This window comes from Eulemur rufifrons, chromosome 7 (genome assembly GCF_041146395.1).
Source record: "Eulemur rufifrons isolate Redbay chromosome 7, OSU_ERuf_1, whole genome shotgun sequence".
Lineage (NCBI taxonomy): Eukaryota > Metazoa > Chordata > Mammalia > Primates > Lemuridae > Eulemur > Eulemur rufifrons.
In genome coordinates, this window is record NC_090989.1 from 218795751 (window position 1) to 218867839 (window position 72089).

Genomic DNA, 72089 nt, shown 5'->3' on the forward strand with positions numbered 1-72089 from the left:
TTATTCAGAAAGATTAATCACATGCAAATTCAGTTATTAACACTTTCTCTGTGAGAAGAAAATCCTTGAAAATGTGACCTCTATAAGATCTTTGTCATATTTTTACTTCTGAAGACCTACAGGAATAATATAGAATGACATATGTGAAAATTTTATCAAGGTGTCTGACTAAACTTAATTACAGAAAAGCACATAATTTAAATATGTTTCTGTCATCTTTGAGAATTGTATGTTATCAGCCTTACAGAAAAGAAGAGAAGGTACATTTCTTAAAAGAAAATAGTTCTCAGAAGTGAATCCACAAACCAGAGAATGGAAACATAGTTGAAAACAAATGCACTGGAATAACAGGCTAGAGAAATTTCTGGATAATCTTGTGAACTTATAATACAGATCATCTCTAATATCAATGTGCATGATTTTTTTTCCAATACGGATTATACTGTGGGAAATACATAAAAATACATAAGAGTTATGAAGAGCAGAAGGACAATAAGTTTCAAACTTAAATATCTGCTGGAAGTCTCATTTTGCTAAAAGCAGAGAACAGTCAGTATTCATCAACTGCCTCTGACAGTTTTCTCTTTCAAAAGTTTTAGGCAGCAAATGAGGAGATCCTATATTTAATTCTTTCAAAAGGAGAGAATTTGTTGATGATTAAAACCATTAGAAGACATTGGCCACAACTTTTTAGAGTTTGATGAGCCAAGGAAGGCAAGTATTATGTAAGTGTGACCAGCAGCTTGCTACTAGAAAGTGTTACTTGTTGTATAATGAATTCTCTACTTGGCTGGTGGACACCCTTTGAGAGACTGTATCTTATCTGGAAAATGGGAATGATAAAAGTCATTACTTTATAATCTCTACACCTATGACCTTAGAGCTGTGTCCCTACACTTAGAGTACCTTTCTTGAAATTTTCTAGACTCCCATTAGTGCCTAGGACCAGCCAGCCGTGCCACCTGAGAAGAGTGCCCTGAGCCCAGACCCAATCCCCTGTTGGTCTTGGTAAATTTTCTAAGTTATTCTCTGGTACGTGGGATCAGCCAGGGATGGCAATGATGGGCTGCAGTAGACCACTCTAGCCTCACCCACTTTCTCTCTCTCATCTGTCCCACCACTCACCACAGCTGAGGTTGGTCAGATGCCTCTTGAAGTTCCCAGACTCATGCTTACTGTAATCATTGGGCTGTATACTTTGGTCCTGGTTCCCAGAAGGCAGCCTTGCAAACAGACCAGTGCCACCAGCCAACACAGTATTTCTTTCATGGTATCACTTGGAATTGAGCTGTCAAAATGCAGCATGGACACTAATTTAGGCTATTCAAATTATTTATATTTATAAGCATGATCCCACACAAAATACTTAGCCATATCCCTACAAATCCTGTTAGCTTTATTACTATTCAAAAATATAATTTTAAAATCATACAATTTTAAAATCATCTAGAATAATGGTTTCATGATTTTTTGTTATAAGAGTCATCTATAACTTTCAAAACTCCAGTGACTGACATCAGACAATAAACTATAATCTCCTGAGAAAAGGCATTTGAAAAGTGACATTTTAATACTGTAAAAGTAATAAGGATGATTTCTCAGGAAAGTCACATTCCTTTAAATTAAATGTACTTTGCTTCATGAGATACTCATTATTTGTCCTTTTTTCTCCCAAAATTCATCATGAACTGGCAAAACCTGTCATGGCCTGACAAATCTGCTCTTGAGAAAACCTACAAAAAGTGTCCAGCCCACCGAAAACACAGTCGTCCCTTAGTGTCTGTGGGGAATTGGTCCAGGACCTTCCACTGATACCAAAATCCATGAGTGCTCAAGTCCTTGATATAAAATAGTACATATTTGCATATAACAGACACAAACCCTTCCTTATACTTTAAATCTTCTCTAGATTGTTTATAACACCTAATACAATGTAAATTCTATGTCAATAGTTGATATACTGTATTATTTAGAGAATAATAACAAGAAAAGTATCTACATTTTCAACACAGACATAAGTTTTTTAATGAATATTTTTGATCTGTGGTTGGTTGAATCCACTGATGTCAAACCCGCAATGCAGAAGGCCTACTGTCCATTCTCAGAGAGGAGGGAAGCACAGAGCTGGAGTCTGTCTAGAAACACCACCCACATATCTTACTCCCTGAAATGTGATGGCATTTGTACCTTTTCCTCTTTGTACCAAGCAACCACCAAGTACGCCCCACCTTTGTTTTGTTCCCTTCTTTCTCACTACCCTCTTCCACCCACAAACACAACACATACTCAGTTTTAGAGGTTATAACCCTGAGATCTCGAGGTACACTGTATATTATACATTGAGACTGGAGTCGAAGGGTAATAACTGATTTCAGTGGAGAAGAGAATTTTCTCTACTGAATATTGTACAGAAAATTGGCCATATTTCAAAAAGGAAAGAATGACTAGAAATGAATATACTAGTTTGTTATCATAATTAATTTAGTAATAATGAAGCAGCCAGGAAATTTTGTTCATGGAAGTTCCTGAAGGACATACATGAATCAAAACTACATTATTACTTAATCTCAGATCTTTCAATTTTCTACCCTATTAATATGATGACGGTGATGGGTTAACTAAAAACAAATTTCATTTTTCTGTTTTTCATTAGAGCTTCAGTTTCCCAAAGTATTTGAAGTGTATTGAAAGGAAAAAAAAAACTACTTACTACCAGATATATGAAATAGGCATATTGAAGTTAGCAGATGTTGATCCAGTACTATCAATGAAAGGAAACTGCATACAAGATAGACAAAGATATGAATATCTTTATATTCAACAGAAAGTTTAGAGGAAAGAGATAGAGACAGTGACAGTCTAGAATTCTGGAGAGTGTAAAAAGTAACCAGAAATGTGATATTGGATTATATGTAAATCCGTCTGTGCACCAATCTCATAATTTATAGAATAAGAGGATTTTATAGAATAAATTATCTCTAATTCTATACATTAGATTATATCTTGAATCTTTTCCAGCTGTAACGTTTTATACTGTAAGATCTTAATTTATGTCATTCTATCAGGTAAAATTTGATAGTATTATACCAATATTCAGGAAAGAAATAATACGTTTGGGCAGATAAATTGTATTATTATATTAATGTGCTAAGTTAGCAACACTTTTCACTATATTTAGACTAATGTTGTAATTAATAAAAGTACACTTTTTAAGAAAAAATATACAAAACAGCTTTGAGACTTAAGGATTACCTTCCACAAGGTTTTACTTAATTTTCCATAGTTCAAAAAATTCTCACTATATCTTATTATGATTAAGATACATATATATATGTGCATACATATATACAAACATACACACGTACACACACACACAGATTAACAATCTCATTCAATTTGTTAAATTTGAAATAATGTGTCTACTGTTGCTTTAAAATTGCAAAAATGTGAACTAAGAGGGAAAACTCACCAATTCAAAAAATATGCATTATTTTTAAAGGAACAAGTATACCCAGCAGAAAAGATTTAGCCATGGAAAGAAAAATGATATGGAGGAGTAAATGTAAAAATTGAGTGAAAAATCAATGGAATAGAATACTTGACTCCACTGATACTATATCAAAAAGAGCTAAATTAGAGATAATGTAATTTAAAATTCTACAGAGTTTATTGGATGCTTTCCAAATTGCACAGGTGTGATCTTTTGGATTCAGAGAGATACTATCTTGGCAATGCAGGGAAACAGGTGGAAAAAATAACCCATCTTATGATAATGTGTGAAGACTAGAAAATATTGATGGCACATTGATATGATTAATAGGATGTAGGATTATTAGAAGGCAAACAAAATTGGCAGAATTAGTACTTGAAATAGGAACAGCTGAAAGAACTATTGAAGGAGCAGTTGGTGAGAAGAGAGAATAGACACTGTCTCAGAAAAGCAGGGTTGGAAAGGATCTGTTGGAAAATTAGGAAATCTACTATTTCAGTGGCTTCTAAGAAAAGAATAAAAATTTACATTACTTTAGCCAACAAGTTATATTTTCCAAAACATATTCATTAATCATATTTAGTTTAACAAGTGCTACAGTTATCTCCATTTTTAAGGTGAGGAAGAAAACATATAAAATAATTAAGTGACTTTCTAAATTGGTATAGGTTGTAGTAAAACCGAGATAAGAAAGCAGGTAATCTTGTTTCAGGGTGGTTTACTGTACCATTGAACTTAGTAGACAGACAATAGACATCTTTGTAAGCATAAAAATATAAGATGGACTTGGAAAGTAAAAGAGAAAGTTATTCAGCAGCTTTATTTATGACATAGATAAGTAGATCTAAGAAAACTAGAAGAAGAGATCAATAGAAATAATAAAAGGGGAACAAAACTCATAAAAATTTTTAAGAATAGAAGAAATCTATTAATGTACATGAAAAACAATGGATGGGATGTAGAAAAGCAGGATTAGAAAAGATCTGAAATGCTTTTAAGAGATAAGAAGACATCAAATCAGAGTAATTGGGGTATCCGTCACCTTAAACATTTATCATTTTTGTGTTATGAACCTTCCAATTTCACTCTTTTAGTTATTTTAAAGTATACAAGCTATTTTAAATTATTGTTAACTATAGTCTCCCTATAGTACTACCAAATGCTAGATTTTATTAAATTTATCTAATTATATTTTTTGTACTCATTAATCATCTCATCTTAACCACTCCACCCCCACTACCCTTCTCAGCCTCTGGTGACCATCATTCTAATCTTTCTCTATAAGGGGTGTGTATATGTGCATGTGTGTGTATTTAGCTCCCACATATGAGTGAGAACATGTGATATTTATCTTCCTGTGCCTGGCTTATTTCAATTAATGTCCTCCAGTTCCATCCGTCATTTCAAATGACAGGATTTCACTTTATTATTGAATAATATTGAGTAAATGAACACATAACTCAATGATCTATCAGCTCTTGGTAATAAAAATCATAAACATTAAGAGCTTAGAAAAAATATATTCTAAATTATCTCTGGATCAAAGATGAGGTAAAAATTAACCTGAAAATTATTTAGAATCAAGAAAGGGAAATTACTGGGAGACATTTAAAGTATTATCTCTGGATCAAAGATGAGGTAAAAATTAACCTGAAAATTATTTAGAATCAAGAAAGGGAAATTACTGGGAGACATTTAAAGTGTCTAGTACAGAGGACAATGCATACTCTTAAGTACTCTTTTTTTTTATTTCAGGATATTATGAGGGTACAAACATTTTGGTTACATTTTATGTCTTTGCCTCACCCAAGCGAGGATTAGAGGCATGCGCTTCCCCTCTACAATGCTTACCGAGTCCATTAGTTGTGACTTTACTCTCCCAACCCCCTAATCTCTGGAGAATATTACTACCGTGTGAGCACCATAGTGTTGATCAGTCAGTGCCAATTTGATGGCGAGTACATGTGGAGCCTATTCTTCTGATCTTGTGATACCTCACTTCAGATAATGGGTCCAACCTCTCTCTATCCAGGAAAATATAAGAGGTGCTAGGTCACTGTGGTTTCTTATAATTGAGTAATATTCCATTGTATACATATACCAAATTTTAATAATCCACTCATGAATCGATGGGCACTTTGGTCGTTTACACATCTTTGGAATAGTGAATTGTGCTGACATAAACATTCGGGTGCAGATGTCTTTATTATAGAATGTCTTTTGCTCTTTTGGGTAGATGCTTAATAGTGCTATTGCTGGATCGAACAGTATTTCTATTTTTACCTCTTTGAGGTATCTCCAAATTCTTTTCCACAGAGGTTGCACTAATTTGCAGTACCTCCAGCAGTCGTAAGAGTGTTCCGGTCTCTCCATATCCTTGCCAGCATTTGTTGTTTTGGGATTTTTTGATAGAGGCCAATCTCACTGGGGTTAGGTGATACCTCACTGTGGTTTTGATTTGCATTTCTCTAATGATTAGAGATGTTGAGCATTTTTTTATATGTTTGCTGGCCATTATTCTGTCTTCTTTTGAAAAGTTTCTGTTCATTTCCTTTGCCCATTTGTTGATGGGGTTGTTTGTTTGTTTGTTTTTTTTTCTTGTTGATTTTTTTAAGTTCTGGGTAGATTCTTGTTATCAGTCCTTTATCGGATGTGTAGAGAGCAAATATTTTCTCCCATTCTGTACTTAAAATAATTACCAAAAGAAAGAATAACGTTGTATGAGGCTACTTAAAGTCTAGAAGATAAATAAACACAGAATGAAACAAAAAAGGCAGAAGAAAGGAACAAATAAAGACAAAGCTGAGATTGTGAAACAAAAAAATAAGCCAAAAAAAAGACATATAAAATCAAAACAAGATTGGAGAGATTAATAGAATTGAGAAATTTTTGGTGAGTCTGATTAAAGAAAGAAAAGATAAAATAAAAAATATTATAATACATAAGGATGATAAAAGACATACAATCATAAAATAGGAATTATTAAATTTTTACATGCAATTTTTCAGCATTAATTTTAATAAACTTATTAGATAGCTTTCTGATTATATAAACTAATAAAATTGACTTAAGTGTAATTATCATGGAGGAGTTGGAAAAATAACTAAAGACAATTTTAAAAACTTGCATATTAACATAATTTGATCACAAAATCTATCTAACTTTTAATGAGAAGATGCTTTCTATATTTAACAACTATCCCAGTTTGTATAACATTTTAAAAATATCAATTTGTTTTATGAAGTCATGCCCTTGTATAACTTGAAAAGATAATACAAAAGAGCAAATTATGGACTAAGTAATCTTATGAATATTAATGCTGGAGTTCTAAATTACATAATAATAAACTGAATATAGTAATATATTAAAAGATTAATATCCAACATTAAGTAGGATTTTCTTGAAAAATGGAAAAATATTCAAGACCATAAACTCCATCAATGTAATTTACATAACCAATAATAGACACTTAAAGAGTATTTAATAATATTTAGCAAAAATTCCAAGTAAAGCATCTTTGTAAAATATGGAGAGATGATCATAAATGTATTAAAGACTATTTTAACCAGGAATTTGGAAAACAAAATAATGGGTGAAAGAATAAGGCCATTTTCACTAAATATAGATGTACGTTGTTGTTATTTTCATTCAACACCATTTTGGAAGAGCTGACTAATGAAACGAGACAAGATGAAGTAATACTTATAAATATTGAGAATCAAGAAACAAAAACACTTATATTTTTAAAAATATGTTTGCCTAGGAAGCATGAGAGACTTGGGTAAAATAAGACAGAATTACTCAAATAATTAGTTGACTATGTATATGGTAAACTTTTAGCAATAATCTATTCAAAATAGGAATGGAAGAAAAATATCAATGATAATACTGAAAATATTGCAAAGTTAAAAGGAATAATTTAGAGAGAAACGTTCAGATCTTAAGAAGAAATCTTTAAGGCTTTATTAAGGTATATAAATGACATGTAATAAATAAAGAGATATCATATTACAAAATCCTATGTTGGATTTCAATTGTAAAAACTATATATATATTCACCATTTTAGTGACAATCAATATGTAAAGAATTAACAAAAAATTTACAAATTAGTCTGAATATTCTTTGGGAGGAAAAACATTTCAGAAGACTATCTTAAAAATAGCAAAGGGTGGTCGGACACAGTGGCGCGCGCCTGTAGTCCCAGCTACTCCGGAGGCTGAGGCAGGAGGATCGCTTGAGTCTAGGAGTTCTGGGCTGTAGTGAGCTATGCCGATTGGGTGTCCACACTAAGTTTGGCATCAATATGGTGACCTCCCGGGAGCAGGGGACCACCAGGTTGCCTAAGGAGGGGTGAACCGGCCCAGGTTGAAAATAGCAAAGGGTGGGGAGGAATTACAGTATTATTATTACTATTAATATATATGAAGTTTTAAAATATATCCTAATTGCCAAAAAGAAATTAATGTTAAATTTATGTAAGTTTAGAAAGAAAAGAATTATTTATTTAATAAGTATTAGTATGTGTCTATTTATAAGAAAATTCCCATTAAGCTCTAATTTACACAGCAAATACATATAAATTTTATATGAAAAAATATCCACAGAGGAAAAGTACAATGAAAACATAAAATTAAAAGACAAAAAAATGTTTAAGAGAATATTTCCAGCACACCTGAAAGATTAATCATTGTATTCAAATTATGTGAAAAATTTATAAATTATCAAACAAAAAAGAAAGACAACTCCATTATCCAGTTTCCTATAAATGAAGGGGCACATAAGAGTAAAAGGAATACACATTACAAGAAATCAAAATGGCCTATTAACAAATAATCTGTATGAAAAAGAAAACACAACAAAAATGCAACCAAAATAATGATTCCATTTCCACCTGCTTATTAGATTGACAAATATTTAAATAAGGGATTCCAATCAAGCGATGGACAAGTGGCAAAGCTACTTGTATTATATTACATTATTTGTTAGGCTGAATAGCTACAAAATTATGTAAAAGTAATATGCCAATTTCAAGTAAGTTAAAAATTCTACATATTCTATGGCCCAGGAATCCCACTTTGAAGAAAATATTCTTCAGAGTTAATAGCACAAGAATGTACAGAGATTTTATAGAAAAATCACATTACAGCATTGTCTGTTGTAACTAAGATGTCTATCCTTCAACAGTAGCAGATCAAATAATTATAGTAATATGGAATATTATACAGCAAGAAAAAAGTGAGTTTCATTTAAATATATAGTGACCTAAAAGACTGTTGTCTTTAATGTTCTATTAATACATTGCATTTTTTAAAAAAACTATTGTATAACTATTCCTGCTTTTATTATTTTGATATCTTTATTTGACAATTCTCAATGTTATAAAAATTAAATATTTATTTATATGTGAATATCTTTGAGATATAATTATCTAGTGTCAAATTTGTATGAATAAAAGGGTGTGTATTTCCTACTGAACTCAGTGTCCTCAAATAAAAGAATTTTTGATATCTTTACTTCACAATTCTTAAATAATGCTATAAAAATTCAATATTTATGTATATGAATTTCTCAGAGATATAATAATCTAGTGTATAATTTTTAGAAATAAAAGGCTGTGCATTTCCTACTGAACTCAGTGTCCTCAAATAAAAGAAACAGAATAAAAGAACTGAGTCATTTTGATAACAAAACTGAGAGTAGGAAAAGAGGCTGCTCTCACTGAAACAGGTGTTTGGTTCTGTATGTAGTCTGTATAGAGAACATCATAGAAGATACAGTGCCCATTCTGTCTCTTCAATGATGGCCGTGATCTGAAACAAAAATGCACTATTTTGTTGCACACAAAAATTTATTTGTGAGCACAATATTATTTCCCATCTTTCTCTGGCAATATTTTACAATTCCCTACCTTTCCTCATTACATTTTCATTTTGATAAACCCAGATCTGTCCCACAAGTCTGGGCCTTACTCTACGCCTCTGGACTAATATCCGTCTGTAAACAGCACATCTCCACTTTAATATCTCACAGGATACTTCTAATTTCAACAGGATCATTGTGGAAATGGTGGGGGTAGGGTGGGCACTGTGAAGAGTTAAGACTGGGCTCGAACTTTATATCTGATATTTGGTAGCTACGTGAGTTGAGCAATGTATTTAACTTTTTTGTTAGCTTTCTGACTTACAAATGTAGATGTCAATTGCTGGTTCATAGAAGAAAGGCAACAGATCTCATATAGTCTTTATAGAGTCCATCATGTTATGAGGATTTTTGCTTTTATCTGTTTGATGCTTTGTGTTACCTCTCTGAAAGAAGAGAGAAAGATCTAATTGAAAGAGACATGATTGATAAAAGGAAAGTTGTAATTGGATATGAATAACTGTCAGTCTTCTCAGGCTTTACCAAGGAAGGTGAGCTCACCACCAGGGAGCAGCAACTGACTATGGTGGATGTCTTTCTAGCACTCCTGATAATACACACAAGGGTAGTAGAGTTGGGGGACTTTGGGCGCAGATCGCTCATTCCATCTGGGCCTTGGCAACAATTAAAAAATTTACCATTATTTAATGTTATCTTTGTTTAAAAGTAAAAGGACTTTGTTGAAAGGCTTTCTGATATCCCTTTTCTGGAGATTTGAACTTTTCACTTTTTGCCTTTTTTAAAAATATATTAATTTTGCAGGGCCTACTGAAAAAAAAAAAAAAAAGCAACTTCCCACCTTGATCTGTGCTTCAATTTTGCCTTAAGACAGATAGATTTGTATATAGCGGTGTGCCAAGTGCAAAATAAATGCTCAATAAATTACAGCTATCATTGTATTCAGAAATTATTGTCTCTCGAGATACATATAACCCTATTGCTCACTCTTACTTCAGTGAAAATATTACCATGCATTCTTTTCCAAGTCAGAAGCCAGAAAAATTGTCTCACTTTACAATTCTTTCCTTATCACCGTTATCTTCCCATAAAGCCCTTCAATTTTACCTCCTGGTTGACACTTATTTTGAGTCTTCCCCTTTGCCTTTTCACCACAGCTGCCTTAATTGGAGCCTTCACTACTTTCCTCCCGGACATTGCAATAACCTATCTCCACTTTTGCACCATTCTGTTTCCTATACTGCTAACAAAATGGACCTCAAAAATTATTTAAATCTAATAAAATGCCAGTCCTCTCCAATCCTCCTGTATAGCTTAAAGTTCTTCACTGAATCTCAAAAGCATCCAAAATATATTATCATTTCCCCAATTTAATCCCCAAGATTCATTATATTTAGAATTTCTTTCACCTCACCAGCTATTCCAGTACCACTCATCAAAAAGCAATTTTGACTACTTATAATTCCCTAAATATATCATATTATTTCATGGCTCTGTGCTTTCTCATATGTTTCATACTGCTTGAAACAACAGCAAAACATTATCCTATCATCCTGTCTGCTCACTTTTAGCTAGTGTGAATTCATTCAAAATTAGTGGAGCATCTTTTCTCCCGAAAGGGGAGATGAGGTAGGCACAAGTCTTTATCCTCATGCAATTCACAGTTCGTTCAGATTGGGTGGGTAGAAAACTTGAATTATTACTTTAGTTTAGATTTAGTTATTAAAATATTATAATTGGTTTGAGGGTCTTCTGATGTACTATGGTTTTTAAGTACCAAAACATGAGCATTTTTGTGGGTATAACATCACTATTCTTTCATACCCCTCAGCAGCCTGTCCATGTGGAGTACCATTCCTGTACCTCTGACAGCCTCAGCCCTCTCGGGATCTCTTTCCTTCTTGGCTTTTGGAGCTCGTTATCCTGCCTCCTGTCAGTTTTCTGTTCCTGTATCCTGATCCCCACCCTCCCTGATACAGGCAGAAAGGGCCCTCTGATGTCTGCTTTTGTCTCTATGGGAAGATGACTCATTTCACTGTGGGCAGGACCACCCTTCCTGGACCGGAGAGGAGAAATATCAAAATTGCAATTCCCAGATGTGGTGGTCTGGAAGCTCCATTCAAGGTCACTGAACAGAACAGAGGTTACCAAAAAAAAAAAAAAAAAAGCTGAAATAGCTCCTTCGGAGACCCTGGCACCAAGAATGATCTGATTGTAGAAAGGATCAAAGTCAAAAGGAGCACCAGGACCAGGGAGCCGAAAATAGTTTATTTTATAATTCAAGTTTGTATATTCTTACAACATAAGAATAAATGTTATCCTTTATGTTAACATACATAAATAAATTTATATATTTAAATATAAATGATGTTTTTCTTGATATTTTGGTATATATTTATATTTTTTTTATCTAAAATTTATCAAATATTTAATAGCACCACTTAAAATATGTTCTTAATAATTTTTTAAAAACCTAGTATTATTATCTGAAATAAATCCTGAAAGAAGAATACTGTAATTCTACACTGAAACTGCAATCATTAATTTGATCTACTAGGTAATAGGGCACCAGGCATTAAAGTCAGCATGTGGCAGAGTGTTACGGCCAAACGAAGTCAGCAATGGAAATCGATGTATTAGTAGTACTAAGAAAAATTGGTATGTCAAATTCAAAAGAAGGTAGAGTTTTCTCATTCAGCACTACGTTGTTGAGGCTTCAAGCAAGAGATTTAGCAGTGGGAAACGAGAATAAGCCTTTTTATGTTGGAAGGGATAATTGATTTGACTAGGAAGCAAACTGATCAGAACTTGAGCTTGCATTTCAGCTTAGGGAGAAGAGAATATCTCACTATTGCCTCTGATTAAAAAAAAGAATAATGTTCGAGGAGCTTTAGGAGATTTCTTAGAAGAAGATGTAGATTTCTCTATTTATCCTGCTGAATTTGTTGTGCATTGAGAATGTACAAACTGAAACATTTAAGCTAGTAAAAGATTCTAAAAAATTTAGAGGTGAAAGTTGACATGAAGCAAGATCTGAAAATCTGACTGTATTAGGTGATAAGAGGCATTATGAAGGAGCCAAATTAGCAGCCAGTCTTGTTTTAAAGCAGGTAAAAGTATTATCTGCAATGTCAGTATAAGTATTGTATCTCTAACCTTTTTTTTTTTTTTTTTTTTTCCTGGTAGGTTGAGGGAGACCAATCACATATAGCCTAGATGCATAAGGAAGAAACCCAGAGGTATTTATCTGAAATGTGAGATTTTTGCTGCTAAATGTCAATCCATCCAAAGTAGGACCTTGCAGGCCCTGAAGGGTTAACACTCTTCCCAAAGCATCTTACAGCCAGAGAGCCTGGCACAGGGGGGAATAGAGCTCAATTTCGAATATGATTCAGTCTAAAGATAATTAGAAGGCTTAGTTCAGTCCCTAAAACCCTTCACACGAGAATTCAGGTGAGTTTGCAGGAGCACTAATGGACTTTGCCTCATCATAAATTCCAGCTTGAACTTGCTTATTCTGAATTATTTCTGTATTCACCAAAGAGAAGTTAGTGTGAAATATTACTGCTTGGTTTTCTTCTGTTTCAGGAACACTTATCGATGGATGATCTAGTCAGTGATTCTTCCCCCAGTTAGTCATACTGGGATCAGTCTCCACAGACTGCATTGAACAGCCACCAAATACTAATTTTAAAAAGGGTTTGAAAATAGGGTGAGTGAAAGAATAAAAAGAAACCCACTCATATATTGATGGTTTAATTACTTTTTCACAGAGAGCTGAGGAATAACTAATTCAAAATCTTATTCTTTTCTTGATTTTGTGAAATTTGGCATAATAGAAAATTTTACTTTATTTTGAAACCCCCTTATTTTTATAAGAATAGATTCTGAGAAGTTCAGCCCAATGTCAAACACCAGGCAGAAGCCAAATTATAAACTAGATTTCTTGACTCCTCTTTGTCAGATCACTTTTTTGAGCATTATTCACTGGTAGCACAATATTCAACTCCATATGTCCCTTTTGATTTAACTAGATGCATATATACATTGTACTTGGGGGACACATATTTCCTTGAAGAGCTTCAGTTATTCTCATAACTAAAATGGGCATAAGAATATAGTCTGCTTTACTTATGGACCAGGATGCTTATGAAATTTAAATAAGATAAAATATATAAAGATACTTGTAGTTGCTCTATGTTGTATTTGTTATAATCCTCAAGTGTTTACAAAATAATTTTTAACATTTAGGGTACAGATTAGAAAAAAACCTTTTAACCTTATAGATGTAGGCCCAAGCAAAGAATTTATGAAGAAGACCCCAAAGGCAATCACAGATACAACAAAAATAAATAAATGGGACCTGATCAAATCAAAAAGCTTCTGCACAGCCGAAGAAACTGTCACAAGAGCAAACAGACAACCTACAGAATGGGAAACATTTTTCGCATGCTACACATCCGATAAAGGTCTGAAAACTGGAATCTATTTAGAACTCAGAAAAATCAGCAAGAAAAAATCAAACAACCCTATCAAAAAGTGGGCAAAGGACATGAACAGAAACTTTTCAAAAGAAGACAGAACAATGGCCAACAACCATATGAAGAAATGCTAAGCATCTCTAATCATCAGGGAAATGCAAATCAAAACCACAATGAGATATAACTTGTCTCCAATGAGAATGGCCTTTATCAATAAGTCCCAAAACAATAAATGCTGCCGTGGATGCAGAGAGACAGGAACACTCATACACTGCTGGTGGGACTGCAAACTAGTGCAACCTCTGTGGAAAGCAATATGGAGATACCTTAAAGAGATACAAGTAGACCTACGGTTTGATCTAGCAATCCCATCATTGGGCATCTACCCAAAAGAACAAAAGACATCCTATAAAAAAAGACATCTGCACTCGAATGTTTATAGCAGCACAATTCACAACTGCAAAGTTGTGGAAACAACCCAAGTGCCCATCAATACATGAGTGGATTAATGAAATGTGGTCTATATATACCATGGAGTACTACTCAGCTATAGGAAACAATGGTGGTATAGCACCTCTTGTATTATCCTGGGTAGAGCTGGAACCCATTCTACTAAGTGAAGTATCCCAAGAATGGAAAAATAAGCACCACATGTACTCACCATCAAATTGGTTTCACTGACCATCACCTAAGAGCACATTTAGGAATAACATTAATCAGGTGTTGGGCAGATGGTGGGGAGGGGATGGGTGTATACATACATAATGAGTGCAATGCGCACAGTCTGGGGGATGGACACGCTTGAAGCTCTTCCTGGGGGGGTGGGGGGCATGGGCAATATACATAACCTAATATTTTGTACCCCCATAATATGCTGAAATTTAAAAAAAAAAGAAGAAGAAAACAACAACAGCATCCATTTGTCATACATTTGTGAGGGTCATTGCAGGTGGCTAAAATCTTGGGAAAAGAAAAAAATGTAATTATGCACAGGGAAGAAGCTAGAAAGAAATATGGGAAAAAATAAGATTTTTTTTCTAGTAAGCTGGTGGGATAATGGTTTACTTTCTATTCTTTAAACATTTTCATTGATTTTTAGTTGTTACATTGTTTTTTATATAGCATTTTAGAACTTGTCCTTGGGAACCAATGATTAAATAAATGATTAATTTGCCAGGCTCCGAAACAGGATTTTACGGTACTAGCAAACTTGAGAAAGAAAATAGCTAGTATTTAAATAAACAATTAGGTTGCAGATTGAAGTGTCAGCACAGGCACTAATTAGTCTGCTGATGTCACTTCTCACAGACTTTTGAAATAGATACCAATCAGTGTGTTCATTTATATTCTAAAGAAAAAAGTTGTCATTTCTTGTTCTCCAGTTCAAAAACATTTCCCCTGAGAACTGGCCAGTCCAGCCAAACCTTATCCCTCCCTGGTTGCCTGGAAATGCTGGCAATTACTTTTGCACTTGTGGTTAAACAAAACAAAACAGAACAAAAACAAAATAAACAATTTATCTAAACAGACTATTTGAAAAGCTCCCAGTTATGACAGAGACAAATGGTTTTCAGTTTTCTCTTGTGTGTATGGAAAATTTGGTTTTATTAACTTGTTATTTTGAGGATGAACAAGAAGTTATACATGCAAGAAGAATATAATGGGCTTTGGTAGGAAAATACATAGTTTTCAATTGGAGAGGAAGGTAGAAAAGTATAGCCATATACCTTGGGCACTTCTGGAAGGGCAGAGATCTTAAACTCCTGCAATGAATTATGAAGAAGAGATGGCTGGAACGAAGCACATGTGCCAAAAGAAGAATGAAATAAAACCAAATAATGTGTTTGCATAGAAGAGAAAGAGAGCCCTCCGCCCCAAAATTTTGGCCCATTCCTTGCCTTACTCTTTTAGTATTCAGTAAACAATGGCAGGTTTTTTGATCTTCAAAAGATGAGCAGTCTCAGACTTTGGATTAGAATATGATGAAGTGGGAATAATCTTTCTGACCTGTCATTGTCCTATGTCTGCGTTTATTTTATGATACTGAGACATGCTCTATATGATCATTGTTTATATGCATACCTTGTCTTCATCAGCATGTAATGCACTCTTTGAGGTAGAAATTCAAGATCTGTTCACCCATATGCCTGTATCAAAACATCACACGTAACTCATAAATATAAGTAACTATTATGTACCCATATAATTAAAAATAAAACAAATTTTAAAAAGCAAATGAAGGGAAGTCTTCTACTTTTTGGGTTGATGTGTAAAGAGCTTTGAAGTCATCACTACTTTCTTACAATAAGAAAAAAAAATGAAAAAATTAAAAATCAGCAACTCTTCTAGATCTATCAGAGATATGAGTTTATAAGGCAAACCAAAACCCTGAAAACTAGAGAGACAGGTATATATAGAAGATTCCAGCTTACTTGGAGCAGAATCCCCTGGTGCTAGTAATCGGTAGGAACACATAAACTGAAATTGACAGATCACTGAAGGGTGAAGAGTGTTAAAGACCTGTAGGCCCAGTCAGAACTTTTACCCTTTCATGGAAGGAATTGAAACATAAGGCCCAGAATAGCAAACACAATATTAGAAAGAGAATAAAGTCAAAGAACTGACACTGCCTGATTTTAAGACTTACTGTAAATCCATAGTACTAAAGAGGAGTGTTATACTGGTGAAAGAATAGGCAAATAGAGCAAGGAAACAAACTAGAGAACGCAGAAATAGATCCACATGCTACATTCAACTAATCTTTGACAAAGAAGCAAAAACAATTCCGTGTAGAAAAGATAATATTTTTAACAAATATTGCTAGAACAACTGGATGGTCATATGCAAAAAAAAAAAAAAAAAATGAGGGTAGGTATAGAATATACTCTATTCACAAAAATTGACTCAAAATGGATCACAGACCTAAATATAAAACACAACACTATAAACTATCTAAAACAGAATGTAGAAGAAATCTAAGTGACCTTAGGTTTAGAAATGAGTTTTTAGATAAAACATCAAAGCCTATTGCATGGAAAAGAAAAAAAAAAGATCAGTTGGCTTTTATTAAAGACTTAATGCTTCGTGAAAAATATTTCTAAGAAAATTAAAAGCCACAAATTGAGAGAAAATACTTTTTTTTTTTTTTTTTTTTTTTTGAGACAGAGTCTCACTCTGTTGCCTGGGCTAGAGTGCTGTGGCGTCAGCCTAGCTCACAGCAACCTCAAACTTCTGGGCTCAAGCAATCCTCCTGCCTCAGCCTCCTGAGTAGCTGGGACTACAGACATGTGCCACCATGCCTGGCTAATATTTTTTATATATATTTTTAGTTGTCCAGGTAATTTCTTTCTTTCTTTTTTTTTTTCTTTTTTTTTTTTTTTTAGTAGAGACAGGGTCTCATTCTTGCTCAGGCTGGTCTTGAACTCCTGAGCTCAAATGATCCTCCTGCCTTGGCCTCCCAGAGTGCTAGGATTACAGGTGTGAGCCACTGCGCCTGCCAAGAGAAAATATTTTTAAAGCACATGTCTGACAAGAGACTTGTATCAATATATAAAAAAATCTCTTAAGAGTCAACAGTAAGAAAATAAACAACAAAATTTAAGAACTGGGCATACATCTAAAAGGACAACTCCCCAAAGAAGATACACAGATGGCAAATGAGCATAGGAAAAGATGCTCAACATCATATGTCATTAAGGAAGTGTAAATTAAGACAATGAAATAACACTGCACATCTATTAGATTGACTAACATCCAAACCACTGACATCATCAAATGCTAAAGATGTGGAGCAACAGAAACTCTCATTCTTTGCTGGTGGAAATGCAAAATGATCAAGCCACTTTGGAAGAATATCTGGCAGTTTCTTACTAAGCTAAATGTAGTCTTACCATATGATACAGAAATTGTGCTCTAAGTATGTACCCAAATGAACTGAAAAATTATATCCATACAGAAAACTTCACGTGACTGTCTATAGCGGTTTATTTCATGATTGCCAAAAACTGTAAATAATAAGGTTGTCTCTTGATAGTCCAATAGACAAATATCTGTGGTATAATTATGCAATGGGATATGACTCAGTATTAAAAAGGAATGAGCTGTCAAGCTATGAACAGACATGAAGAAACTTAAATGATCCTTGTTAAGTAAAAAATCCAGTCTGAAGAAGTTACATATTATGCTATTTCTAGTACATGTTATTCTGGAAAAGATAAAACTATAAAGACTTTAAAAAGATAAATTGTTTCCAGGGGTCAATGGAGTGGGATAAATAGGTAAAGCCCAGGAATTTTTAAGATGGTGAAACTATTCTACAGTATAATACTGTGATGGTGGCTCCATGGCATTATGTATTTGTCAAAACCCATAGAACCATATAGCACAGAGTAAACCCTATTGTAACCTATGGACTATACTTATTTAAAGTGACTAATGACAGATCTATGGATGGTGTTGGAAAATTGACTAGGAAATGGCATTAGGAAAATTTTTTGGAGCACTGGTAATATTTTATATCTTTATTTCAGTGATATAAATTTACCAAAATTCATTTAATAATATACAGAATGAGTATACTTTATTAAATGCAATTTATGCCTCAATAGAGTTGATTTTTTCAAAGTGAAGAAAGATAAACGACTATTTTTTTCTTCTCTTAATTTCTTTAAAAGATAGCTCACTGTTTAGTGCAAAAATTATAACCTGATATTTATAAAATATATGACAATGCCATCACAAAATATAGGCTATAAATGAAACTGTATCATTCATTGCATTTTATGACATGCTTTAATATTTACTCCAAGTATAATGTGATATATTGAGAATACATATTGTAATTGCTAAAACACCAAAAAATAACATTAAGTCTATAGTAAGCAAGCCATTAAGTAATTAAAGTGAAATGATAAAAACTGGGATTATTAACTTTTCCATCTACCCCCACCTACCCCTGCCAAAAAAAAAAAGACAAGGAGGGAGAAACAGAGAAACATGTGAGACAATAGCAAACACATAATGGTTGGTTAACCATGGTAACTGCGTTAAATATAAGTGAACATAACAACTCAAATAAAAGTCAGAGTTTGGCAAAGTGGTTAACGAAAAATATGTCTGTATTATATTAGCCTTTCATATATTCAAGTTATGAAAGCCCACATCAAAAGTAACAATATAGAAAATAAATATCACACACAGGATAAGCATAAGAAAGCTAATGTGACTACATAAATATCACAAAAGTAGATTTTATAACAATGCATATGACAAATATAAAAAAGAACATTTCCTAATGATAAAAGGATCAGTTTATCAGAAAGACATAATCATATATTCATGGACATAATAATACAGATTTGAAATACATGAACCCAAATGTGATAGATCAAAGAGAGAATGCCGTAGAGTTGAGAAATTTACTATTCTTTTTCAGTAATTATTAGTATAACTACATAAAAGTCAGAAAGAAGATAGAAAATATGAATAATATAATCAACCACCGGATATAATTGATATTTGTAGAATAGCACACCCAAAGACTGAAAAATATATTAATACATCTTTGCAAATACAAAGGGAACACTTACCAAGAAAGATCATGTTCTGAGCTATAATAGTCTCAGTGAATGTCAAACATTTGTATCTTTGAGCATACAATGTATGTTCTCTAACAACATGGAAATTATACTAGAAATCACTAACAGTATTTATATAGAGAATTTCAAAAATTTTGTAAATTAAATAACATATTTCTAAATAGGACTTGAGTTAAAGAAAAAATAGTGAGGGATATAAGAAAATATATTAAAAATGAAATAAAAAAATTAAAATTTGGGATATGAAACTAAAACAGTGATTGAAAGATAGTTATAAAGTTAAAGTCTTATATTAAAAGAAATTAAACTTTAAAAACTTCACTTGAAGAAGGTTGAAAATAATAAGCAAATTAAATCCAAATTAAGTAGAAGAATGGGAATAATAAAAAAGCTAAAATCAATGAAATAGAAAATAAATAGTAGGGACAAATATTCATAACAAAATCAAAAGTTGGTTCTTTGAGTTTAATAGGATTAATAGTTCCTCTAGTAAGACCAAATAAGTTGATAAAAAAGAAAACACAATTTGTTGGTATCAGAAATTAGAAGAAAATAAATCACTATGGATCTTATAGAAATTAACAGAATGAAAAGAAAACATTAGAAGTAAATTTATGCCAAAAAGTTTGACAATTTAGATAAAATAGACAAATTTATTGAAAGATACTGCTCCAAAATAAAATAAAGTTAGAAAGTATAAAATTTCATATATTAAAAAATTATAATCAATCTTTTCACAAAGTGTCCTAGAAATATAGTTTCACTGGTTTATTTTATCAATTATTTTAAAAATAAATAATACCAATTTTACACAAGGTCTCTCTGAAAATAGATGAGGAGGAAACACTTTTAAATGCATTTTATGCAACTAAGTTAAACATGTACAATAAAAATAAAGGAAAATGTTGTTGAGAGAAATTAAAGACTTATATAAATGAAGAGATATTTCATATTGATAGAAAAAAAGACCCAATACCATTAAACAGTTTGTTTTTCTTTAACTCGTTTATAGATTCAATGCAATTCCAATTACATTAACATTTAAAAATAGGCCGGGCGCAGTGGCTCACGCCTGTAATCCTAGCACTCTGGGAGGCCGAGGTGGGCGGATCATTTGAGCTCAGGAGTTCGAGACCAGCCTGAGCAAGAGCGAGACCCCATCTCTACCAAAAATAGAAAGAAATTACATAGACAGCTAAAAATACATAGAAAAAATTAGCCGGGCATGGTGGCACATGCCTGTAGTCCCAGCTACTCGGGAGGCTGAGACAGGAGGATCCCTTGAGCTCAGGAGTTTGAGGTTGCTGTGAGCTAGGCAGACGCCACGGCACTCACTCTAGCCTGGGCAACAGAGTGAGACTCTGTCTGGAAAAAAAAAAAAAAAAAAAAATTTAAAAATAAAGCCCCAAATCTTAAAATCTAAAAGGAAGTGCAAAGGATCTAGAATAACCAAAACACTATTGAAAAAAATGAACAAGTTTAAAGGACTTATACTACTTCATTTCAAGTCTTTCAATAAAACTACCGTAGCCAAAGAGGTTCATAGGGATGTAAAGATGTACGTATAACTCTATGGAAAATAATAGAGGGTCCAGAAATGAACTCACATGTATGCGATCAATGGACTTGCAAAGAATGTATCAAGGTAATTAAATGACAAAATTATACATAGTCTATATGGAAACTGGTATCTGTATGGAGAAAAAGATTGCCCTCATTTCTTACCTTACAACTTTAAAAAAATTAACTCAAAATTTTGTCATAGACAAAAGAAATGCTAAAATTTCTAGGTGAGCATACTGGAGGACATCCTCTGGACTTAAGAAGGCAAATATTGCTTAAATAAGATACAAAAATCCCTAAAGCTCCTAAGGAAAAAAAGGTAAAATTTAGACTTCTTCAAAATTAAAAATTTCTGCTTATTAAAAATGCCATTAGGAAAATTTAAAAATGAGCCAAAAATTGAGAAAATATTCAAAATATCAAAGGAAAGAGAAAAGCTTTAATTATAGGAACTTCTTGTCCAAAATTATGCAAATGAAAAGATAGTTAAATATTCAGTGTTGAAAGAAATAGAAAAAAACCCTGGCAAACTAGAATTCAAAATATGGAAAAATTATCCTTCAAAAGTATAGGAGACATACATATTTTCACAAACAAGAGCTGAAAGAAATTCATCTCCAGTGGTCCCACCCTGTTAAAAATTTTTAACAGAATTTCTTCGGAGAAAAGGTAAATGAAATAGGTTAGAAAGTTGAATCTACATAAAGAAAGAAAGAGAGTCAGAAAAGGAATAAATGGAGGTAAGAAAAATCTTATATTTTCTTATTCTTAACTGATTTAAATGACATTTCTATTTAGTAATAATAATAATGACCATAGCATGTGGTTAAGTGAATAAATTACAGAAATGTCACAGGGATAAAAGAGGAATTAGGAGTAAAATTATAACTTATTTGCACTACAAGTTAAATGATATAGAGTTAATCAAAGGTGAACTTAGATTAATTAAAAATGTATATTATAAACTCTTAAATGTCAATAAATTTTAAAAAGAAATATAATTGTTAAAGTAAGAAAAAAATTGATAGAATCATGCCAAATATTCAATAAAAACCAAAGAGAAAAAGAGGGAAAAGAAAAATAAATTCAATACATAGTAAACAGTTCCAAAGTTAGTAGATGTAAATTCAACCATATCAATAATCACTTCAAGTGTTAATAATATCAATACCAAAATACTGCAAGTGTTATAATACCAATTAAAAAACCAACATCTGTCACAGTGGATATAAAATAAAATCCAACCCTAGTTTGTCTACAGGAAATCCACTTTACAAGTAAAAATTCATGTATGTTCAATGTAAAGGGATTAAGAAAGATATATTAATATCATGCTAATACAAATTGAAAGAAAGCTGGGGAAGTTATATTAATTTCAGACAATGCCAACTTCAGAACAAGGAAAATTATCAGTGAACAAAAGGGGCATTACATAATTCTAAGGGGGCCCGTTCTCCAAAAAGACATTGCAATCCTGAATGTGTATACACCTAACAACAGAGCATCACCAGGTAAAACTTACAGAACTGCAAGGAGAAGAAAATGCATCCACTATTATAGTTGGAAACTTCAATAACCATGTGTCAACAAGTGATAAGTGAAACAGATAGAATATCAGCATAAATATAGATGACCTAGACAGTACTATCAATCAACTTAATCTAAATTCCATTTATGGAATCCTCCATTCAATAACATCAGAATACACATTCTCCTCAGTCTCACATGTAACATTCATCAAGCTAGAACATATTCTGGGCCATAAAACACACCTTAACACATTTGAAAGCATAGAAATCATACAAATGATGCTCTCAGATCACAATGTAATTGTAGTAGACATCAATAACAGGAAGAGAACTGAAAGACCTAAAAATATTTGAAAATTAAATAAAACCTTCCTTAATAATATATTGATCAAAGAAGAAGTCTCCAGAGATATTGAAAAAAAAATGAAACTTGATGCAAATGAAAATACAACTTACCAAATTTCAGAGAGGTAGTAAAAGTGGTGTTTAGAAAGAAATTTATAGCATTAAAAGCTAAGCAAAGAATTCATAACTAAGATCTCAAAAGTATAGGTTACTAAAACAAAACTAGACAAATGAGACTTAATTAAACTAACAACTTGTGCACAGCAAAAGAATCAACAGATTGAACAGACAACCTACAGAATGGGAGAAAATACTTTTAAAATATGCATCCAACAGTGACTAATACCCAAAATTTACAAGAAACTCAAACAACTTGACAAAAACAAGAACAACTACCACTACAACAGCACAAAGAAATAATTGAATTAAAATGTGGGCAAAAGACATAAATAAACATTTTTAAAAAGAAGACATACAAATGGCCAATGGGCATATGAAAAATATGTTCAACATCACTAATCATCATTTAGTTTCTCACACATTAAAACCACAATAAGATATCTTACCCCAGTCAGAATGGCTATTTTTAAAAAGACAAAACATGATGTTGATGAGGATATGGAGAAAAGGGAACACTTACATACTGTTGGTGGGAATGTAAATTAATAGCATCACTATGAAGGACAGTATGGTGATTTCTCAAAGAACTGAACATAGAACTATCATTTGATCTAGCAATCCCACTACTTGGTATCTACCCAAAGGAAAAAAAAATCATTATATCAAATTGTAAGCATATGTTTATCATAGCACTATTCACAATAGTAAATATATGGAATCAACATGTCTATCAACAGATGATTAGATAAAGAAAATGTGGTATATATACAATGGAATATTATTCAGCAATAAAAAAGAATGAAATCATGTCTTTTACACCAACACATGGGTGGAATTGGTAGCCATTATCTTACGTGAAACAACTCACACACAGTGAGACAAATACTGCATGTTTTCATTTATGAGTGTGAGATAAATAATTTGTACACATGAATGTACAGTATGGAATAATGGACAATGGGGAATCTAAAGGGTGAGGGTCTGGGAGGGAGTGGATAATAAAAAATTACTTAATGGGTATAGTGTATGTGATATGGGTGATGGATACCCTAAAAGCCCTGACTTCCCCATTGCACAATATATTCATGCAACAAAATTACAATTGTACCCCATAAATATATACAAATAAAATTTTTAAAAAAGCATTAAACAGGTAAAAAGACCTAAAATCAATAATTTAGCCTTTTACCTTAGGGAATTAGAGAAAATAATTTAAGTCAATAGTAAGCAGAAAAATATAATAATAAAAATTAGAGGACAAATTAATAAAATTGAAAACAAGGAAAGTATACAAAAAAAATCAATAAAACCAAAAGCTAGTTCTGTGAGATCACTAAAATTGATAGACCTCTAGTCAGTTTAACCAAGAAAAAAAAGAAACAAAGTATCATTATGATAAAAGAAGAGTCATCACTGCTGATCCCCTGAACATTTAAAGGACAATAAAGAAATATTTTCACAACTCTATGCCCACAAATTTGAAAACTCAGATGAAATGGACCAATTCCTTGAAAAACTCAAACCCCAAAAACTTACATAAGAAGACAAATTAACCTGAGCATTCCTAGAGCTATTAAGAATGCAAATGAATAAACTTTCAACAACAAACAAAGCCCCAGGTCCAGATGTGTTTGCTGGTGAATTTTGCCAAATATTTACTACTAATAATAATAAAATCAATTCTCCACAAACTATTCCAAAAAAAATAAAAGTAGAGGAAACATTTAGTAATTACTTCTATAAGGTCAGCATCATTCTAATCCTAAAATTAGATTAAGATATTACAAGAAAGAAAAACTTTTAATATCAGTAGTGAGTATAGATTAAAAACTCCTCAAGTTATTAGTTAAGCAAATCTAATAATATAAAAAGCAATTTATGCACCATAACCAAGTGAAATTTATTCAAGTTATGGTAAGATGGTTTAATATTCAAAATGTAAAGTGTTACATTAACAGACTAAGAAGCAAAATAATATGGTGATATAATTTGAAAAAAAAGTAAGGTAAATACTTGAAAAAAATAAATCTGTACTAATGGTTGCTCTCTCCTTGGTGAAAAATGTAAAATGCTTATTTTTTCTTTATTCTCTTCTTCATAAATTTTACTATAATGAACATTAACTGCTGTTTTGAAAATACAAAACAGACTTCATTTATTGCTACTGAAATCATTTGTTATGTATACTGTTCAATAATAGTAATCTCCTACGATTACATAGAATCTTCTTAACTAAGTGTGTGTGACTAGGTATGTGAAACTGGCCTTTATTTCAAGCATCACTTATCACAGAATATTATACTTTTAATCAATCCATTTACTTTTACGTTAAGATAAAATGAGACAATATACAGAGATGTTCTTAAACATAAAAAATGATTTTAATCATTTTTATATACAGACAGGAATTATGTTCAGCATTTATTAGTCTTATTTCTACTTGATTTAATGTTTTGGCAATAACAATAGAAAGGTTCTATTTCAGAATAGTATTTCTATACTTTCATCCCAGAATAGCCAAATATATTTTCCATAATTTTTCCAACAAGGCAGTCTATGGAATAAAGATTTCCTGTTTCTCTCCTATTAATGAATGAATGAATTATTCAACTATTTAACTAATTAATAAAATCTCTCTATAAATTGTTTGCTGGATTTTTTGTGAAACAAAAGATATGAAATATATTATATATCTTCTTTTTTCTTTATTTGTAAGGGAGCTTGGAGCCAAATTGTTTACCCAATTGTAGCGTTAATTCATCTCAAGTGACTTCTAACAGCTATTCTTTCTATTTCTTTTAAATTATCTCTAATTTTATCTGCAAAAAACTATTTTACATTATATTTAATTCAGTAAATTGCCCCACATAATTTTGTACATAATGGAAACCTTGAATGAACAAACATTAAAGAGCAACTAAGTGCTCAAAATTGAGCAATCTCCTACATTACAAATATATTTATGATAATAGCTTTTAAGTTTGTTAATTGAGATGAGAAATAAAATTCTCTATTTCTTGGAAACTGTCAGTTATTGTTATGTTCTAATTAAATCTCTGTGTGGGAGCATCAGCAGGATATAACTCATTCATGTGTGAAAACTCAATTCTAACCTCTAAAAATATGCAATTTAGAAAGCAACAAATATGCAAAAAGTCTGATGAAAATTATGAAAAGCAAAGAAAAATCTTATTTTCAATCCTCAGAGGAAAAATTAGCTTAGGTAAACATACATGAAGATTCAAGTGTTAAGAATGTTATGGATACATAATTGACTAAACAAGAATGAAAAAAAAATTACTTTGAAATGACCTGATGTCATAGTGTTCATTTTGAAATTTAAAAGTAAGAAAATGAACAGCTCACTTGATATACTTTTACCCAAATAGCCCAGTTTTCTGCTTACACTACATGGTCTTATTTTCTTTTTCTATACTCCATTGGCTTAGTATTTGCCTAGTATATCTGTTTTCATCTTTTAGTTTCCAATGATTTTATATATTTTTTGTTTTGTTTTGTATCACTTATAAATACTCTGTAGTTGAACTGTATTTTTTTTGTTTGTTTTCTTCTAGATTGAAAAATCTATAAATTTTTTTAACCAGTTCATTTTGGCCATTTATATTTATTGTAATTTACAATGTCTTTGATTTTATTTCTACCATTTTATTTTGTTTTTATTCTCTATCCTTTCTCCTTCTCCTTTTCTGTCTTGGATTAATGAAGTTTTCACTAGATACTTTTGTTTTCATTTTTCATGCATACTTTGTTTTTATTTCATAATATTAGAGTTTATATTTCTATTTTTTCAATCAGTACCCTTTGAATTTTTTTCATTTTTTATAGCTAGTACAATCATTATAAAACTCAGGTTTATTTAATTAATTTTCTCGACTAAATCATCCATTTTCTTTTTTCTGATTGCTTGTTAAGATTTTTTTCTTTAGTACAGAATATAACACCACAAAACACTACAGTGCATCTGCATTGTATTAGTTTTATTTATTCATCTTAAGAATTGTGTTTCTTTATTACAAATACTCAGATTTTCATCAGTTCTGGTTGTCAGTTTCCTCATTTTATCTGACATCTTGGAGTCTTTTAATATGCTCAACTATGAATGTAAAAGGGAATTTTGTTATATTTTGTTGTCTTTTCTAAGTATTTGCATGTATTAGGAAGGTTGTCATTATCATGTTATTTTAAGTTATCAAATGGAATGAACAGAAAAACTCTGTAACTAAACTCTTGCCTTTGTTTTGTTAGTATGTGAATAAACCCACTTTTCACTTCTTCAGTCATCACAGGAAGGCATAGAATTTCCATATGACATGGTGAGTTGCTTTATGTAGCTGCCTTTGCTACAAGAAGAAATATTTGCTCTATATAATAGGCAATCTCTGGGAAAGCTCACAATAAATTTACCGTCAATGTCTGCCTTTGTCAGCACCACACCATGCTCAATGCCCCAATTTCATTTGTTATTGACTTTAACCCTTTGTTGTCTTACTCATTCTGCTCAACCAGGTTTTTCTTGACCTCAAAATGGGCCTATGGATACTGTCTGTGTTTTTCTAATACATATTATAACATGGATGAAACTCAAAACATTATGCTAAATGAAAGAAGCCACAAGCAATAGACTACCTGTATTACATAATTCCATTTATTCAAAATGTCCAAAAATGCAAATCTATAGATATAGAAAGTATCATTTTAATGACTGCCTGGGTCTGTGGTTGGTGATGGGGATTGATTGAAAAAGAGAATGCGGCATCTTTTGGAGATAAAGAAAATATTCTAAAATAATTGTGATGGTTGTGAGTCAAGAGAGTGGACCCCAAAACTGGGGTCTAGCCTGAAGGTCTAGTGGATTCTTGGCTTTGGCAGGAAAGAATTCAAAAGTGAATCAGCTGGGAGCGGTGGCTCAGGGCTGTAACCCTAGCACTCTGGGAGGCCGAGGCGGGTGGATGGCTCGAGGTCAGGAGTTAGAGACCAGCCTGAGCAAGAGTGAGACCCCCATCTCTATTAAAAATAGAAAGAAATTATCTGGCCAACTAAAATATATATATATACAAAAAAAAATTAGCCAGGCATGATGGCACATGCCTGTAGTCCCAGCTACTCAGGAGGCTGAGGCAGTAGGATCGCTTAAGCCCAGGAATTTGAGGTTGCTGTGAGCTAGGCTGACGCCACGGCACTCACTGTAGCCCGGGCAACAGAGAGAGACTCTGTCTCAAAAAAAAAAAAAAAAAAAAGAGTGAATTGACAGAGTAAGGCAAAAGCAATTTTATTGAAGTAAAAAAAGAAAAAAAAGGAAGGCTTCCCTATATACAGGGTAGAAGCTATCAGAGCAACAGAAAGTACCACTTTGTGAGTTTTTAGGGTCTTATTTTATACCTTCTATTTAATTTTACATTAAGTGGAAGGAGGATTATTCATAAGATTTCTTGGAAAGGGCTGGGAAGTTCCCAGAACTGAGGGTTCCCCCGCTTTCTAAACCATATAGGGTAACTTCTGGGAGTTGCTATGGCATTTGTAAACCGTCATAGCACTTGGAACAGCTTCTTTTGGTATGCTAGTACATTATAAGCAGCGTATAATGAGCAGTGAGGGTAACCTGAGGTGGTTTTTTCCTGGCAGTCTTAGTCTTAGGTGGTTTTGGCCAGCTTTTCCACCATCTCCTATTTTATCAGAGACCTTGGTTCAGGTCTTATGACTCTTAGTTGATCAGGGCCTGTTGGTTTCCTATCTCAGTTGCACAATATTTGTGGTAAATTCACCAAAAATTCTGAATTGTATAACTAGAAGTGCAAATTTCATAATGTGTAAATTATACATCAAAACAGTTGCTTAAAAAATAAAACAAAGATGGAACTTCTTTTTTTTTTTCTTTCCCTTCCTCTCCAAGATGGAACTTCTTGAACTTCTCTTTTCTCTGACCTGAAATGCAGATGTGAAGCATGGAAGAGCAACATCTTTAATGCAACCATGAAAAGAAAGGCTACATGCTAAGTGCAGTGAAAGAGGAGAAAAGAAGAAATCTGATCTGTTAGTAGCATAGTGAGCCATAGCACTATACTGTGCTGAGAGTCTGGTTTGTCTCCCTCTGGATTTCTTTTATGTGAGGAAAAAAGTAAATTCTTTTCATTTCATTTTAAATTTCATATGCATATATCCATAGTATTTTTTTCTTTTAATGAGTAGTATTCTATTGCTTAGAGGTGCCATGGTTTATTCATTCATTATTTGAAGGACTTTGGGGTTGTTTTCTGTTTTGGCAATAATGAATAATGCTACTATAATTTTTTGTGTGGATACAAATTTTAATTTCTCTTGGAGTAAGATTCCTGGGTTGTATGATAAATGTATGTTTAATTTTGTCAGAAACCATCAAACTGTTTTCCAAAGTGAGTATTTCATTTTCCATTCCCCCAGCAGTATATGAGAGTTTCACTTGTTCTGTATTTTTTTCAGAACTTGATATTTTCTTTTTTTTTTTTCCAAGACATTCTATTAGATGTGTAGTGGCTTTTCAATGGGTTTTTATTTTCCAATTTCCTAATGATAAATGATGTTGAATGTCATTTCCACTTTTTTAGCTACTTAAATAATACTCAGCAAGAAGCAGTATCAGGGGTAATATTCAAAATATTTAACAGCTCCTAGTATAGCATGGGCACCAATCAATGGAACAAATGGAAAACAGACCAATCAGAGCAGATGTTAGCTGCAAACAACAGTTTGGTTGTAACTAAATACGTTAGTCAATATAAGCCCAGCATGTATCATAATTATGAGATTATTTCCAGATGTAGAATCAAGGGGAAAATACAACTGGGTTTATAATTTGGGTGCTTTTTGCTAATTTTCCCTTTATACTTGATATTCTAATTAACACAGTTATCACAGAGGAGGAGATTATCTGATTCCTCAAGTATTTGCTGCCACAGTAAGAGCAAACTTTTTGTTCTTTGACAATGTGGTGATAACTGGTCAGAGAAGTTTTAATGTAGATTTATCTTATTATAAGTAAGACTATGTTTTCAATGTTTATAGTCACTTGTATTATCTTTTCTGTGAATTGTCAGTTGATATTCTTTATCTATTTTTTTTTCTAATGCATCCATAGTATTTTTCTCATAGGCTTTAAAAAAGTCTTTATAAAATTAGGTCATCATGACTTGATTGCTAAATTATTTTTTCTAGTTTTCTATTTGTCTGATGGATTTGTTTACTGTGAATTTTTCCATTAGAACTTTAAAACCTGTAGTCAAATTAGTTAATTTTTTAATAACTTCTGGATTTATGTCATATTTAAAAGTTTTCTACATGCCAAGATTAATTTTTAAATTCCTCTAGATAGTCTTAAAAGACTATGTGTTATTATGGTTTCTTTTATTTTTCTCTTTCACATCTAAATATTTAATTTAGGTAGAACTTATACTGATGTGTGAAGTGTGGATTAAACTTTTTTACCCACAGAGCTATTTATTTTTCCAAGTACCATTAATTGAAAAATCTTTTCCCCATTACAGTGACATATCATTTTCATCATAAACATAATTACCCCAAGTATTTAACACAATTGAACTTTTTAGATTTTAACTATTGTATCTTTAAAATATATTTGACTGATGGGCAAATTCTCTCATTTCTTTCTTCCTCTCTCTGTCTCTCTCTCCTTCTTCCCTCTTACTCTTCTGGCTATTTTTGCATGACCTGTATAATCACCTTTTGCAATTCTAAAAACAGCATGGCTTTTTATTAGTATCACATTAAATGCATTGACTTAGTTATGAAGAATTGACATTTTTATGATATTTTGGTTTTCTATCTAGAACCATATGAATTTCAATTTATTCAAGGTTTCTTTGATCTCTTAGAAACAGTCTTTCTTTCATTCTCTATCTTTCTATTTATGTAGATTTTTAAAAAAATTATTCCTAAGAATTTTATTTATGATTATTTGCCTAATATAAATGAAGTTATTATTTATATTATTATTTTTATCTGGTTGATGATTGTGTACATAAGAAGTTTATCTTCTGTGTACTAGTATTTCATCCAGCCACTTTATTGAGTTACTTTTTTGTTTATGATAATTTTCAAGTTGACTTTCTTGGGTTTCCAAGGTAGCTAGAAAGTTATGTGTAAGTAATTCATTTTCTCTTTCTTTGCAATAGTTTATCTATTACTTGTTTTCCTTCTCTAATTGCATTGGTTATGACATTCAGAGCAACATTAAACAGTACTGGTTTTAATGGAAATTCTTGTGTTATTCTTGAATATAAATGGATATGATTCTAGTATTTTCCTATTTAAGATTGATGCTAGCCTTGAAATTATATTAGATGCTAAAAAACTATGTTTCTATTTTATTAAGAATTTATTGTTTAATAAAAATGTGGAAATGAGTTTTTAAATCAAATGTTTATTAAAATTAATGAATATGTTTTATGTTATTTTTTCTCCTTATTCACGTTTTAATTTATATTAATACATATTCTAATATCGAACTGCTTCACTTAAAGAATAGGTTCCATTGAATCATGTAAATTATTATTTTAATGTGCTCTGCAATCTCTTTGCCAATATTTTATTTTGTTTCAATTTTTATTGATTTTCATGAGTGATATTAATTATTCTGATTTCTATAATTTTTTTCTGGACTTTGGCAATAATATTACATTTAATTTATAAGAATGTTTTAGAAGAATAGCAGTTTAAAAGCATTGTGATTACTTTTTATGATTTAGTAAAATTTTACTGTAAAAATATCTGGAGCTGATGTTATTGTGATTTGTTATTTAAAACCCTTTGTTATTTCTTCTCTACCACTGCCACTCTCAAGGTTAATCGGTTTGTTTACATCTTCCATTATTTCTAGAATCTGTTTTGTTGCATTTTGAATTGCAAGAAAGAAATTCATTTTATCAAGATTTCCAAATATCTGCATAGAGTTAATAATTTCTCTTTTGGCTCTTTTAATTTTCTGTTTCTATAGCTATTTCCTGTTTAATATTTCTTATTTGTTCTTCCTCTCTCTCACCAACCCCCACTCTCTGACTGTGTATTTAATAAAGTTAAGTAATATTTTTAAAAAAATTTTAAAGAACAAGCTTTTACATTAAGTGTTATTTTAACTTTTTTGTTCTTTTTACGATTCACTTGAATTATTATTATTTTTTTAAAAAATTAAATTTTATCTCTGCATTTTTCCATTTTTGAGCTAGATGTTTATATCACTTATTCTTATTTTTAATACTTACCAAAAATGAATTTTTATCTGAACATTGCTTTATATGTAGCCCCTGAGTTTTAATCATAGCTATTTTTTGCAACAGCTATTTAAAAGACTTTTTTTTAGGAATTTTGTGGTGGTAGAATCTTTTAAAACTTTTTTCTAGTCCTTTAATTTTTTTTTTCATTTTTGGATTATGATCACATAATATAATTGACACTCTTTTTGTTTATTTTATGGCCTAATAAAATGTCAATAAATCTATAGCTTATCTATATATATTTCCAAATAAGTGTACTTTACTAATTATATTATAGCTTTTAATTCGGTCTGCAAAATATTTCTGGTTTGCCCCATCTCTGGGCCTGGAATAGAATTCCATCTTTCTGCCCTCACTTTGCAATTGGGAGGGGGCAATAGAGTGAATTGTAAGCAAAAACAATGAGTGTCATTTAATTGCTGCTGAAAGCTTCAGAATGTTCTTTTCACAATAGTCATTATGACTGAAAATGTTAGAAACCATGGTTGATCTTCTATTCTGGGTCCCTGAGTGACTACTCTGAGCAGAGGCCCCTTCCAACTCTTGAAGAACATGTGGTGAAAGCAAAAGCAAACATTTATTGTTTTAAGACAGTGGGATTGGGGGACTGTTTGTTATTGCAGCTGAACCAAGGCAATATTGATTGAATTACCTTTCCTAATTTTATTTTTGTTCACTTGATTTGTCATGTGCTGGGAGAATTAGTCTTTGTCTACTGATGTGTTTCTGTCAGTTTATATTAATACTTTAATTTCCTGAACTTTTTGTTTTGCAAAGACTGATGCTAAATTAACTGGCATCTAAGTCTTAATAACTGCTATATCTTTATAATTAATTGCACCATTTAGCATTATTAAATCCCTTTTTCACTTCACTTAATGCCTATTAGTATAATTTTAAATTCGATTAAGATACTAACAACTCATTTTTGATTTTATATGCTAGCATTCCTTCAGATATCTTTCTATTGTCAATATTTCTAGGTCATTATGTTTTAGATATATTTATTCCATAAAACATAGAGTTTGGGGAGTTTAGAGTATATTTTTAAGATGTCCTAAAGAGTTATGTTTATTTTTAGTTCAGTCTTATATTTTATGGCATCTGCTTTTATAAATAGATTTTTAAATATTGTTCAATGTGTGGCCATTTTGTTTTAGCTTGTTTTTTACCTGATACTTAGGAAAGATTTTCTTTTCTTCTAGTGGTTAACTTTATATCATATCCTTAAGAATACACACACACCCTATATATGTATAAATAACATAGTATATATATGCATAAATATATAACTATATATAAATAATTTTGTTTTGTGTTTTTACTTTCCCACTACAAACAATAATGAAATTTATATATTTCTTCCTTCTCATCTTCTTTCTGTCCTCTGTTCTTGTTAGTTGTACTAATATTTTCTTTCACAATGTTTTAGTGCTTAACTCATATAAAATTATAATTTTATTAATTAATTGGTAAGTTTGTGAATTCTATTTTGACTTTTGCAGCATATTCTCATTACTAGTATGTTTTTTCCTTTAGCTCTCAAAACTTCTTAGTTTTAATATTCCTTACCATAATTTCTCTTTTTTTAGTGCTATACTTAAACAGATGTTCACTAACAATCATGTGGAAATGTTTTCAGTTATTTTGTGGTTGGATTTATTATATGCTTTAAGAATAGTTCATGGGAACAATATTCTCTCAGTTCTTACATGTGTGTACTCAAGACTGTTGCTTTTGTATTTGAATAAGAATTTGGTCAAGTTGAAAATTCTTTGTTTCTTTTTCTTTTAATTATATTAATATATATTGCTCCACTGACTTCTTGCTTTTAATGTTGTTATAAAAAAGTAAGAGGTCGGGCTACTTTTTCTCTTATAAATGTCTTTATTATTATTTCTAGAATCTTCAAAATAGAAACGATTATTTTTGAAGTATGGCAAATTTATGAGGTTTTACATTGTTACTATTATGAGTAATTTTTCCCAGTGTTATGGTGACCACTTTCAATATATAATCACTATTCCTTTTAAGGACTATTTTTCTGAAATACATTTTAAATGTTAGTTCTTTTCTATTATTTCCATGTTTTTCAGTATGGATTCTAATTATACATTGGAAAATCTCACTTGGCATCTTCCATATCTATTCATTTTTTTTCATTTCCAAACTCTATTTTCATCTTAAAAACCTGATTATATTATTGAACTCTGTGTCATTCATTGCATTGTTAGCACTATTCTTTTTTGCTTTTCCCTATTTAATCTTCAAATATAAAATTTTCTATAAAAATTACTTCCCAAGATCTACTAAAATAAATTTTGAATCATTGTGCAGTCCTCAATCTCTTCCCTCAGTTATTTTGGTTGTTATGTATGCTCTGCGTTCTGCTTTTACTCCAAAGAAGCTATTATTATTATTGTTTTAATTCGTAATAAGTTTCCTCCACTCATGACATTTTTCTGAGAGTTCTTTACTAGGCAATTGCTTTTAATTTCCTCTTCTTTTTAAAAAAAATCTTGGTGAAAAAGGTGAGTTTCCCTATACCAGCCATAAGGAGGGATATTTCTGTAGAAAGAAAGAAACTAAGACAAAATTCCATGCTAACTGGATTTTTTTTTTAGGACCTAGGTTACTGTATTAATTCCTTAACTCTTTCATTTTTACTAAACAATGGAGATAGGTAGCTGGGAGGGTTTTACACATAGTATTATTTTTTTCAATTAATAAAATTTATTTTTTAGAATAGTTTTAGGTTCGTATCAAAACTGAGTGGAAAGTACAGAGAGTTCTCCTGTGCTTTTTGCCTCCTGTATTAGTAACGTTCTCCAGAGATACAGAAGCAAAAGGATATGTATGTATACATACAAATATGTACTGGCCCCAAATTATGATAGTTCACCTTACAATTTTTGACTTTATGATGGGTTTATTGGGGTATTAAAGACATTTTAGACTTACAAAAATAAATAAAAATATAGCTAACTTTCTTGATTACTTGCTTAGCATCACCTGTTATGTTTATAAGATCCTAAAAACAGCCAGAAAAATTCTTGCAGTTTGAGGAATTTCTATTGTAAAATTTCAGGAATAGAAAGGGTAATTGTGAATTTAATATATCATCATCAACCTTTAAGCTTTAAAACTCTGTAATTTTATGTTAAATAGAATTTTATCCTAATATGTTAATGTTTAATAATTTTTTATTAATGAAATATTAATTTAGTTTGCATAAATAAATATAGAATTAACTAAAGAGCAAGTCCATCATTATTGTATTGTCAAGTGATGCTGTTTGCATTTTGTATTTGCAAAATACTCTCTCACATTTCTCCTTGAAGAAGTAATCCTTTGAGAAGTACAGCTTAATCATGCACTCTGAAAGTAGAACTCAGGTATTTTCAAGTGTATTATAGTCAAACAGAGAACATATAAAATCACAAAACCAGCATAATCTGTCTGAAAAATTACAAATTCAATTAAGAAGACTAAAACTATTAAAATATATCTATAAATTATAGAGTATTTTGTAGCCACAGAATAATCATATATCTATTCATATTTAGTCCTGTTTTCTTCAAATACTGAGAAAGCTATATTTTTGACCCTGTATGCTCTGTCTGAAGGAAGAATTAAATTGAAAATTGAAGAACATAGAGACACAAACATTGAGCTCCATTTTGAGGGTAAATTTATTTGTAGAGATATAGCCTTTCATAACATTAGTATTAATCAATCTTTTTACATTTGACAAGTACTTCATAATTTTTTATATCATATTTCTCATCTAAAACATATGGACCACCCAACAAATAACTGAAAACAAATAAAAAAACCCATACCCTGTTTATTTTAGGTTATATTTTTGTCAGTCTGCAAATAATTTTGTAAAGCTAACAAAGCCCTTGTAATTATGTTAGGCATGTAATATTTGTATTAAACCTCTTCACATTTAATAACTTCAAGATTCCATTGAAATGTTTAACTCTTACTTATTCTCAAGGCACCAGGCCAGTAGAAAATATGCAAACATAAGTCTTTGAGAAGAAAACTAATATTTTTAAACACCTTTTGTATACCAAGCATTCTTCTTAATTACAAATATATTTCCTTTTTCCAACAATTATGTAAAGTAAGGATTGTACTTCTATTTTGTAAGTGAGAAAATAGTTCAGAGAGCGGTAAAACTAAAACTGTCTGACTCCAATGGGTAGTCTTGCCTCTTTCAATATATTATATCCCAACAGCAGTGAAACTAACTCCACATTCCTTCACTAACTAAAAACATCACAAAAAATAATCCTGAACTGTATGCCAGAAACATTTTGTGTTTACTGATAAGCAGTATAGTATCACAGAGAAATGGATGAACATAGTCTTTGAACCAAGACAAATATTGGTTGAGACACTGGCTCTGCTTCTTAGAATTTGTATGATCTCAAGAAAATTATGTAATTTAGGCAGTAATAACTACCTTGTAGTGTTTTTATAATTTTCAACAATCCACTTTAAGTATATAGCGCTGTTCCTGCAGCACTATGGTTTCAATAAATGCCACCTTTTAATATATCAGAAAAAATTATACCAGTTTCAATTGCTCAAATTGTTACTCCTGTGATGTGTATCTGATTTCTCTCACTCCTAAAACACAAAGGATTTATGAAAATATACACATAGTTAAATTTTAGCAATTCTATATTTATTTAAATGGTAATACATGGGGTCTATTCGCCAAGAAAAATTCATTTTTTTCCTTTGTTTGTTACTTTTCTTTGTTTCAGATTAAAAGGAAACTGGTGAAATAATGGTGCTCTGTGACCATCATATTAGTTTTATACGTTTCTCTTTTAGTTGTTTTGTATGATGGAATTTTATATGGGATTTTTTAAATGAAAAAGCTCTCTTCAAAAAAGAGAGAGAAACATGCTTTCTGCCTAATATTCTTACTTTATAGATATATATTAATAAAATGAGGCCCAGAGAAACAGCATATAAAGAAAGAAAACATGGCCTAGAGGCATATAGAATCAGGATGAAAAAATTCTGATATCTAAGGAATTTCATTTGTATGTAAGTCCAAATTTATAATATAGAGTCAGGTAAGTTATTAGACAATAGGCTTGAATGAAAAATAAGTTATACCTTCCGCCTTACCCTCAACAAATCTTTGCTACAATACCTGAAATTTCTGAAATTTGAGATTTATCTGCATTATCAAACCCGCCTTTGAAAATTCAACCTTCTGGAAGTATAATCTAGTAGTAATCATAATTATAAAATTAATATATCAGATCGTTTTCCTCGTTCAACCACTATGTAGGAAATAAGATCAGAAGAGGTAAAGGTAAATTTCAAGCATATAGAGTGAGAATAGAGAATAAGCTTAGGTTGTGCTTTACATGGAGAGGCAATGGAACATCAGGGAGCAGCCAGCGTTACCAGGGTCTTTGTGTAGGTTTGGGGAAAAATGATGAATAGCAGAGGGAAAGTCAAAGATGAGATACTTTTTCATGTTGTTCTGCTTTGGTCTTGCATTGGCTGTAGTGAATTAGAGAAGTATTTCCCTGGAAAGGGAGTTAGATCCTCAGTTTCCTGGGCCTCATCTCCAGAATTTGATTCTGGGCCATGAGATTTGCACTTTGTAACAATCTCCTAATGGATGTAGATGCTGTGAATGTCCATGCTTTGAGTACCAGTGAATTAGAATATAGGTAGAAACCTCTAGAATTGTGGTTCTCAAACCTGGATGCACAGTAGAATCACTTGTGAGGCTTAAAACACATCCCCAGGCTGCTTTCTTAGAGATTATGATTTAATTGGTCATGATGAGTAAAGGGAATCACTACTTTTTAAAAGTTCTCGCATGTGATCATTATGTGCACCAAGTTTAAAAGCTACTAGAAAGGACAACACTAGAAGGTCAGCCCAGGCAATGTACATCACTGAGGTTAGCTCTGCTAGAATGAGGCTAACTATAGAGTGCTCACGGAGGCAAGCAACGATACCTTGTTCCGGCTGATTATTTCTATGGGGGTAGGAAGATCTGTGCTGATCTTCACCCTATTTTGAAAGGAGATAGAAATCCAATATTTTGAGAAATCTCTAAACATTAACAAATGTTTCCAATAAACTTTAAAAGTACTGTGTGGATAAAATATAAAATGTTTAGGGCCAAATATAGCCCACAAGACATAGTTTGTAAACTTTTGCTTCAGAGAATTTTCAGGCAAATGGTCTATTAGTTCTAATTAGTGTCCAAAGATGGTGTGGGTTTTTCATGTAGAATGGCACAGAGTACTAAAAACGAAATCTCAGAAACAACTAGGTTGAGAGAATGACCTTTTCTATAATTCTGATTGAAGGCAGTAACCCAGATAAAAATGGCTTGAAAACTTTAAATAGCTACCCAAATATGAGGAATTATTATGATGATGAAACAATAAGCTCTATAATTTGAAAAGAAGCATTCTTTAAAATAAAAGGTATTGTCCCAATGATTTGGGTTCTAACAATTCTGTCTCCCCAATATAGATACAGCTTTATTAAATTCACTCATTCAACATTGAATTTGCCTTTATGTCTATCCAGAATTTTAGATTGAGCTGTTACTATAGGAACTTTTCTGTCCCACAGCTAATCAATTCATGGATAACTGTGCCTTAAAATGCTATACATTTTATAACTATAAAAATTTCATGCTGTGTGTTGTTAAAACTGAATTTGCTGTGCTATAAACTATGATAACTCAACTAAAATATTATTAAAATTAAATATGTAAAGTTAAACAGAACTCTAAACAAAACATTTTGTTTATACTGTTAGAGCATCTGTTAGTCTAACAGACCCTTCTGTGTAATTATTGATGAGGTCTATATAACAGCTCTTACCACTAAATTAACTGAATTAAAAAATACAGCAAATCTGTAATTGAAATATGTTTCAGAACTTTCACATACATGTGATGCAAAATGAATGTATCATTCAAATGTAAAGCATAAAAATGAAGATGATTCAGGAGTCATTCCATACCATAATAAATGCATTAAAAATATCTTCTTTCTATTCATCTAGTATCACATTATGATTCTACTGCTGCAGGTGAAATGAAGGTTCAAGTTTTCCAAGGTGGCAGGGCTATGATACGGTTTTACATAACATTAACTTACATTCATGCTAAGTGCCCTCCTACAGATCCCTTGGACTTAATAAGAATGCACTAACAGGGACTCTCTTTTTTCAGTCAGCAGTCACATGACCCTGAAGGCTTGTTAGCCATACTTATTTCTACATTCCAAAAATGCAACTCAGGGAAAAGAGAATGCTACAACCGCCAAAGATGACTCATAGCAGAGGCTAAAACGTCTCCAGGAGACAAGCAGGTGACAGAGATGAGTGAAGCAGGCCAAAAGTACATACCCAGTGGACAGGTAGAGTAGCTCTTCAGACACAGCTGATGGCTCCCATGAATGATTATAGGTGCTGTGTTGAATAGCAGGTTGTTCAACAGAAGGATTTTCAGGTAAGATATTCTGATTTTCAAATGTTTTCAATCCATTGAAATACTTTTATGACATTGTGTACACCAAACAAAATATCTGTGTGCAACATCAACCTCTGGCATAAAGAGGCAGGGATAACAACTAAGGAAGCCAAGATAAAATTCTCACAGTGGCTATTTTACAGAAGATACATTTTACAGAAGTTCAGTTGTCCCTTGAACAACATGAGTTTGAACTGGGCAGGTCCACTTATTTAGGATTGTTTTCAACCAAACGTGGATGGAAAGTACAGTATTCATGGGATGTGAACCTGCAGACTTTTCTTATCCATGGGTTCCTCAGGGCAGACTGTGGGACTTGAGTACACATGATTTTGGTATATGTGTGTGTAGGGGGCTCCTAAACTGTATTATACAAATGCTTGTATGCAGAGAAACAAATTCTCCTCCCTAAGAAGGTGTGAGCAAAAAGATTAGTTAAGTGCAAATGTGTGAGAGTTTGGGGGCTGTGATAATGAGAAACTTTCCATTCATTTAGTTATTCATTCAGCAAATATTTATCAAGGCATGTTTTAGGTTCTGGGAATAGGTACCAATAAAAAAAAAAAAAAAGTCTTTGTTCCATGAAGCTTACACCCCAGGGTGTAAATAGCCAAACAAATAAACATATGATATGCATTAAAACCAAACCACAAAGCAGTAAGTACCAAAAATACTCAATTATGTAAACTGCAGGATTATCCCATTGTAAAGTTTATAAAAAAGAATGTTGGTTCATTCCTCTTCCAGTTATTCTGTAAAGAAGTAAAGGATAAAAAGCTTTTTTACTTATTTTAGTTTGTTTATTTCCTGAATATAGCATAGACTAATTGTTAAACCACAGAGGCAGAAAGAATCCCTGGTGGTTGGTTGCCAAAGCCTTGAAAAAAATTCTGGATAATGGTGATGGTTGCTCCAAAATATGAATATACTTAATATCATTAAGCTGTACACTTAAAAATGGTTAAGATGGTAAATTTTTATATGTATTTTACCACAATAAAAAAAATTAGAAGGAAAAAAACCAGTTCAGGACCATCATTTTTGCTTGCAGTTATAGTTTGCTGACCCCTGTTTTAGAGCATAGTCTTCTGGTTTATTTCATTCTAACCTGACATTGCTTTTTAGCTATTTTACAATCTGTAAATTTTAAATCACTGATAACAATGCAAAATAAGTATTTTATATACACAAAAAGATAAATTCTGTCTAGTGGAGACTCAGTTCATTTTCTTCTCTCAACACGAAGTCATTTTCATTTGCAAATTCATTTGAATATTTCTTTACATGGTATAAATTTGTTTCTTTAACTTTTCCTCAGAACTGATTATAACATCTTACCTGTGTCCCTTCTTTAAGGAGTTAAATAAAATCTTTATACATGTTTGTTGTGTAGCTGTATGAGAATTATGACTTTACCTTTTTTGGAAAATTATCCAATAACAACTTGCACATTGTCGATGCTTGCTTCATTGAAGTGGAAAAAATTGTATTGTTATAAGAATTTTAAAAATCTTGTGGCTATTATAATTTCTTTTCATAGATATTTGTTGAATGGGCCATTTCATTAAAAAAGTAAAAGCTTGTATTTTTATTTTTTAAAACAATAGGCTAATTATTACAAACAAAATGTGTGCTGTACCTGGAGGTGAAAAAGTCCCAAATGAGGAATTCTGATTCTAGTCATTCCCTGCCTCTTATAGAAGATAAGAACTTAAATCTTCCCCTCTTCAAAGATTGGATACTGTCTTCGCATTATTTGTGTGATTGCTGATTGATATATTACAACATCAAGTGTTGAAAAGTGCTCTACATAAAAATAAAACAGAAGAAGGAGATGGTGAATGGTGAGAGTCTGGGATAGCATTGCTGTAATACCTTCCACGCGGGCCTTTAGGGCTGCCATAAGACAGCATCCATTTAGGTTTCCACTTACCAACAACTTTATACCTAATGAACTTTGTATTAATAAAATGGTAAAAAAATGACTAAGGAAGGAGAAGCTTTTCAAACTTACATGGAAATACAAAGCAGGTGTTATTCAAGGACAACTATACAGCTTTTCATTTATATCAATCTGGGTTCAAACTGCAGAGAACATATGTCACTGAAGCTCACTGATGAAGAAAGGAATTTACTTAATGGAAATACATGACTCAGATTTTGGGAGAAGGCTGATGAAAGAAGTTTTAGGCTGAATGTGGAGGTGGGTTTCTCAAAGCTACACCATAACAGGGGCACAAAGGGAACTGGTAATCTTGTCAACATCAAGAAGCCACCTACTGATTAGGAAATCTCAGCCCTAACTCCTGGTTCCAGACTAGTCAGCATCTGCTTAATCCCAATTGGCAAAGAGAGGCCTCAAGTCCCGCTCCTCTTTATGCATAATTCATTTCATGTTGTCTGCAAAGTATATTTGACTGGTGTAACTTAGATGTAAGGAATTCTGGAAAACGTACTTTTTTTTTTTTTTTTTTTATTTCATCTTGTTATGGGGGATACAGAATTGCAGGTTACATACGTTGCTCCTGTACCGCCTTTCCCCCCAAGTCAGAGCTCCAGGCGTGTCTGTTCCCCAGGTCATGCGCCTTGCACCCATCGTGTAGGTATATATCCCTCCCTTCCCCACCCCCCCTTCCCGAGTCAGCACCTTCAAGTGTTACCACTCCCCAAACGGTGCGCAATGCACTCAATGTGTAGGCATACCCCCATCCCCTCCCCCACCCCCCACCTCAGTCTGATATCCAATTGGTGTCATTCCCAGATTTGTATTTAGGTGATGATCAGGGAAACCAATTTTCTGGTGAGTACATGTGATGCTTGTTTTTCCATTCTTGGGATACTTCACTTAATATAATGGGTTCCAACTCTCTCCAGGAGAACCATAGAGATGTCGTATCTTCATCATTCCTTATAGCTGAGTAATATTCCATGGTATACATATACCACAGCTTACTAATCCAATCATGTATTGATGGGCACTTGGGTTGTTTCCACATCTTTGTTATTGTGAATTGTGCTGCTATAAACATTTGGGTACATGTGTCTTTGGAAAACGTACTTTTGACTCTCCATCTCTGTGATGCAAGAAATCACTAGAAGGAGTTTGGAATATATGCTGAATGAGCTAATCTATCCATCTAGCGCAACACTTGCCCCCCAAATTATTGACTCAGAATGGTGCTCATTCCCACTCCTCTCATTCTCCAACTGTTCTGAAAAGCAAAGTGAATTTCTAATGCTGAAAGTATTTGGGAGTTGGAAGATGCCCAGCCTCATGTTCCACTGCCTTGTGGCCTTTTCAAAACCTACACGTGTTGTTTATAGTTTGAGGTTTGTTCAGCAAACTTTTATTATGAATAAAGGTGAAATGCAAGATTCTGTGGGAAAAGGCTATTTATTCCTGATTGAGTTGACTTTGCTTCTTTGTTAAACATCAGTTGACTTTATTTATTATACATGGGTCTGCTTCTGACTCTCTACCCTGTTTCAGTGATCTATTTTTCTATTTTTTCACCAATACTATAATATCTTGATTATTATAGTGTTATAGTAAGTCTTAAAGTTGGCTAGTGTTAGTCCTCTCACTTTGTTCTTCTTGTTTGGTATTGTATTATTCATTCTGGGACTTTGCTTTGCCATAGAAACTTTAGAATAAGTGTGTTGATATCTAAAAAACAACCAAGATTTTGATTGGGATTTCTTTTAATCTATAGATCCAGATTGGGAGAACTGATGTCTTAGCAATAATGAGTCTTCCTATTCATGAACATGGAATATCTCTCCTTTTACTTTTTATGTATCTATGTCTGCACATTTAAAGTAGCTTTCTTGTAGACAACATGTAGTGTGTTCTTTTTTTTTTTTTTTTAAATCCACTCTGATAGCCTCTGTCTTTTAAATGGCATATTTAGGCCATTCACATTTAAGGCAATTATTGATGTAGTTGAATTAATAACTACCATATTTGTATATGTTTTCTGTTTGTTATTCTTTGTTTCTTTCTTTTTAAATTTTCCATTCTTTTTCTGCCTTCTCTGGTTTTCATGGGAAATCTTATGATTTATTTTTCTCTCCTATCTTTGTATATCTATGACACTTGTTTTTAAAGAATTTTAGTGGTTGCACTAGAGTTTCCACTATACATTTACAACTAATCTAAGTCCATTTTCAAATAACACTCTACTATTACAGGTAGTACAGGTAATTTTTAATAGAATACTCCCAATTTCTCCACTCTGCTCATTAATAAGTCATCTAATACATTTTTGTTATTACTTTGAAAAGTTATGTATTAGCTCAAATAAGAAATATAAAAGTTTTTATTTTATTTGTATTTATTCTTTCCCTGATACTCTTCTTTCTTTATTTAGATCTGAGTTTCTTGTTTATATCCTTTTCTTTCTCTCTGAAGAAGTTTTAACTTTTTTTGCAAGGCAGGTCTACTGGTAAAAGAGTCCCCAGGTTTTGTTTGTTTGAGAATGTCTTTATTTCTCTAACTTTTGACAGATAATTTAACTGAACACAGAATTCTAGTTTGGAGGGTTTTTTTCTCAACACTTTAAATATTCCACTCCATTCTCTTCTTGTTTGCATGGTTTCTGGTAAGAGGTGCAATAGAATTCTTGCCTTTATACCCCTATATGTATGGTGGTTTTTCATACTGGCTTCTTTCAAGACTTTTTCTTTGTCTTTGAATTTCTGCAGCTTGAATATATGTCTAGGTGTAGATTTTTTTTGCCATTTATCTTGCTTAATGTTCTTTGAGCTTCCTTGTTTAGTATTTCTCATTAATTTTGAATAAAACCTTTGGCCAATATTTCTTCCAATATTCTGCTCCCATACATGTTTCTTCTTTTTCTGGTATTCCCATGATGTGTGTATTACATATCTGTACTTGTCCCACATTTTTTAGATAGTCTGTTACTTTTTTTCCATTCTAGTTTTCTTTTTTCTTTTTAGTGTTGGAAGTTTCCCCTGACCAATCTTCAAGCTCACTGATTATTTCACAGCCCATGTTCTGCCTACTGATTGTGCAGTCTACTGTCTAGTTTTCACTTCTGTTACAGTGTCTTGCTTGTGTCTGTAAGTCACAAGCACTGGTGAAAATAAAGCATTTCTGGCATTTCCTTTTGATTCTTACTTAGAGTTTCCATCTCTTTGCTTACATTATCCATTGTTATTGTATGTTGTCTTCTTTGTCCATTAGAGCTGTTAACATATTAATCATACTTATTTTAAATTATTTATCCTATAATCCCAAAGTCTGTGTCATATCTGAGTCTGGTCTGATGCTTTCTAAGTATGTTTGGAATTTTTTTTTTTTTTGCTTTAGCATGCCTTGCAATTTTTTGCTGAAAAATTATGTGTTTTGATAATGGGATCTGAGGTAATAAGGCTTTTAGATGTAAGATTTTATATTAATATGACTAGGAGCTTTTTTGTGTTTAATGTTTCTTATAGCTATAAATGACAGAGGCTTCTGTTTTCTCTAGTTCCCTTTTTCTATTTTTGATTTTTTCTTTCCTCCTTTGCTGTCTTTGGGTTTCCTAAGAACTTCTTACATCCTTCAGCCCTCTCACTTGTAATCCACTGCAATTGTACTGGAGCCCTGTAGATGTGATGCAAGATTTTTGGAGAAGGAATACATTCTATAATCTTGTGATTAAATCTCAGTTTGTTTTAGTGGTTGAGTCTTTAGGCTGTGACCTTCAAAAGCATTTCTTAGCTTTTTTTTTTTCCCTCTTACATGAGTAGAGAAAGGCTAGAGGGGAATGGAGTTTCCTAATTGCCCCTCCCCCAGGATAAGGCTTTAGCCAGATAATTTCCCTTGGAAGCCAAGACCTTGTTATAGTTACTTTCCTCTGGGCTTACTTAAAAATGATTACCTTTTCCCTTCCCTTCCTGATGCAAAAGAGATTTTTCTTTAAACTTCACCCTGAGAACCTTGTGGATTACTTAGAGGTTAAAACTAAACAATGTAGGGGTCCCCCTAGGACTTCCTCTCACTCTCAGGAATTTTTATCTTTTGTGCTTAGCCACTCTGAGCTTTCAGTAATTCATCACTTACCATGTAAGTGTTTCTTTTAGTGACTGACTTAGCAGCTTCTGCATCTCATGAACAAATCTCAGCTGTGATTCTCTGTATTTACCTAACAAGTTTTGGGGGTGGCAGTTTGCCTTGTATCCCCAATTACCTGATAACTCTAAGAAAGTCACTGATTTTCAGTTTGCTCAGTCTTTTTCTTAATTTGAGGATGAAAGTGATGACTTCCAAGCTCTTTACAGGTCACAGCAGAAACCAGGAATCCTCTGGCTTTTTTCATTTCTTATCAATGTCTTTCGAAGAGTGGACAGTTTTAATGAAATCAAAATTGTTCATTTTAAAAATGTATCATGTTTTTCATGTTTATTAAGATATTTTTGTCAGTCCCAAGGCTGAAAAGATTTTCTCTTATAGTTTCTCCTAGAAGTCTTATAGTTTAAACCTTTGCATTTAGGCTTATCATATATTTAATGCTAATTTTACATGATATGAGGTAGTAATTTAGATTCTTTTATCTTTATATCTGGGTTTATAATTTTTTCAACACCATTTGCTGAAAGACTATATCATTTCTTTTTTGAACTGCCTTTGAAAATAGTGAGTCAATTTCAGGTCTCACTAGTCTATTCCATTTACTCCTATCTCTAGATTTTGTGAATACTACACTGTCTTGATTATTATAGTTCTATAGTAATTCCTGAGTCAGGTAGTGTGATTGTAACTATCTTTTTAAAGTTGTTTTAACTATTCCAGTTATTTTGATTTTCTATATAAATTTTTGAATTAGTATATCTGTTTGGACACAAATACACACATCCTGCTGGGATTTTCAATGGAATTACATTGAATCTATAAATCAAATTGGAGATAACTGACATCTAACAGTAATTGACTTTGAATCCATGAAGACAGTATATCTCTACATTTATGTATATCTCTTATTCATTGCATCAGTGTTTTATGCTTCTCAGAATACAGATCATAACACATATTTTGCTGGATTTATAACTAAGGATTTTAATAGTTCAGTGTCATTGTGATAGATATTTTTATTTGAATTTTGACTTGCTTATTGGTAGTATATGCAAAAAAGTATTATTTATGTTAAACATGTATCTTTATGCTAAATTCACTTATTAGACCTAATAATTTCTTTGTAGATTCTTTGAGGATTTGCTATACAGATAAAGAGTCATCTATAAGCAGGACAGTTATATTTCTTTCTCTTCAACATATATGACTTTCATTTCTTCTTCTTGCCTTGTTGTATGGGATAAGTCCTCAAGCACAAAATTCTACAGGAGTGAGTGGATATCATTACTTGTTCCCTCATCTCAGGAGAAAAACATTCAGTCTTTCAACATTAGGTAAAAGCAGACAGGCTTTTTTGTAGGTTCCTGATCAGATTTAGGAAGTTCCCTCTAGTTCTATTATTAATTATGGGATGTGCAATTTCCTTAATTACTAAGTTTGACAGTTGATATCTCTGACATTTCACTTTGATACTTCCTTTTTTTTTTTTTTTTTTTTTTTACTGTGAAGGTACATTCTCATTCTTTCAAACACACATTTTGGCTTGTGTTATTCAAATTTATTTTTTTAGATCAATTTTTGTGAAACCATGGATAAGTCAAAAATTCATGTTATTTTGGAATAGGAGCGCTGTTGTAGAACAAATGCAGTGCAGACAGCTCAAAATATCAACAAAGTGTTTGTGAAGGATGTGGCTAATGAATGCACAGTATGTCAATGGTTTGAGAAGTTCGATTCTGGTGATTTTAGTCTTGAAAATGACCCACATGGGTGACCTGAAAACAAGGTGATTAATGATGAGCTGAAATCCACCTCAACCTACCCATGAATTAGCAGCAAGGTTTGACATTACTATTCCAACAATATTGGATGATTTGAAATACAAAGGCAAGGCAAAGAAACTGGATAAATGCGTTCCACATAAATTAAATAAGTGTCAGAAGAGAAATCATCTCAAGGCTTACCTTTCTTTGCTGTCACAACTTAAAGGTGAACCAATTCTACACTGTATTGTTATGTATGATGAAAACTGGATTCTTTTTCACAATCTCAAGCATTTGGCACAATGGTTGGACAAAGATGAAGTGCTGAGAAACAGTCCAAAACCGAATATTCATCAAAAAAAGCTAATGGTGTCTGTTTGGCGGTCCAGCACTGGTATTATCCACTGCAGCTTCATGAAACCTGATCAATCAATTACAGGAGATGTCTACTGCAACTGATTGGATGCAATGATGAGGATGCTTGCAATTAAGCAGCTAAGATTGCGCAGTAGAGACAAGCCAATCCTTTTGCAAGACCACATGTCACAAAAAACAACCTGCTCAAACTACAGAAGCTAGACTTAGAAACTCTCTGTCATCCACCGTATTCACCAGACCTTTCACTAACTGACTACCACTTCTTTCAGGCTTTGGACCAGTTCTTGCAAAGAAAAATATTCAATTTTCAACAAGCTGTGGAAAATGCCTTCGTGATTTCACGGCCACTTGCTCTTCAGGCTTCTTTGCTGCTGACACGAGCTAGCTACCATTAAGATGGCAAAACTGTATGGATACTTTAGGCACATACTTTAATTAATTGTACTGCTTCTTGTTTGAGGCATAATAAACTTAACTTTTGATTCAAAATAGGACATTTCATATTTAATTATCTAATAGTTTTCTAAACCTTTTATCCTGAATGCATACTGAATTTTGTCAAAGGCTGATATATTTGGTTTCTTTAATTTACTGATGTAGAATTATTTTAATTGATTTCTAAATATCCAACCAGAATTGCATTCTAAAGATTACATGTTTCTTTATCTTGATGTATTATCTGTTTTATATATTGTTGGATTTTGTTCATATTTTGTTCATAATTTTTGTCCATGTTTTATGAGGAATATTTGTTTGTAGTTTTCCTTACTAGTAATATCCTTGCCTGAGTTTGACATCAGGTTAATGATGGCCTCATAAAATGATTTAAGTAGTGCTCCCTCCTTTTCTGTTTTTAGGAGGACATTGTGTATTAATAGAATTGGTAATGTTATTCCTTAAATATTTTTGAAAATTCAGGGTAAAATCATCTTTACCTTTGAGTTTCAGGTTTTGTGAAAGGTATGAAAATTTACCTTACTTGCAAGTTAATAAGTTGTCTTGCCAGATTCATAGATGCTGGTAGAAGACAAGAGGATCTTAACTCATGGATGAAACATAATTTATTTCCCACAGCAATAGCAGTAGCCAAATTAGCAACATTTTTGCTTCAGTTTCTTGAGCCTCAATTCCCACAGAGTGACACAAAGAGATCCAGGTGAGACCTGTACCTGTATTGTAGGAGAGAAATTATGAGTTTAGAAAAGTTAAATCCTTATAATGGACAGTAAACATGCTTGCCCTTGGTCTGAGGGGAGACATCGTCTCTATCTTCCAAGGTTGTTTGCTATGCAAACATCCTTGAGAAATTATGAAGAAAAAGAGTATAATCAGTTATTTTCCCCAAGACATATAGAAATTCAAGAAATCCAAATTCAACAACTATGAATGCAATTTTTTAGAACAGATATAGTACTATTAAGGTTATCTATTTCATCTTGAGTGAACTTTGGTAGTTCGTATTTTTTAGAAAATTGTCCATTTCATGGACGTGTTGAATTACTGGGCATATAATTTTTTGTAATATTCTCTTTTTGGTCTTTAAAGTACATACAATTTTAAATCATTTCTTTTTTTTTTTTTCATTCTTATCATTGCTAACTTATACTTTCTCTTTTTTGTCTTAGTCTGTTCTGAGGTTAATCAATTATATTGATTCTTTTCTAAGAATTAGCTTTTGGTTTCATTGTTTTTTCTCTACTGTTTTTAGCCTTATAATTTCATTGACATCTGTGTCTGTCTTTGTTAGTTCCTTTTTTCTACTTGCTATGTGTTTAATTTGCTCTTCTTATTGATATATTTTAAACTGGAAGCTTAGATTACTTATTTAAGACCTTTCTTATATAATACAAAGATTTAGTGTCAGAAATTTCTAAGTATTACTTTAGCTGCATTCAACAAGTTCTGTTGTCATATTTTCTTTTTATTTTCATTCAGTTTAAAATATTTTCAACTTCTCTTGATATTTCTTCTTTGATCCATTAATTATTTATATGTTCTGAATAGTTATATAGTGAGCCTTCTTATTTTATGTCTCATTTCTTTTAAATTACTATTTGTATTTTCAATTGTCTTACTTCATTCTTGGTAAATTATTTGCATTTATCTTCTAGGTCAATAATTCTCTCTTTAATCCTCTGGGGTTTTTAATTTTAAAAGTTATATTTTTATATATAGAAATTTATTTTCTTCTTTAAAATTTCTGATGGTTAACATTCTCACCATCTTTATATTTCTTTCATTATTTCTTTTAACATTTCATACATTTCTCTTTTCCATATCTGATAATAACAATATTGGAAAATCTTTAGAGGTCTAAATATTATGCTACTTGTCTATCTTGACACTCAGTAGTTGCCTCCTCCTCAGTTTGGTGATGCCGTGTGTGTGTGTGTGTGTGTGTGTGTGTGTGAGTGTTTCTGTGATTATGCATAGTTGTAATCACTGGCAGTTCTGTGGCCTAACTTAGGGACACTTTGGAAAGAGAGTTTGACTTTGCTTTTGCCTCTGTGACGTGGAGGGTATCCGCAGGACATTTGAGTCCTTCAACAAGGTTTTAAGTTTCTCATGGTACTATTTAAAGATCAATGTGTGGTCACAGTACTGTGGCCCAATGTAGCTTTTAGCCCTCTTATCCTGCTGCTTTCTGGGCCCGTCAAATTTCCTGTCCTTTTGGCTTCAATTTGATTAGACCATGGCTTCCAACATTGATGCCCCACTCCCAGAGACTCATTCAAATTCTTGGTCCTGTGTTCTTATTTTGCCTTCAATTCAGAAACATTTGGATTTCTAGCCACCTCATCCCCACTCATGTAGAGTGAGGTGCTACTATTTGTTTGTTGTTTGGGGAGGTAAGGGGAGAACAGCAATGCCACCAAGAACATGTCCAACCTGGGAGTGTAGTTGTGGATCAGGGATAGTTATCATAGACTTGCAAACATAGCTACCACCAGTTAGTGTAATCTTTAGGCACAAATTGCAAAAGCTCAAAATATAATCTAAACTTATCTTTTAAAAGTTTCCTAACTGGTCTTTCACCACTAGACTATATCTTCCACATGACTGCAACTGAGAAAATTGATTTTGTTCTATCACTAATTAAAATCTATAGTGACTGTCCTTGCTTGCACAATAAAATTCAAGCTCTTCATCATGATATCCAAGTTTTTTCATCATCTGTTCCCAGTCTATCTGTTAAACATCATCTTCATCTACTTTTCTACACAACCTGAACTTGGATTGCACCAGAATATTCTAGGTTCCACTGAATATGCTGTAATCTTTCAATGACTCTTGTTCCTTGGTGTTTCCTGTGAGGCCCTTCAGTTGAAAATCAGATACATTCTTTTCATCCCTCAAAATCCTGCTCAAATATTTGCATTTTTGTGAAGGCTTTTCTAAGTTTCCTTCTATAAAAAACTTTATATCTTTTCCTCTTCTTTCATACACTCAGATCCATTTTTTATGCCTCTGTTATAGCTCATGGTTTTATAGTTAATTTTATATGTACTTATTTTGTCTTACTGGTGATGACATCCTTAAGAACTGGGAGAATATTCTCTGTATCCCCAGGGTATAGCAATCAGTGTGTTCTCAGTATATGCAAGTGCGTAATGTAAATGCTATGGCACAGTCATTAATAGTGTATTCTAAACACAGGCATGGTATGTATAGCAATATTCTGTAATCGGTTAAAAAATACAATTAGAGTCCTGTATATTACCACTTACTCTCTAGCTTTGTTCAAATCTAAATGTTGACCACATTAATGGTTACTTTTTCCATCTACAAAAAACAGGCACTTGCTTACAGTCAAATATATGCTAGAAATAGGGCATCTTCCTACACTGAGGAGCATTATGAGAAAGAGCTTGAAAAACTCAGTTTGTATCTAGTGAACAGGATGTTTTGAGATTGTTGTTTATTGCTTCCCTTGATGTCCTATTTAAGAAGTATAACAGAAAATAGTTTCTGCTTTTGATCAAAAATAATTCACTGATCTTGAATAACTGGTTTGCTGTTATTCCTTATATATTCTGAATCATATATTAATTGCGTTTACCTCTGCTTAATTTTCTAAAAATTCCTTTTTGAAATGTGTGCCTAATTTCTACTAGGTGTTTTGGGATTTCTACTATGGATTTTGGTTATAAAATTTATGTCATATTAATGTATTTTTTCTTTATTTTCTTCTTTATTTTATGCTTGAAATAATCCCGGTCACCATGTTATATTACATATATTCTTAAAAGTCCTAAATAATTTTTGGAATTATAAGATAGTATCAATCACTACATTAATCAATTCTTTTGACTTACTCATATAGTTGTTATATAATAAGATGTAAATGAGTAGGTGTAAGTGAAATGCACTATAAATTTTCAAGTATTTTGTTTATAAAAATAATTATTATTTGATCTTCTGGTTACTGGTGGCACACCATCTTCAATGAATTTATAGGCAAATTAGAGTCAAAGAGAGACCTATAGAACCAGTAAGTTGTAAATATGATTTATTTCAGAAACTAATAAATTAATGAATAATTTTAATTAGGCAAATCTGAGAGTGCTGAATATTATTAAAAATTCTACACACTTATCTAGCACCAAATCCCTAACTACAATAAAAGTCTATGAATACATTTTTAAAAATCTTCCATCTTTTGAAAAAAGCTACATTGAGGTCTTTACACAGGATTCTTAAGTATTGTGGTGTAAGTAGGATGGATTATCATCTTACTCAAATTATTTGAAGTGGAAATCATGTTTTCCTCAATTGCAAAATCAAGGAAAGTTACCAAAAACTAAGTTGCAGGAAAGATTATTTTACATAATGCATTCATATTAAACATTCATTAAATGTTAGTTCAATTATTTTCTTCTCTTAGCTAAATTAGGAATTATAGTCAAGCACTGCATAACAATGTTTCAATCAATAGGCCACGTGTGTAACAGTGGTCATTCAGTAAACTAAGGTGGATTTATTAAAGAAAGAAATTTAAATTTTTTTTATTTGAAAACATTACAGGGGTACAAATGTTTTTGGTTACATGTATTGATTATGGTATGCTTGAGTTAGGGTTACAAGTGTGCCCATAAGTCAGATAGTGTTCATTGTACCTGTTAGGTAGGTTTTCACCCATCACCTTCTGCCCCCTTTTCTCTGCTTGATTTCCACTAGGATTTACTGCCCTCTGTGCACATGTGTGCTTATCGGTTAGTTCCAATATAATAGCAATGTACCTGTGGTATTTGTTTGTCAATTCTCTAGATACTTTACTTAGGATAATGGTCTCCAGTTTCATCCAAATTGTTGCAAAAGTCCCTAATTCATTCTTCTTCCTGGCTGAGTAGTAGTCCATAGTATACATATAACACATTTTGTTAATTCACTCATTCATTGATGGGAACTTGAGTTTATTCCACATCTTTTCAATTATGAATTGTGCTGCAATAAACATTCAAGTACAGGTGTCTTTTTGATAAAATGACTTCTTTTCCTTTGGGTAAATTCCCAGTAGTGGGATTTCTTGATCAAATAGTAAGTCTACATTTTTAGTTCTTTGAGGAATCTCCACACTGTTTTCCATAGAGGTTGTACTAATTTGCAATCCCACCAACAGTGTATAGTCACAGCAACAACAAAAATAAATAAATTGGACTTGATTAAAATAAAAAAAATTTCTGCGCAAGTAAGAAAATAATCAACAGAGCAAATAGACAACCTACAAAATGGGAGAAAATATTCACAAGCAATACATACGATAAAGGGCTAATAACCAGAATCTATAAAGAACTCAAGCAAATCAGCAAGAAAAAAACAAAAAGCCCCATTAAAAAGTGGGCAAAAGACATGAACAGAAGCTTTTTCAAAAGAAGATAGACAAATGGCCAAAAAGCATGTTAAAAAATGCTCAATATCACTACTTATCAGGGAAATGCAAATTAAAACCACAATGAGATATCAGCTTTCCCCAGTTAGAATGGCTTTTTATTAAAAAGCCCAAAAACTATTGATGATGGTGTGGATGCAGAGAGAAAGGAATGCTTATATACTGTTGGTCAGATGGCAAATTCGTACAACCTCTATAGAAAGCAGTATGGTGATTCCTCAAAGAAAGAAATTTTTAAAATAAATTTAGGTATCCTAAGTGTACAGTGTTTATAAAGTTTACAGTAGTGTATAATAACGTCCTACACTTTCACATTCACTCACTCACCAACTTACCCAGAGCAACTTCCAGTCCTGCAAGCTTCATTCATGCTAAGTGCTCTATATAGGTGTACCATTTTTTATGTTTATATCATATTTTTACTATAGCTTTGCTATTTTCAGGTATGTTTAGATACACAAATACTTACCATTGTGTTACAATTGCCTATGGTATTCAGTGTAGTAACATGCTTTACAGGTTTATATCCTAGGAGCAATAGGCTATCCAATATAACCTAGGTGTGTAGCTGGTTACTAGGTTTCTGTAAGTATACTCTATAATGTTTGCACAATGACAAAGTCACCTAAGGATGCATTTCTCATAACTTATCCCTGTCATTAAGTGATATATGACTGTATATGAGTAAGTGACATTTACAGGGGCACCCTCTTAACTTTTGTCTATTTTCTATGACTTCAAACAACATTGGGCTCAAAAATCTCTTATTTAATTGATTTACCCAAGTTGTCCATTCTCAACATGTCCAATCCTCAAAAAACTCTTCCCTTATGCTTTTTTATTTATTTATTTATTTTTGAGACAGAGTCTTGCTCTGTTGCCCAGGCTAGAGTGCCGTGGCGTCAGCCTAGCTCACAGCAACCTCAAACTCCTGAGCTCAAGCAATCCTTTTGCCTTAGCCTCCCGAGTAGCTGGGGCTACAGGCATGCACCACCATGCCCGGCTAATTTTTTCTCTATATTTTTAGTTATTTGCCTAATTTCTTTCTATTTTTAGTAGAGACAGGATCTCCCTTTTGCTCAGACTGGTCCTGAACTCCTGACCTCGAGCAATCCTCCCACCTTGGCCTCCCAGAGTGGTAGGATTGCAGGTGTGAGGCACCGTACCCAGTCAAGTTTATAACTTTTAAAAGAAAAGGTTTTTATTTTAAAGAGATTTTTAGTACTTAAATCATAAAATGGGTTTGCTGACTCTGAGCCAGTAAATTAACAATTGGACCTAGAAAGGGACACACACACACCCACACACACACGAATATATGTATTTTTCACAACTAGTAGATCATCTGAATGTCTAATGATAATAGAGGCCAGGCTAGAAAAAGATCAGTGTATTTATTTTGAAAGTTACCAAAGAAGATTTTTTTCCTCTCTAATGTCATTTTTATTAAGGTATAATGGGTATATAATAAACTGTACATATTTATTGTATGCAATTTGATGTGTTTGGACATATGCATACACCCATGAAACCGTCACCACAATCGAACTAATGGACTTCTCTATCACTTCTAAAAGTTTTCCTCCTTTGTAATTTTAAAGGATGTGTTTTATAACCCATGTAAATAAAAATGGAAAAATCAGATAGAAAACAAAAATCACTTCTTTATATGACAATGTGAAAAACTATTTTCCACATGCATCAGTTAAAACATGCTTGTATCAAATGTATCTTATTTAGAGGTATGTTCAGTAGCCATTCTCATTTTAGAACATTCTCTTTTAACTTTTGATATGGATCCACATCAATTCAATAGAACTTCACACTCTTTTATCAGAGATTTTCTATTTTTGCTTGCAGGCTAAATTAAAGCTAAATTAGAATTTTTCAAATTATACAATGGATATTCCTACTTACAAGGATATTTAAAATTTTTTGGCTACCACAAAATCAGATCCTAGATATAGAATTTACATGAAATCATTCTGTGTCTGCTTTCTCAATATTATAGAATGGTGTACAATCCTTTCTAAAATAGTTCTATTCTATTTTAGTTATGCTACTTAAATATTACATCTTCAGCTTTCAATTTCAATTAAACATTACTGTAGTATGTGCTTATCATTTTAATGTCTAATTAAATTTCTATATTCAAATCTTCACTATTCAATTTTAAGATCCATGAATCAACAAGAACTTGCTGACAGTGCCAAAAAGGAAAATATTTAGTATTAGTGGAATCACTAAAATAGATGTAAATGTTTATTTGTACACATATTCAAATCAATTCAACTAACATTTTTTTCTGATAAGTCTCATAGATTTAAGGTATGGTGCTTCTCACTTTGATGAATTACAGCAGTTATGCTCTACTAGAGGGACGATTTTACCCTCAAGGGTACATTTGGTAATGTCTAGAGACTTTTGCTTGTTACCACTGGGGAGGGGCTTGCTACTGGCATCTTGTGGATAGAAGATGGGGATGTCGCAGAACATATTAAAAAGTACAAGAGAACACTCCTCTTCTCCAATAAAGAATTATCTATTCCAAAATGTCAATATTGCTGTGGTTGGTTAACATTACCTTACAACCTATGAAGGTAGATGATATAGATTCACAAGTAATTACAGTAAAATTAACAATACTAACTTATTCAAAGTATCATGGGGGATATTCTATTTACCTCTCCTAATTTAATCTTTTCACATCCCAAGGTGAGTATTATTATAGTCATTTTATAGACAAATGCAGAAGTTTAATATATCTGATATGGAAAACATAAACATTAATAATTGCCAATCATTTTATTCATAACAAATATTACACTATATGATAAAATTACTGAAATTTCAGCCATATGCTATAAGTGACAATTATATTACATATATCTTCCTTCTCTTAATACCAGATATAAATAAGATAGGAGAGCAAAACATTCACCACCTACATATGTTTCTAGACAGGGAAGGAATGGACTGCCACAATGCATTCCTAAGGGTCTTTTTCAGTCCAGAAAGCAATTAACTTCTTGAGCAATTACTTTGTCCTATGTATTAATACTTTATTTTGCTTTCCTGTAAATATTATCTCATGGAATTCTAGCTAGTACCCTGTGAAATGTATACAATACTATCTGCATTTTTACTGAAAAATGGAGATTAAGTAATATGGCAAAATATCAGAGCCAATTAATAGCACGGTGAGTGTGTATCTTAAATCCATCTGGCTACAAAACAATGCTCTTTCTAATACCATGTGATCTTGCTGTTTTTCTCAGAGATGAAATATTTTACTGCCTGGGTCAGTAGAAAATAACCCAGAGTAGTAATAGTTACAGTATTAAAACAATATATAAGTAATTTCTAAGAACTACTATATAAATTACATTCTATGAAGGCTAGTGTCTTTATGATTAAAATTTTTTACCTATTAGCAATGGGTTTGGCTGTGATTAATAGAAAACCTTACTCTTACTGGCCTAACCAATAGGAGTTACTCCTACAATGAAAAAAGAGTAGGTAGGTAGTCCCAGGAGTGTTTTGGTGGTTTAGTGAAGTCAAAATCCTTGGTTAGCACCTCTTTTATTCTCTTGGCCTTTTTCTTAAAGTCACAGTTGTTTGGAGCAACTTCAAGCCTTATATTGTCACTATAGAAAGCAAGGGAGAGAGATGGAAAAAAAGACTTATTTTTGTGATATTTTCAGGGAGAGAGAGAAGAGAGAAAAGCTCCAAGTACATTTCCATTTCAGAGCTATGTCACATGGTCTTCTTTAGTTGCAAAGGAGGCTAATTTTTCTTTCCATCCTTTTAAGAACCAGGTTGGGAAATCTCTTGTTTAGCTAATAAAAAGTGGCACTAAAAATATTACATTTAATAAAGCAATTTAATATGTTTAATTTGATTTTATATTAATATATCTATAATAGAAAATAATGACAGAATGTTATGTAGATAAATATATTAAATGTTAAAGTATTCATTTAGTGTTATTTTAGTTAACAACAATATCTACTATTTATTAAGCATTTAATCTTCTCCAAGTATCTTCTGTGTAATTCTTACAATACTATCAGCTAGGTAAATTCATTATGTCTGTTTATTTATTTATTATTTACTATTTCATTTTTATTGACAAATAATACTTGTATATATTTATGATGTACAATGTGATGTTTTGATATATCAATAATTATGGAAAAATTGAATCAAGCTAATTAACATATTCATGGCATCACTTATTTTTTTAATGGTGAAAATATTTAAAATCTACTCTTTTAGCAATTTTGAAGTATATATTACTAACTATAGTCACGATGCTATACAATAATCACTAAAACTTATTCCTCCTGCATGACTAAAACTTTGTACCCTTTGACCAATATGAATTTTAAGAGTTTGACTTTTTTAGATTTCACATATAAGTGAGATTCTGTAGTATTTTTCTTTCTGTACCTAGCCTATTTCACTTAGCATAATGTCCTCTAGGTTCATCCATGTTCTCACAAATGGTAAGGTCTCTTTCTTTTTAAAACTGAATAGTAAATAGTATCTCTTTGTGTGTATATACAATATTTTTCTTATCCATTCATCCATTCATGAGTACTGAGGTTACTTACAAGTCTTGACTATTATGAACAACACTATAATGAAGATGGGAATGTAGATATTTCTTTGACACACTGACTTCAATTCCTTTGGATATATATCCAGAAATGAGATTGCTGGATTATGTGGCAATTCTATTTTTAGTTCTTAAGGAAATTCATACTGTTTTCCGTAATGGTTAAATTACATTCCCATCAATGGTGTGCAAAGGTCCCCTTTTCTACACATCCTTCCCAATAGTTGTTATCGTTCGTCTTTTTGAAAATAGACATTTTAACAGTTGTGAGGGATTATCTCATGGCTATAATTTACATTCTCTGATGTTTAGTGATGTTGAATATTTTTTCATATATCTATTGGTCATTCATATGTCTTCTTTTGAGAAATGTCTATTCAGGTCTTTTGCCCATTTTTATTTATTTTTTAAATGTTTTTATTATTTCAGCATATTACAGGGGTACAAATATTTAGGCTACACACATTGCCCCATCCTGAGTCAGAGCTTCAGTGTGCCCATTATTAAAATTGGTATATTTGTTTTCTTACAATTGAGTTGAGTTCCTTATATATTTTAGATATTAGCCCCTTATCAGTTGTATGGTTTACAAATATTTTACCCCAAACCATGGGTCATCTGTTCACTCTATTAATTGTTTTCTTTGCTGTTCAGAAGCTTTTGTTGCCATAGCTTTTGGGTATACATATATATGTATATATAATTGCTCTGACTGTCATAAAGGTTTTCCCTATGTTTTCTTCTAGTAGTCTTATAGTTTCAGGTCTTAAATTTAAATTTTTAATCTATTTTGATATTTTTCTATATGGTGTGAGACAAAGGTTCAACTCCAATCTACTACAAGTAGATGTCTAGTTTTCCCAACACCATTTATTGAAGATACTCCCTTTTTCCTATTGTGTGTTCTTGGTACCTTTGTCAAAAATTAATTGATTATAAATACATGGACTTATTTCTTAGTTTTCTATTCTGTTCCATTCGTCAATGTGTCTGTTTTTATGCTAGTAGCATGATGTTTTGAGTGCTATAACTTTGTAATGTATTTTGAAATCAGGTAGTAGTATGTCTTCAGTGCTTGGCTCTTTCTGCTCAAGATTTCTTTTGTTCAAAGACTTTGGTGGTTCCATACAAATTTTAAGATTCTTTTTTCTATCTCATTAAAAATTACATTGTAATTTTAGTATGAATTGCATTGAGTCTACAGGTTGCTTTGGGTAGTATGGACATTTGACAATATTATTTCTTACAATCCATGAACATGGGATATCTTTCCATTTATTTGTGTTATCTTCAATTTGTTTTATTAATCTCTATTTAACATACATATATTTTAAGGTGAAGAGATTGAAGCTTAGATAAATTAAGTAATTTGCTAAGATTATACAACTAGTATGAGGCCGAATAGAAAGAAAATCCATATCTGAACAACTCCAAAGCTGAAATATTAATGATTATTTAATTATAATGAATTTTACATGGCTCATTACTTCTGCACTTATGTGTTCTACAGACACAGACTGATATTACCATGGAATGTTTCCCTTAATATCATTCACACTTTCACCATCAACATCATTGTAATCAGCAGCAGCAGCAGGAGTAGCACTGTTTTCATCACCACAGACACATATTGACATTATATTAAATATCAGAGATTCTGACTTTGCCTCCAACCATTGCTATTACTTTGCCATAACTCCTTTATTTGTAAATTAACACTTCTATTTTCCATTTCTCTACTCTACCACAACCATTGACCACCTGTGTGGTCTCTCCTGCAGCTGTTTCTTCCATGTCCCTATTTCAAGCTTCTCACATGTAAACAAACACACATTTTCTTACAGTCTTTGAACATCAATATTTGCCTCTTGTTAGATTCTGTAGATAAACTGCAAGTTTTCGTGTAGTGTCTTTGGCTTTGAAATCAGGACAATGCTGGCCTCATAGACTTAGTTTAAAAATATTTCCTCCTTTTTAATTTTTCAGAAGAATTTCAGGAGGATGAGAGTTAATTCTTTTTTAAATGTTTGGTAAAATTTATATGGTTTTGGACCTTTGTTTGGATGTTTTTGATTACTGATTTAATCTTCTTACTTTTATTGATTACTGATTTAATTCTCTTACTTTTATTTGGTCTGTTCGGATGTTCTACTTTTTTACAGTTGAGTCTTGGTAGGTTTTCTGTTTCTAGAAGTTTATACATTTCTTGTAGATTGTGCAATTTTTTGACCCACAATTGTTCATAGTATTCTTCTGTAATGCTTTTTATTTTTTGTATCATTGTTTATTAAGGCTTCTTTTGTGTCCTAACATATTTTCTATCCTGGAGAATGTTCCTTCTGCACTTGATAAGAGTGTATATTCTTTTGTTGTGGGTTGTCTGTTAGGTCCAATTGGTAGAGTGCTGTTCAAGTTCTCTGTTTCTTTATTGATTTTCCATCTAATTGTTCTCTTCATTACTAAAGAATAAAACTGGAGAAATCACATTATCTGACTTTATACTAGAGTGCTGTAGTGATCAAAATAGCATGGTATTGGCATGAAAACAGATATATATACCAAAGGAACAGAATAGAGAACCTAGAAATAAATTCACACATTGATAGTAAGCTTATTTTCAACAAATTGGCAAGAACATACAGTGGGGAAACGACAGTCTCTTCAATAAATGGTGCTGGGAAAACTGTATATTTATATGCAGAAGAATGAAAATGAAACTAGACCTTTATCTCTTGCCATATACAAAAATCAAATCAAAATGGACTAAAGACTTAAATTTAAGATCTGAAATTACTAAAAGAAAACTTTGGTGAAACGCTTCAGGACATTGGTCTGGGGAAGGACTTCTTGAGTAATACTCCCAAAAGCACAGGCAACCAACACAAAATTAGACTTCAAGATATAAAACTTCTGTACAGCAAAAGAAACAATCAACAAACTGAAGAGAAAACCCACAGAATGGGAGAAAATATTTACAAACTACCCATCTGACAAGAGATTAATAACTATAATATATAAGAAGCTCTAAAACTTGATAGGAAAAAGTCAAATGATCTGATTTAAAAATGGGCAAAGGATCTGAATAGACATTTTTCAAAAGAAGACATACAAATGGCCAACATTTATATGAAAAAAATACTCATAATCATTAGTCATCAGAGAAATGCAAATCAAAACTACAATGAGTTATCATCTCACACCAGTTAAAATGGCTTTTATCGAAGACAGGCAATAAGGAATGCTGGCAAGGATGTGGAGAAAGGGGAACCTTCATATACTGTTGGTGGAAATGTAAACGGGTGCAACCTCTATGGAGAATAATATGGAGGTTCCTCAAAAACTTGAAAATAGAACTACCATAAGACCCAGCAATCCCACTGTTGGGTATATATCCAAAGGATGGGAATACAGTATATTAAAAAGATATCTGCATTCCCATGTTTATAGAAACAATATTCACAATAGCCAAGATTTGGAATTACCCTAGGTGTCCATCAGCAGATGAATGAAGAAATTGTGGTACATATACACAATGGAATATTTTGTACCCACAAAAAGATGAAATTCTGCCGTTTGCAACAACATGGATGGACCTAGAGAACATTATGTTAAGTGAAATAAGCTAAGCAGAAAAAGATAAATCTCGCATGTTTTCACTCATATGTAGGAGCTAAATATTAAAACAGTCGATTTCATGGAGACAGAGTGTAGAATGACGGTTACCAAAGGCTGAGTAGGGGGATAAAGTAGGGATGGTTAATGGGTACAAAAATATAGTTATTAATAGATTGTTAGAAAGCATGAACAATATTTGATAGCACAACAAGGTGACTATAATAAACAATAAGTTAGGGTATATTTTAAAATAACTAAAAGATTGAAACTGGAATGTTCCTATGTCAAAGAAAGAAATGTTCCTAACACAAAGAAATGATAAATACGTGATGCAATAGATACTCCAATTACCCTGTTTGATTAATTCACATTGTATACCTGTATATAAACATCACATGTACCGTATGAAGATACACAACTATAAGGTGTCCCAAAAGTTGTCATACATAGGTAAAATGGGAAAGCATAGCTAAATATACCTTTATTTACAAAATATTCATTACAAAATTTTACAAAAGTTTTCTTTGTATGGAGACTTTTGGGACACCCTGTAGTATATACCCATAATAATTAAAAACAAAGAATTTAAAAAATAAAGAATAAAAATAATTATTGATAAAAACCAAAAAGCACTTTTTCTGTTGCCATTTTGAATAGTTTCCTATAGGTCTTGTAGCATTTTTGTCCCTCATTTTCTCACTGTCTTTATTTTTATTTGATTGACTTTTTTATATGACATGCTTTGATTCCCTTCTCATTTCCTTTTGAGCATATTCTATAGATATTTTCTTTGTGGTTTCCATTGTAATTACACAAAACATCTTAAAGTTATAGCATTCTATTTTGAACTGGTTACAACTCAACTTTAATTGCATATAAAAACTCTGCTTGTTTATAGATTCACACTTCCAATTTATGTTATTGATGTCACGAATTACATTCTTATATATTGTATAATCATTAATATAGATTTATAGTTTTTTTACATGTTATTTTCATTTAAATTCTATGCACCAAAATTATCATAGTACCAGATACTATATTTGTGCATGATTTACCTTTACTGAAGAACACTGAATATTCGTATTGCTTCATCTTGTTGTCTACCACTCTTCCCTTTCAATTTGCATGACTCCCTTTAACATTTCTTGTATAGATCTAGTGGTGAAGAACAACCTCAGATTTTGTTCATGTTTAGTGAGATAAAGCATTTTTCATATTTATTATTTTTATTTCAATTTAAAATTGCACATTCATGTCCTTTGCCTATTTTCTAGCAGAATGTTAATATTTATATTTTTTGATTTTTCTCTTTACATATGCAACTTATTAAACCTTAGCATTGAATCTTGCAAATATTGCATCTGAGCTATTAAATTTTAATATTATTTTTTCCAAGTAATGTGTTTTATATTTACCTACCCATTCTACTCAGGAAGTTGTCAGACCCAGGTAAGAACATTAGTTCCTAATGTCTGTCAGTTTACATCTTCTGCTTAATTATTTTCTTAACAATAATAATATCCCTCCTTTTGCTAAACATTCATACAGATTTTTTCCTGTATAATATTATTTTGGAAATTTTACTTAGGTTTTGGAAAGCAGGGAAAGCAAATAGATGTGTTTAACCATCTTGAAACTAAAGATCATGGCCAATAGAGATTATCAATATTTTGAGAGTATTTAATGGCAGACATGGCATTTTTTTCATGACAAAAAAAAAAAAAAGACACCAGGGGATATTTATTTACAAGATTTAATTGGGGTTGAAAACATATCTCAAAAGATTGAAACTATGATCCAAGACATAAAAATAAATTTAACAGAGAAAATGATAAAGTTTTTCTTAGCAACTCAAAATATTTGCTTAATCTTTGCATAAATGTATAATTGGGTGACAGATTAATGGTGTTCTGGGAAAAAACAATAGAATTTTTATTTGCTGTAATGGTGTTCAGTGCTTTCCAAAGAAAATAAGGGCAGTTGGGGATTGATGATGCATTTATTGATCAAGGAGATAATAAGTCTGCAGTCTCACACATTGGTAAGACCACATTTGGGGTATTTCATTCAGTTCTGAGATTTGTGTTTTGAAGTGGACTATAATGGTGTAAAGCAATTTTTGAGTGCCTTTTTAAGAATTGATGGTAGAAGGGAATGGAGGAAAGTGGGGTGTCTAGTACCTGTACCATACAAATCTAATATTAAAGGCAAAAATCATGTTAAATGAAGCAAGCACAAATGAGCTGTCCCCCCAATGTGCTAATAGGACAGGGTTTAATGACTTTGGCAAAGGAGTTTCTGAATTGAAGATCATATTGAACTGGATCACCCCTCACTAGGATATACTAATCGATGTTATTTACCCTCTTAAACATCAAATGGACAGAATAGGATATAATATTTTCATTATATGCTCTATGAAAACAAAGACTAATAAGAGTGCCAAAAAAATTAAGAAAAGGTAACAAAAGAATTGCAGAGGTAGGAAATGATGTCAAAACCTGGAATAATAGAACAGAAAATTATATAAAATATAATTAAAAAAATGAAAACTCAGGAGAAAACATAGTTCCTAATAAATTAATTCTGAAAATATTGCCTCTGAATGTGAAGAACACAATGTGATAAATTGGCAGTTTACAATTATATTTATAAAACTTTTGCTTTTACAACAATTATATTTACATAATCAAACTTTAAAGTAACACTTATATTATTAATAGAATTTAGTTTATTTTTGCTCAGTTTATTTTTCCAGTTATATCATGGTCACTAGTTAGCTTGATATATAGTTTACCTAATGTATCTTTAACTTAGACGTCTTAAAGTTATGTCTGCCACATCAAAATATGTATTTTAGATATTTAAAACTGTAATGACTCTGTGACAATTATTCTCAGTTCTTGAAAATAGGTAGAAAGACCACTCTAAACTTTGTAGACCTAGGTAGGAAAGAGACTAGAATGGTATGTTTCCGTATATGTGTGCACACTTTATCATTCATCAGCAGTTATCCAGCATCACTTTGATTCCTTCTTTTTCATGTTGAAATACAGCTCAAAGCACCAAACCCATTTTCCAGTGATTGGGACAAAAGTAGGTTAGTGGAGTTGGTTGCTAGGAGACCAATGTCAGCGTCATCTATGACCTTGCAGGATGTAAAAAATAAGTATAGATTTATCGAGCTCAGTGGCACATTGTCTAAGTCTTCTGCTCTGGCTGTCTTATTTCATTTGTGTCTATTCCAGTGTTTTCCTCTTTTCCTTTTCTCTCCTTTTCTCCTGCACAAATGGGAACACATAGGGCCATACCACTCCCTTTCTTGATACCTCCTAATTCCTCAAAGTTATTACTTTGCTGCATTTAACCACACCATTGTCTCTTAGCTAACAAGGCGCTCCAACAGCAGTGTCAGCAAATCTCGATCTTTTTAAAAGGCTGATTCTTTATACCATTGCTGTAAGAAATATAGAAATCAGTTCTACTGGGAACAGCATTATGAAAAATGTATAAACATCACAAAGTAATTTTGCTGTCACATTCAAAATGTTTTCTCAAAGTTGCATCCACAGTTTTCACAGTTGAGGTGGCTTAGGTTAAATAATTGCATGCAGGCGAGAACTCTAACATTCTTGTCATCTTCTTGGTGTATGTTTTTTTGGAATTGTTTACAGTATGGATTCTATGAAGAAAAAAGTACCAACACAGAAAGTTATATTACAAAAAACAACCGTCACATCCCAAACCATTTTGGTTTTCATTTGTATGTGTGTGTGTGTGTGTGTATGTATATATATATATATACACAAATACACACACACACTATATCTCAACAGATTATAAATTATAGCACAGATAAATGGCTGACGTGTATTTGTGTGTGTTTCTTTTCTTTTTTTTTTTTTTTTTTTTTTTTGAGACAGAGTCTCACTTTGTTGCCCAGGCTAGAGTGAGTGCCATGGCGTCAGCCTAGCTCACAGCAACCTCAAACTCCTGGGCTCAAGCGATCCTCCTGCCTCAGTCTCCCGAGTAGCTGGGACTACAGGCATGCGCCACTATGCCCGGCTAATTTTTATATATATATATTTTTAGTTGTCCATATAATTTCTTTCTATTTTTAGTAGAGACGGGGTCTCACTCTTGCTCAGGCTGGTCTCGAACTCCTGACCTTGAGCGATCCACCCGCCTCGGCCTCCCAGAGTGCTAGGATTACAGGCGTGAGCCACCGCGCCCGGCCTGTGTGTGTTTCTGTGTGTACACAGGGAGTACAATTCTTTTCTCCATCCATTGGAATCTTCACTGAAAGATGTATGAAAGTACAGCCCCCTTTCTTCTGTAATAGAAAATTATATACCATTGTCTTTGTATAGTTTAATTCTAAAAAACTGAAATAAATGTGTACATACAGATAGATCCCACCAATACACATATTTGGGCTTCTGTTAACTATTGAATTATAAAAATATTATTTCAATTAAACTAAATTATAATTTATTCCCCAAATCAATTCTACATTATTAACAAAATGGAGCCAGGTTATTGAAATGAACTGTAAAGCTTTCTGCCAGAGTAGAAGTTTGTTATGATTGTACAGAGAGAATTTTGTACAAAACTTAATATTTGTCATAGACTAGATAATGAAATTAAAAATAACTTATTTACATTTCCTGCTTTTATACATCTTAAAATAATAATTAATGATCAAAAAATAGGAAATAGTTACTGAAGGTTATTGTATACATGTTTATTGAACTTGTAAGAAAGAAAATGTAGTCCATAAAATTCCTAAAACTTGAGAAGTTAGGATGGTGTTCAGAGATAATTAACTTTTATCCTACCAGTATATAACCTAGTCCTTAGAAATGCATTGGTCTATTTTCTCTGTGCTTAAGACATCAATTATGCTCATAATTATAAATATATCATTTAGAACAGCAAAGCTGTACTGTTCTGTACAAAAATTTAGTGGTTTTCCATGATTTTGGTAAGTGGTTTATGGAAGGAATGAACACTAGACAATAATAATACATTAACTGAAAATGGTGAGTTCTGAGAATTAAAAACAAACTTTATATGGCATCCATACAAATTCAAATGAGGAAAGCAAGCAAAAATTTGCTGAAAAGGTATAGAAAGCAGCTCTTGGATATTTTTTTTTTTTTATGTAGTCATTGAGTTGTTACTTGTGAAATATATGAACCAGAAAAAGCTCTCTAAAACCACTCTAGAATTGGGTGAACAAGTTCTAGAGCAAAATTGTGAACAGACACTGAGAAAGAATAAGGCAAATGAATTAGGGGAAAAGTAAAGAGTCAAGGATTGGGTAAAACAGCTGTGGCAAAGCTTTTGTCAAACAATCTTATCACTTCTGAAAATATGTACGCTTCCCTCACTTTCATGAGTTACTGGTGAAGGAAATACACATTATATTTCAACATGAAATAAATACAATGTAACAATAAATAGCATAGAAATAAATATAAATATTTCAATAATGAAAAAATGATTTCATGATTTACTTACTTAATATTTTATTTATTCATTAACCAAAGAAATAATTGAATGCCTGTTAGATGCTAAACCTTCTTTAAATCTGACCTCTGAATCTAATGGAGGAGACAGGTATGTAGAAAGATAATTACTATGTAAAGTAACAAAATTGTTAACAATTGTAAGACAGATCGCTGTGGTGGCAGGGTGGATTTGCTTATAATTGGCATATACATTATTATTAAAGTGGTCCCAGGACATGTTTCAGATATTACACAGAAACTAATATGGTACTTGGGATTTTCCATATTGTAAAACTGAAAATGGTGATTTGACTAGTTCATTTTGTGCAAAGAAACCTGAGAAAATGATCCTAGAAGACGTACATTTATTTTAAAAATCATATCTCCTCCAAAAATCTTTTGTTTTTTCCCCCATAATTCAATTATGGAAATTTGAACATGAGTAGAATAATTATAAAATGGATATCATGTCCCATTTCCAGATATACTTTAGACCAGGGCATCCACATACAAACACCCACAAAATCAGTCAGAAGTAATATCAAGAAAACAAAATACCATAGATGCAAAGTTATATAAATCAGAAGCACCCATAATCACTTAGAATAGCAAAGCTACTCTAAGTCTTACCCTGCATCCCAATAAATATGTGTCATGTTGATACAGTGAGTCCCAAAGGTCCCAAAGGTATGCAAACATAAAATATGACTGCTGTATTTCAGACTTTATTTACCTACACTAATATGCAAGCTAAACTAAAATTATGTAAATAATAATATCACTTTTGCTTTCTTGAAGTTTGTAAAGAAGTTTTGGAAAAAGTACTAGATTGCTCTGAAGCATAGAGCTAAATGTAGTATTTTCTTCCCCCCTTAATATATTTTCTCTAGCAACTAATTATACAAATTTTTTTGACATAAGATGTGGATATGAAGTATCATGGAAGTTGCTCTCTTTTGACAGTATTTTCTCTGTAGAAAATTATTTGTAAAAGAAAAATCTGAGAGTAATGATTTCCGCTTAGGCCCCTCTAACTCACATGTATGATTTCTTAAAATCAGAGCAAATAATGTACACCAGAAAGAAATGTATGCTATTAGTGCATTCTTCCATTATTCTCTGCTTCAGGTCTTAACCTTTTACAATTATCAGAATTTTTTATACTGCTCTGGAAAGCCATAAAAAAAAAAAGCTAGGATCAATAGAATGGACATTTGAAATGAAACTTCAGAATTTTTCTGACAAAGTAGCTGAGCATTTTTGTAAAAGTATAAAGTCTAAGATTATATCTTGGTTCATGGGGTTTACTGAATCATAAGTTAATGCTCAGAAAACTGAGGTAGAACACTACACTAAGTGTTTAGGAAAGTAGAAAAATACAATTCAAGACAGTGAAAGGAGGTGACCAGCATATAAACAGAATATCTCCTAGTTTTGCACAGTTGTTTCTTGCTGAATTAGCAGAGCCATGACTATGATCTCCTGTGACTTCCTGATTGGTCTCTAGATATGTTAACCCTTGGAAAGGCTGGTAGTCCTACAATCTCAGAGCTAAAGGGGGTCTTGTATGTAACTGAAACATTGAAGGATGTCTTAAATGGCTGTCTTTTATCTTACAGGGAAAGCATACCAAATATATGCATGATGTGGGATAGCCCCAGTAGTCTGGTTAATAAAACAAAGGACATTGCATTCGAAAGTTAGTTATCAGAGACCTTGAAAGCTTTGTACAACAATGCATTACAAAGAACAGCCATTTTAGCTTTAAAATTGCAGGATTAAGCAAAGCTGGAAGGTTTAAGAAATTAAAAAAAAAATAAAAAAAAACAAACAAAAAATACAAGACAACAAGCAGAAATTCACAGGGGCCTCTTTGGGTGCCCTATTGATTCTGCTAATTCAACAAGGGATAATTGCAGAAAGTTACTGGACACATTTAAAACTCTCTAAAGCACAAAGTTTCTATCAAATACTGGCATATGGGCAGAGGGTCTGCAAATGCCTCTTTCAGCTTACATATGAAAATAAGCATTGGTGTTTTAACCATCAAAGTGCTTATATCAAGCAGGTTTGCTTCGCCAAAAGAGAAAAACAACTGTGCTTCTAAACCAAGTAGTGTTTGCCTGTAACAACTCTACAAAAGGATGATCTGGTATTGCGTGTGCTAATCCAGAGATAATTCTGCCACTCAATGATGCTTTGAAGCATAAGCAAATGTAATTTTATCAATGTATTCTGAAAACTAAAATCCAGTAAGAGCACATAGCTATTTTTTTTAATTGCACGGGCTTGTAGTTAGGCCACATTTTTACTTACATAAGAGGGGCTTGATTTTTCTTTTGTGATTTTGCAAAGGATCTTTGTTAAGGCTGATTATTAAAACATTTTTTCTTATTGATTATTAAGGACTGGTGAAGTGCTAAATATTTATCCCTACTCCTGCCTTCTGAGCTCTAACCAGATGGAGGACAACTACAAAAATATTAGGTGATAATTCAAATATTGTTAGTATTGTATTAGGTGAAGAAGTCTGGACTTTGAGGACAAAGTGATACTTCCTATACTTCCTATTTCATCCTCCTTTTCCACCTAGTCTTTGGATTTTTTTTTTTTTTTTTTTTTTTTTGGAGTATTGCCTGTTTTGAGTAGAGTTTTACCTGTTGAACCACATGGAGAATATTGACCTTTCATATACCCCAGATCTCAGCAAGCCAGGGCTGAGAGAATCTTAACTTTATTTTAATTCTCATGGGCTTCCTGCATAAGAGCAGAAGAGGTGAGCGAGAACACGCATCACTAGTGAACACACAGATGACTGAGAGTGAACAAGAGAAAGCTGAGGCCAAGAATGTGGGTCCCATGTGAGCTGTAGTCCCCATGCACCAATTAGAAAAGTCACTCTTCTTCCCAAGGAGAGGAGGGAGTAAAAAGGATGAAGAAAATGGTGGATGATTCCTTCCCTGTACTTACTTAACATGATGGAAGAATCGGCAAAAGTTCCTATTTTATAGGCCAAGGAAAAAATGTAAGAAAAGAAAATGATTGTTCCAGCTCTTATAAATCCAGTGTTGCCTATAATCAGTGGACTATGTAAGACATGAAGAGCTGAAGAATGTGTCTTTGGCTTACTGTAAAACCTAGTTCCTGGAACCCACTTTATATATAATTTAAATAACAACAATTAAAAAGGAAATATTTTAGAAAAATATATCTTAATCTTTTTATACATGCCAGTTTAAATTGTGGGATGCATCGGGCCTTTATTGCCACACCAACCATTTTGTGTTCCATTTTGGTAGATTTCCTTATTAAGTATATTTTTAGGGCAGCAAAAAGCTTAGTCTTAGGTCTGACTTTATAAGAATAAAAACAAAATTAATATAATGTAACTTAAGGTATAAAATAATAATATGTGAACTTGAAAACTGCCTCAGAATAGGTATTAGTTAATGTAAATTAAAACTAACTTTATATAACCATGTGTAAATACATACATCTATTTCAGTCACCTGATGGGACCCATGAGAATATTACAAGGACATCTGTGAGTCTTATTGTATGGCTTAGGCAGGGCTGCTAGCAAAGAGGCTTCAAGTTTAAACACCTAAGTGTTTATATGATTCACAGAATTATGTTGCCTTCTTTCTATGAGAGCTTTTAGTCCCTGATTGGGAAGGGAATTGTATCGGTTCATTTCAATTTCTTATCTCCTGCCAATAGACTTTGTCACTACTTCACTCTACAAAGTATACAGCAACAAGTGACACCAAAAAATTAATGAAATTTCTGTGGAACATCATCCAGGTGGGCAATAACTCCTGGTGCTCCCCTGTTATTCTTGCACAAACTAAACCTTCATATACACAGTGTAGGCCTGGATGTAGAACTCAGGTTTCTAAACAAGAAGAACTTAACTGGACCTTTTTTCCTACCATAATTTACATTTTTACTATTAAAGAATTTTTGATTTTTTTTCTAAACAGGGAAAACCAAATATAAAAAGCTTTGATATTTCTTGGGATTGAACTTTGTGTATATGGAACACCATGATCTTTCTACAGCTTGGTTTTTCTCTCTCTCTGTTTCTATTATTAATAGTTTGCTCAACTTTTGCAGGATTACCCAGGGTCTCTCTCTGTTAATAATTTTTGTGTTTTTGCTATTTTCTTCCTTGATTTATATTTTATCATCATTTCAATCCCATCACCTTGATTTGCATGCTTCCCTTGTTTAAAGTGATACATAAAATAAGGTTCTGTGCCTCATAAAGATTGAAAATTCTAATCAGGCATAAGTGCTCAATCAGAATATTATATATTTCAGTCTTATACTATCATTATCTAAGGAAAATTCACCAAATTAATTCACATGTTCTATAATATACGTAGTATAATATACACATA